Raw genomic sequence first — 72,089 nt, forward strand, 5'->3', positions numbered from 1 at the left:
GTCACCCAGTAACCTCCTGATCGTACAGCACCCTCGGTCAGATGCCTACCCTGGTGACTGACCTCTGCATGGAGGTGTTCGACAAGAAGTCGAGCCACATGATGTTAACCTGGCACTATAATTGGATTTCGCTCTTCCAGAGAAAAGTTTGAACGGTTGAGAAGACCACCAACTCGAAGAATGCCGTCCTGGTCCAGAATCGGTGTTAAGGATGAGATGCTACTATTAGTAGGTACTGCCTTTGATTCCCTGAGACACCGTAATTCCTCATTGTAGACCTGTTCCTGAACATCTTTGAGGATGAAAATCTGAGACTTTTCAATAAGTTCTGGGGTGAACTGTCTGGTTCCTCCCACGGAGGGGGTTTCCTGATGATTGCAAGGGACTTGAGGTTAGCGATGCCGCTTATGAATGATTTCCAAGTAGAGAAATGTTTGATCCGTTCAGCTCCGATACAAAGTGATGGGGAAGATGAGGTTTTGAGGACCTGGACTTCTGGTCTAACCTCTAGGTCATGTGTCGGTTGAACAAGTGGATATATTCCAGTCTCAGACGTACTCTTTTCCTCCGCCAAGACACTTGTTCCATTGAGCCACATACTTTCCTGCAGATCACAAGCATTTACACATCTACTTCCTTCATCAACAGGGTTACTTTCAGAAGGAATGTGACTCCGCTGGGTTGGTTTCGTAAAGCTGATGATCCTGTCCACCCGATTGCCTACATAAACGTAAAACCGTCTAACTCTGTTGTGTAGATATCCAAGCACTACCATACTGTCTGAATAAAAGTGCATGTTTTCAGATGGAATGTCCAATTGCTCATTTATAGTACGACCAAGCTCTGTCGCTAAGACCGCTGCACAAAGCTCGAGGCGCGGTATTGTATGTCCATGTTGTGGTGCTGTCTTTGCCTTTCCCAACAAGAAGCTCATACAATGCTGATTGCTGGTCTGAAGGAAGGCCAGTGCTGCTACAGCATCTTTTGAGGCGTCTGAGAATATGCAAACCTTCTTCTCCAAATCCTGATAAATGGCGCCAGGAAAGTATAGTCTAGGGACAGAACATGTGCATAGTCTCTCGAGGGAATTGCACCATGCTTCCCATTCTTGTCTTCGTTCCTCTGGTAAAGGCTCGTCCCATTTGGGTGATGATCCCACAAGATCTCGGAAAAGCAGTCTTCCTCGCACAATCACTGGAGCTGCAAATACTATGGGGTCATAGATACCGTTGATAATCGATAGAAGACCTCTTTTTGTGTAAGCCTTTTCAGTGACTCCCGCGCTAAACATAAATGAGTCTAATGAGTCTAATGTCAGATTCCAGTGCAACCCGAGGCTTCTCTGTACTGACGGGCAGTCCGTTGTAAGATCAAGATCTCTAATATCTCCAGCTATGTCATCTGGCTGGAACGTAACGGTTTCAAAACTTCTTCAGAATTGGATGCAATTTTGTGAAGTCTAATTCCACCATTCTCGTGTAAACTCCTTTGGGTTCTCTTAATGAGTGATACGGCTGTAGTTGCATCAGGGTAGATGTAAGACCATCATCCACGTAGAAATTCCTTGATACAAACTCCTTGTCAGAATTCTCTGCTGCTTTTCTTAGACCGTACGAGGCAACTGCTGGGAATGGCGAGTTCCCAAAAACATAGGCAGTCATGCGATACTCAATCAGTGGGTTCGAAATGGAGTTGTCGGCATACCAGAAGAATCGTAGAAGGTTACGGTGTTCCTGGACTACTTTAAAGCAGTAGAACATTTGTTCTACATCAGCAATAACTGCAACTGGATCCTTTCGAAACCTGAGTAGCAATCCGAGTAAACTGTTATTGAGATCTGGACCGGTCATTAGCACGCTGTTGAGAGAAAGGCCATTTTCCTTTGCAGAGGAGTCAAAAACACAGCGAATCTTGTTTGGCTTTTTAGGATTGTATATTCCAAACAGCGGTAAGTACCATCGCTCTTCTTCCGATGCGAGATCTGGGGCAATTTCTGCATGTCCCTTTTCCAAGACTTTAGACATGAATTCCATCATATGAGAATGTTTACGCTGATCTCTATGGAGACTGGTATCCAGTATCGTTGCTGTTCGTAGGCTCTGGGCTCGATTGTCAGGCAATCGCGGACGATCTGGCCTTAACGGTAGAGGTGCTTCCCACTGACCATGACTGTTTTTCTTGAAACCACTGTTCATCACACGCAGGAACTGTTTATCCTCAATCGAGTGGCCAGGCTTATCGTCGTGTTGAGTCTTGGCAAACAACGGGAAGGTGGTTGTTCTGGGATTGTCCTCTTTGAAATCAAAACAGTTAGGACAGGGTTCCATCAATGAGGGTCGTCCATCAACGAGGGTATGTACCTTATTCGTAGTTATATAGGATGTCTGGTGTACCTTGCCCAGACATACTTCTGCAATAATAACCCATCCAAGTTTGAGACGTTGGGCGTATGGTCCGTCCATGGGTCCTATCCTTTGGTCCATGACATGATGCGCAGTAGGCATGTCGCGTCCTATTACCATCAAGATATCTGCGTTGTGATCTAATGGTTGAATTTGTTGAGCGATTCCATGCAAATGGGAATGAACTCGAGCTGCCTCAGGAGTAGGGATTTCATTCCGGTTATTCGGGATATTGTCACATTCCAGGATGACTGGAAGGTTAAGAGAAAACTCTCCATCTATTGACTCCACCACGTATCCTTGGGCTTTCCTCCCAGAGCAAGGAATTACTCCAGAACAGGACGCCATGGTGTACTCTGTATATTGACCGTTTTCTCCAAATCTGTCGAAAATGCAGTTTTGGCTAAACTAGCATTACTCTGGTCATCTATGACTGCGTTTAGACGAATAGCCTTGTATTGCTCTCCATTAGGATATACTTTGACAAGTACAGTTTTTGAACATGATTTACCCATTACTGTCGGGTCTTTACACACTTGCGTACAGCAGGCCTGAGTACTGTTATGTTGTCCTGAGACAGTGGTAGAGCTATGCTCCCCTTCATGGACTGAAGTAGGATTCTGGGAGTAGTCTTCTATATGGAGTACAGTAGGGTGCCGACTTCCACAACAAATATCACACTTCACAGTGACTTTGCAGGATTTTGCTAGATGATTGTCATTACAACATTTAAAGCAGTAACCATGTTTTTTCAGAATATCCTTCCTATCAGGTACAGGCTTGGATGAGAATAAGCGACAGTCTTTCAAGGTGTGACGGGCACCTTCACCGTGAATAGGACATATGTGAGCTGGAGGGTTTTGTTTCTCTACGTCAGTCTTTTTAGTAGAAACCTTCATATTTCCGCTCCTCTTCCCTGTAGCACTATCTGATACCTTGGATTGAGTTGACTGAGGAGGGTCCAATTGAAGTCCTGGATCATTCATTCTTTCAGCCATACACGCTACGAAACAGGAGAAGACACTAAATGGTGGATAGAGGATGTTTTGATCTTTCTTGTGCCTAAAGGCCATGTCTGTCCATTTCCGTTGTACGAACGATGGAAGTTTGTTGACTATAGACTTCACTCCAGCTGAAGAGTTAAATGAGCCAAAGAAGCAGTGTACATCACGTTTTCCTTTAAGGATTGCATCTCAGTCAGTAAATCAGAAAGTTCATACATCTTCAGATTATCCTTGTTAGATAGCCTTGGGAATTGATCGAGCCTCCTTTGAAATGACTGTACAACAAGCTCCGGAGAACCATACCTGCTGTCGATTCTATCCCATATCTTGGTAAGTGCTAACCTCTCATCATGGGAGTGTGCTGCTCTAAGACTTAATGCCTGTTTAGAGGACTCTGGGCCCAACCATCTTACTAAAAGATCAAGTTCTTCTGTAACAGTGACATCAAGCTCTCTTATAATGTTCTTGAAACTGGCTTTCCAAAGCATGAATCTTTGTGGTTCATCTGAGAACTGAGTGAATCTTGACAACAAAAGATCCTTTTTTATCATGAACTTGGTGAGTTCCGTGGTGTCCTTACAACTGCTGTTAATCATAGCTGGACTAGGTGTGGCTGGATGTTGTTCAGGGGAGCCCCATTCAGATGAAGCGATACGAGGAGAATCTGGGATGACAAACTGTGGTACGTGTGCCTCCAGTGGTGTAGATTGTACTGGAGGTCTTATAGGACGGTGTGTAACAAACGTAACCTGAGGGGTTTCCTTTGGCAGTTGATTTGAAAATGGGAACTCCGATAAACCCGGTTGGAAGGTTGGAGCAGATGGACGAAGTGGAGGGCTGGTGAATTGATCAGCTGTAATGTTACTGAAATCAGGAAGCGGAGGGAGGTTCTGTATTGGTTCTGGACTCGGCTGATCTGCCTGGTTGATATCCTTCCCTACAAAATTCACAGTATCGTTTACAAAGGCTTCTGTACGTAGCTGTAATCCATGACTATCAAGGCTGTTCTTATCTTCCTCAATAAGTTCCTGTACAGCATGGAGTTCTGCCTCTGCTTTTTTTAGGTCTCTTTTCGATCTAAGTAATTTCAGACTTATGTCAACTGCAGTTTGTTGTTTTAATACTTTTGCCTCCTTTTCCATAAACTCCATGTTCACCTTTGCTCTTTCATGTTTTAGTCTCTGTTTAGTAAGTATGTAATCAACTGAGGATCTATGGGATCGACTGGAACAAAACGATGTTTGTGACCGTGCCTTGTCTTCCTTTGTTGGAGGGCCTCTGTCTGCGGAATCAATCTTGGAAAGAATACTTTCACGAACAAGTTTGTGACTGGCAAGTTCTCTAAAACTATCTGCTGTTCTTGTCCTCTGAAGAAAATCCATGAATTTGTCTGAAACATCTATGTAGAGAGATTTGTTTACGAGTAATTCTTTCTAACAACCTTCTTCAGCATTTATGATTATCCTATGGATCAAATCATGAATTGTAGCTCCTAATTTCACCAACTTTTTAGAATAGTCTTGAACAACGGCTTGAAACATTGTCTCGCCTTCTGGTGTTAAGTTCCTGGTACGTGTCTCGCTTGCCATACTCATTGTTGTTGTGTAGTCTCGACGAGTTTCCTGTAGGTTCACGATTCGCAGGTCTTTACTCGCAGGTCTTTTACTGTGGTGTTTATGACATGACTCAGATTTCTGTAGGTTCACTTGTTTATTTCGCAAATCTCCCCAGAGGAAGGTACATCTGTTTACATTGAACTTCCCGGAGGAAGGTAGTTATTCCTTTCACTGAACTCCCTGAAGGAAGGTATTCGATTCACAGAACTCCCCGGAGGAAGTTAAAAGACTACAACATATGAAAATAAAGGCACAATAAGACAGATGTACAATGTGTCCTTATAACTACACATGCCTAATTGAAACTTAATCTATCTCAGTACCCTCAATACTTTGATAACTATACACATAATTGACTAGAGATAATAAGTGTAAATAATGAGATATGAGAACAAAATTACGCATGTAAATTACCTGGATTTCCTATTTGACAATATTTCTATATATGAACACAATATATATGCATTCACCTTCAGACAGAATGTCTCTAAGTACATTATTTATAATAAATTGTTATCTATAATAAAGTTTGCCTAGTAAGACATTTCGTCCCATGTATAGACATGTAATTATACGAGGACGAATTGACTAAATTATACTTCGATCGAAACAGTAATTATATCTATCTAAAAGGCTTATTCACATTATACCTATCTAGTAAATATACTTATATAATACCTATAATCAACATTTGCTATACCAGTGACACGCAGGGTCCTAAAATATGACTTACAAGCACTGAACATGTGCTCCAGCAGACGATACATGATCAACGATAATCAAATGACTAAAATGGCAAATAAACTATCGTGAAATAATCACAATGACTGAATAATGTTTCCAATCATATAGTAGACAAAAATACATATAAACAATCTATGGACAGGGAATAAACCTACCCTGTGGGGGACCTAAATTTTCCTTTGATTTAGCCGTGGCCCGGCATGTTGACAACCTGAGTCGAATCTAAACTTTGGCTAGACTAACATCCGGACTGCAAATTCAGGAAAGTTCCGGATTGCAAATAAAATTGTAATAAAATACAAAAAGTCTAAATTTAGGAACATCACATTAATAATTAAAGAAATTTGAATTTTTTTTATCTGTTTCTGACAGGGGGGATACTCAAGATAGGAATTTTATGAAAAATGTTAGTGCAACAAATTAACAAAAGATGCCCCCTCCCCCGATATAGAAGATGGTACTTTTATAATTTTTAGTCACAGTTGTGTGAGATGACCCTCATCAAAATTAGCCATGGTTGACCGGACTTCCTTTAACGTGGACAGTGGCAAACGTTAACAGTGTCGTCTATGGAAAGCATTTGGTTCTGTGTTACTGTGTTACTGCATACACTATACTATATACCATGGTAAGGTAATATAAAATTAATAATAAAGCTGGTATTTTTTTTTTTGCAAACTGCAGCAATTTGCACCAAAACCACCAATGTTATAAGTATTTTTTATTAACAACTCGATATCACATCTTTATCTTTAAGGTAATCCTGTCTAAAATAAATACCTTACTCTTATAGCAGAGTCAAAGCCCAGTGTATCTAATGTTTAATGAGAACATTAATAGGATTCTGGTTGGAATGTAGTTATAGCAAACAAAGGTAGTTTTTAATTTAGAGGTCACTGAACATTTCAAGCTTAATATTACGAACAACAAATGTGAAAAAGACATGGAATATATCTTCATGCTATCGATGAACAGCACCTCATAACAGATAAGACAGTTAAATGTTCTAACAAATGACCTCATTTTATGTTATATTTAGCTAAAGTGTCTAAGTACATTTGTGTCTATGACTATCTTAATGTACGTATTGTTTAAGCCACTCAGTGTAGTGTTATAAGAAAAAATCATAATGAAACTGAAATTTGGAAATCTGGAATTCTGATTGCTGTTTGCAATATCAGTAAAATTATTTCATACTAATGCCTTTTTTTTAATGTCATTGACTCTGGATAGGGCTTGACACATTATTACCAAACCAATGATATCTCCAATAATAATTTCAAAGCCTAAAATCGTATATCAGAATAGTCTAGATAATGTTTATTGATTTGGATATGACAATGATGTAGCGATACTCTGAAGACGGTAACGTAAACGGTGATGAAGGATTATTACATCAAACTTAAAGTAAAATGTATCGCGAATATAATTGTGTACGAATATGCAGGAATACAAGATCGTGAAGTATTAATATTTGTCAAGTATTAATATTTGTCAAAATATTGAAAATATCGAATACGTGAAATAATGTATTCACGAAAACGGAGATGTAACATCATCATCGTCGTCCTGCCGCCATCGAACCGGTCCAACTTAACGGTTACTAATTTAATTAATAAATACATATAAAACGCTTTTGAAACCAAACACAGAAACTAATTTGATAACAATTCCTCGAAACCTGGTACGATTAAAGCAGGGGTGCATCAAGGTTCGATAATGGAGCCCCGATTATTTCTTATCTATATAAATCAGGTTGTTGACATTCTGCACTGATTTTAGCGACCCCTTGTTGACGACACTTCTTTCTTATCTTTTCTTTCCGTTTCAGTCAAAATTTAGAACAATGCTTCCTTTTTATCGTCTTTCTTCCTCAGTCAAGAAATAGAACAATTCTCTGCCATATCCTCTCCTTATCATCATCATCAGCAGCAGCAGCAGCAGCAGCATTCTCATCATCGTCGTCTTCGTCGTCGTCATCGAACCAGTCCGATCTGTTTCTTCACTAGTCAATATACATATATACATAATAATAAAACGACTTTGAAAAAAATTGTCTTGATAACCAAACAGAATATTTTAACATTTTTTTTTTCAAATCTATGTACCATTAAAGCAAATGTGCGTCAAGGTTCCATCATGGATCCCCGACTATTTCCTATAGGTATAAAGTATGCAGACACACTAAAATCAGGTTCCCGACCCTTTGTTGACGACATGTCCTTCTTATCTAGCCCCGGCCCTTTTCAGTCAAGATTTAGAACAATGATCCCCTTAATCTCCTTTCTTCCCCTGTCAAGAATTAGAACAATCTTCTTTTTTCACCCCCTTTTCAGGTATAGATACAGGATAATGCTCTCAAATATCGCCGGTCGTGTCCTGTCAAGATATAGAACATTTCTGTCCTATCATGGTCTCCTCTTCTGTTAAAAAATATAACAATTTTTGCATTTTTTTTTTTTGTTTCCTTGTCCAGATATAGAACAATTCTTTCTGTCAATTTATAGAACTAATATTTAACAGGCGCAGCTTCGGACTTTTAGTAAAAATTAAATAAAACAATTCTAATATTTGAATCTGACGATATCGACGAAATATACATGTACATACTATACTCAGTCAAGTTAACTTACATTCAAGATGTCCTAATTAAACGTTATGAGTCCTGGCTATTTTTAACAATAATTGTACATTTGGGTTTGTAATAACTGTGCAATATCATACTCTACGGACATGAATGTCATGACTACTAAGTCAAGTTAACTTAAATTCAAGATGTCCTAATCAAACGTTATGAATCCTGGCTATTTTTAACAATAATTGTACATTTTGGTTTGTAATAACTGTGCAATATCATACTCTACGGACATGAATGTTGCATGTGTTGAGGGATTTAGTGCTTCTTTACAGACCGGAACACTCTGAAAACCTGGCGTGAACTACAAGTAGCTTATAAAGTCCAAAATATTATAATACCAAAGTATCTCCTCTCAGATCATAAGGTGCCGATATTAGCATCTATACCCAGAAACCTAACAGCTATTACACAATATTGATTATACAGGTTCTCCTACGATCTCCTCTGTTATACTTTTCTCTCTTCGGATATGGCATTATTTCGATGAAGCTATTTGATCTTGATCACCATCACCATCATTACTGGTAACATTAAACATTCATATAACCAAGGAAAAAAGTAATGCTACCTTTTGTAATTTCGCTGATAGAACGACTTAATTGTATGAAATAAGGTTAAACATATGACACATATGTTATTACAGATTTATAAAGTATGATAAAGTCTTCCGACTGGTCCAGATTGTAGTTTTCGTTATACTTGTGATAGTGTCTAATGTTGCTCCTTTCAATACGGTGAATATGCGCATGCTACGCATTTGAGTGTCTTGAATCGTCAAATGTTTATGATTATTCATCAGGAAGGTCCTGACGATATACTTGATGCCGCATACAGAGAGTGAAGGAGGTATAATGCGATATAAATCTTTCGATTACCTTTTAAACGATTTTAAATTGGTAATTATTTCATTTGGATTGTGATACAACTTATATATTATATATGTTTTACAAATCACTATCGTTGGCCCGGTTGAAAGCTCACGAGGGGTATTAGACTGGAATGTCCGGCGAAAAAACCCATGTTGATGGATATGCATGTTATCTCAGACCTTTTCACGTCCGTGCCTGGTATAGAATTCTGGTCGGGTAGATTAAAGGTAGCGGGTTAACAATAACAATACTTGATCAACTATTTTTTCCAATTCGTGAATATTTGATACATATTACATATATAAAACATACTTTTAATGTCAAAAGAGTAATAACATTAAATGATACAATGTTCATTGGATGATAAAATATGAGCAGACATATATGGATATAAATTTGTATGATCTAACAGAATAAAAAAATTGTAACATAAAAATATAAGACGTGGGGAAGAGAGCCAAAGGGAAACAAAGATAGCGATCAAGTGTTTACGTGGATGTTCTATATTTATTAAGCAGACGAATTTGTACCGGCATTTTTACCTTCTCGCTATGTCTCTTATCTCACGGAATCCAGGTAATGACCTTCACCCTAGACAAGGAGAAGACCCGAAGGGTAGGTAAATATCGTCAGAATGTAATATCTAGTGGCTCGATTTACACGTAACACAATTACTTGATTTCAGTATATGCATGACATTGTTTAGTATACTGCAACATTGACACCTAAGAAAAAACATGGAAGCCCAGATATTACCATAGAAGAGGCATAGAACTAAAATATAACTGCCGCGCTGTCTTATCAGTCATTTCTAACTCTATACAACGTATAACGTTTTGAGGGTTAATACCAGGAAATGGGACAGGCGCTATTACCTAATATCAGCGACCGAGGGAAATATCACATTTCAAAGTCCTCGAATTAACATACAAAAATCCCTAAACTATTTTGTTACATTATCAACCGATCAGCAGGCGTAATATAGCCACGCCTCGTACTCGCGAACGCACGTGTTCTTTTTAAATGTGAGGGCAAGCGTTGTAGCACACAAAATAAAACAAATGCAAGGTCACGTGCGGTTTGATTTACAGCTGGCGATCCGTTAATAATAAAACTATGATACAACGTATACATACATGTACCAGATTTACCATTTCTAACCTAGCCGAATCTAAAACATCAAAATTACTATTTAGGATATATGCAAAATCGTATTTTGTGGAGTAAGCTATGGATGTAAAAAAAACCCACCTGAAATGAGTCTCGCATTCCTATAATATATTTGTTAATTTCATAAGAAATACTCACGGACTTTTATCGCTGAGGTATCTTTGGATTCCTTCTGATTTCCTTTGCTGTGATTTTTTAGGGTTATTTTACATATCATCTTCAAAAACACAAATTATGTTCAATTCTTACAGTATCGCCGATCATGTGATAGCTATGTTCACTTCCCAATATTCTTTTAGTGCCCAAAATAAAAGTAGACCCAGGAAGTCCCTGTTTCTATTTATTGTACAGGTTACCGAATTGCGTTGCATTTTGTCAGAATGGTTTGAAAAAAAATACAGAAAACAACACAACAAATGCAATCCTGTAACCAATACCATTATCATTAATAGCGTATTACTAATGCTAATGTTTTATATCCTAAATACATAAACATTTCCATTATTAAAGGTCCACCACCTTTCCGAAACGGCTTTCAATTTTTGAATGGGAATGTAAAACGAGATCGATAATTTTGTAGAGGCGCAAAATTGATTAGCTTACCATTTATAATACACTTTCCATCACCACCTTATTAAAGATTAAATTAAAATAAATGAAATGTTTATTTTCATAACTCGGATCGTCGTATGTTTTCCGCCATCGTCCTCATTACCGCGCGTTAGTACCGGATGTTAAGTATCCGTGGGACAGACGGCAAAACAACGAAATGAATCTTCACTGTTAACAAATACTATGCAAGAAATCTGGCATTTTCTTGTTGTTGTAACGTCATCTGAGGCAATGATATGTATTTCCTTATTATATTTTTGTTTTTAAGAACTTTTATTTTTTGTTTCGGAACGGTAGTGGGCATTTAATGTGTTATATTATAAACAGCATACGACAATATATTTATGACTTTATTAGATAATCTGAAATGATGAAGTGCGTCGATTCACCTCTGCACCTTGCTCAACACATACATCTTACTTTTCAGATGTATATGTTTATATTCTGGTGTGTAAGTGGCATTCTCTTCAATGACGTCACGCAAGGCTTTCTATTCGGAGATCAATATCCACAACCTGCCTTTGCGCCAACCTCATGTGGTCCAGTGAGAGGACGGTTTGATGGTAACGCTTATGGATACAGGGGAATACCGTATGCCGTACCACCGGTGCGGACAAGACGCTGGCAGCCACCGGAGCCACTCTCACACGCGGATGGCACGTGCTGGCCAGGCACGTTCGACGCTTCCATCTTGAAAACTCAATGTGTACAGCGATTGGATGACAGGGTAGTGGGTACCGAGGATTGCCTACATCTAAACGTCTGGACCCCGACCAACATGACGTCGGCTAATCTTCCTGTCATGGTATTCATCCATGGTGGATCCCTAGAGATAGGTAACGGTGACACACCGGGGTATGCCCCTAACGAACAACTGGCGCGTGACACTAATACCGTTTACGTCAGCATGAACTATCGTCTGCAAGCTTTCGGCTTCATGGCATTGGACATTTTAACTCAAAACTCCAAAACAAACACGTCTGGTAACTATGGTTTCATGGACCAGATCCTGGCTCTAAAATGGGTCCAAGAGAATATCCGGAACTTTGGAGGAGATCCGAATAAGGTGATATATTCAACTATTATTTCATAAATAAAATCCGCATTTTTGGTATGTGTTTCCTTAAACATGTTCGATGTTAGAATTGACATATAAATCACTTATTTATCGCTTATTTAATAATTCATGCATTTTCGTGTTAATAGGTTACGTTGTTTGGACAAAGTTCTGGTGGTACCAGTGTGATGGTTCTACTTGCATCTCCACTGGCGAAGGGATTGTTCCAGAAGGCATGGATGCTCAGTGCGTCACCCCTGTTAACCAAAACCTTAGACGGCGCCGTCATCGACAATAGAGTGTTTCTTGAAAGTACTAACTGCACCAATATCACATGTCTCCAACAATTGTCTCCCGATGTTATCACACAAGCTGTACCGTGGGACGTGTACCCATTCTGGGCCATGGCTGACCAGGTCGATGTACCCATCAAAGGTCAACTGGACGGCGGGTTGGCTATAGTTGACGGTGTGTCTTTTAATGATAGAATAACCACGTATTAGAAATAATGAAATCATGATGTGAATCAATTACATGTTATACACATAAAACTGTTCCTCAATTACCTAAACATACGTAATAGATGACATGAAAGAAAAATCGTATTCAAAATGATGTCTTAAACTAGATTGAAACAAATGAAATATCAAAGTGATTCAGACGTTGCGAACCATACCTTTCTTGAATGGTCTAGTATGGCTGATTTCAAACATGTTTGACAAATATTTTATCATGTTGATAAAATAGATTTGCCTCTAACAGGTTTTGTCCTTCAAGAGACCCCTCAAGATGCGTGGATTAACGGACGTAGTAATGACGTTCCCCTGATTATAGGTAAGTGTTACATAGCTTACTTTGTATAATGAATTTACGGGGCGTTGAAATTCGCACATATCTTCCCGTTACCATATAATATAATGCATATCGGCATAATCATATTAATTTATACTCACAATCGCGTCCTGACTACCAGAATAGTTGGAAATTTTCAGTTTTCCTTTCTATAACTTGCAGACAAATGAGTAGAAAGTCATTTGTAATATTTCATTCGTTTGTAATATATTTGAGCATTTAAAGCGATATATATTTTATTTTATTTTTATTCTAGGAACTACTGCACAAGAAAGTGACTTCGTAATTTTCCCAAATGAACTTTTGAATCAGTCTATATACGAAGAGCATGTTATGAGTAATCTCGGTACATTTAGTACAGATATTGCTAAAATGGCTTTGAGGCTATATCCGGTAGGCAAGGAATCAGTCAGATATCAGTTTACGTCCATGGTGTCTGATGTACGTGTTGGATGCGGAAATGACGTCATGGCGCTATGGGCTGCCGTCAACACCAATTCCCCTGTGTATCGTTATGTTGTTACGTCACAACCATCTGCACCTGTCAAACCTTTTGGAATATTATCAGACACCGTTCTATCGTTCCATGGCTGGGACGGATACGCTTTTTTCGGAAATCTCCCAGACGTTCTCGAACATCCATCTACAGACGACATACTGTTTGAGGCAAATATACGAAGGGAGATTATGTCTTTCGTTCAAAACGGAAGTCCGTATTCTATTGACTGGCTTCCATTTCCAGAAAGTGTTGCACTTCTGTCAGACGATACTACAGTGACTTCCGGTTACCACGCTTATCAATGTAATTTCTGGATGCAAAATGGCTTCTTCAGTTATTCATGGGTGAATTGATATGTGATGATCAAATCTGATAATCAATCCTGATGAAATGCTTTGTTGTTTTGTTTACTATGTTTAGTTTAAGAACCCCACATAATGATCATTAACACTTTGGACTCATTGTTATTGAACAAGTTTTCCATCTATAAACAGATGGTTACACCGGGATGTCGGTGTCAACAGAAATAGCCACTATAAAACAAACTTTTTAAGCCATTATTGGATTTGGTTATATGACGTTCAGAAATATGTTGAAATATTTAAATAAACACAACAAAACGTTGATCAGGATTACTTGTTTACGATTTCTTAATGGAAGAAGCAATGCATTGCTGGTAATGTACAAATTAACATTTCATATTCATATTATATTATCAAATGTACGGTGTTAATCAAAAAAAGAATTTAAATTCACTTGTAATGCAGTCATATCAACACACACGTAATGAAAATATCTCTGTAGTTACATGTATAATGTAGCTTATATAACATACAGGGTAATGACACAGGGATAATTAACACAACTCATATTGTGAAATATCGTTTTCCAATACGGCGTGCAAGAACGTCCGTTATAATCTGTATTCTTATCTAGTTCATGCTGTATTACTACGTTGCTGTTAAGAATCGTAAAACAAGTGATTTATCTAAGATCCATTCCCATATCAACGTTTTCAAATGGCTGAGTGGTTAAGATGTCTCGACATATTACCACAAGCCTTCACCTCTGGGTCGCGAGTTCGAATCCCATGTGGGGCATTTGCCTGGTACTAACCGCTGGTCGGTGTTTTTTCTTCGGGTACTTCGGCTTTCCACAACCAACAAACCTGGCCCGTCCTTTGATGACTCTGACTGTTGATAGGACGTTAAACTGATAAAACCAAAAAGGCATCAGATTAACAGATTTCAATGCTTCTCTTCAAAATTCGATTTAGAGTCTTGTTTATTTAAGCATTGAACGTCTTTCAGTTGACATTCAGAGTCAATATGAATGCAAACTGGACAGAGACAAATTTCATGAAGCGCGCTATATATGGCTCTTCAACCGCGCAATATCTGATAACCACCTCATAATGTATGACCTTACTCCCAAACCTCCATCCATTCCAATTCTAAAGCTTTGTGAACGAACATGACTTTTTCTCTTATTATAAAACAAATCTACACTACATTCCTTGTATGCGTAGTTATATGTTCCTTGCATGTTTTCATTTTAATTAAATGGTTTGATAAATGATAACTGTACTGATACGCACTATGTGTTGCATTGACATCATCGTTATTTTCTGTGTTAAAAACAAAAAATAGGGTTTTGTGTAATATCCCGGATATTGTTGTCCTATAGACTAACCGAAAAGATTTCTATCCACGAAATGATTTGAAAGCATCAAACCACGAAATAAAGTGCCAACAAAAAAATGTATAACAGTATAATAATTATATTGGTGTTTTATCACTTACAGAAAATTTGATATATACCAATGTTTTAACAACATTTGGCGCAGTCGGTGAACACATGGCTTGCGCATGATGACGATACGATGATTATCAAAGTGGTGACTAACATTTAACCTTTTTTCCCGTTTACGGACGATAACCGTGACGGCAGAAACCTTTAAATACGGGCCTCTTATCTGACAGAGCCAGTACGACCAGAGTCTTCGTACAGCCAAGACGTGGGATAAACTTTGAAGGTAGGACTTAACATCTATATGTAATTAACTAGTATCATGATGTACATAGATGTGACTGAATAACATTTATTTTAACTAGAACTGAATTATTTAATATGCGCAAGAATTTAATAACAGAGTTTTTTTTTCTTCTTAATTTCTATATAACTAGTGTTATGGATAAAACCAGAATTGCCTACTGACGGAAAATATGTTTTGTATACAATGTTGATTATTTGCTATTCCTTTGTATTGATTCCAACTTGGCTTCATTACTAAACAATGTATATTTCTTTATCAGATTGTTTATTGTCTTTTTACATGTTAAAGCGGCTAGCTCACTATTGTAATAGAATAATGAAAATATATATGCAAATATGTGTACACATTATTACTCAACTGTGAACAAATATCTAGTTGCTAACTGAATCATATCAGTGCATTTAGTGTAGAATTCACATATAAACATTGTATACTAAGCTCAGAAGATATGTATACTTGTTGTCGATCATGATGCATATAGCATGTCAGTAGCGGTTATGACACAGGTGATCGTTGGTAATTTCTTCTTTCGTTTTAAAAGGCGATTCGACTGCACACGCAAACGACTTTATGATTTGTGATGTAAAATGCTTGAATTATGTGTATGATGGTTATTATTATGTAGGATAAACTGTAGACTGTTAAATGATTTTTATCGAAGACTATTATCGAACAAGGCTAGAAAAGGGAATCGGATAGCATACGATTCTACAAACCTAATCTAATTAAGGATCTGCTCTGTTGAGGTTTCATTTTTTTAAGTCTCGTTTCAATATAATTCAAATAGGGTTTTTTGTGATTTATAAAAAATACCTATGTCTCTACTTGCAACAAGTTGTCAAAAACAAAATATGTCAAAAATATACTTCTATGTTTATAGAAAAAGTTAAATAAACTTTAACCAATGATCCATTTGGCGACCATTATGAAACAATGCATGTACAATTTTTAAGGAGGTGAAATTACGAGTGCAACAATAAATTTAGCGATGTCAAGTTAATTTTGAATTTTGATGTAAATCATTTAGGATTCACGTCAATGAAAACTTTAAGCATTAAAATATGAAATTTTAAGATTTTGGTGATTAATTTGTATATTTTAGTGAGATAAGAGTAATTTGAATTTTAAGAAAAAAAAAAGAAAAAAAAATGGGACAAAAAAGCAAGCACGCTAGCCTCTTATTCTTATGCTAGTTTTAGAAACAGCAATGTTTTTTTCTTTTGAATCCAAGCTTTACAAAAAAAGCTAGTCATCATAATTGTTTCTGTGAGGCGTTGAATCTAACAGAAATTTGAAAAAACGATGCATTGTCATCTTCAAAACTTAGGGTGTTGAGGTAACTTATACTGCTATACTGAGGAGACAGAAAAAATGGGTTGACGGTGTGATATTATTATATATTTTATCAATTTTGCGAATATCCACAGATGTATCTTTCAGGCAACTAATTTTTAAAATATTGCATTTGTTTTTCATGCGTATTGCCAAAACAGTGAAATTACGGTGAAATCGCAGTTTGCGTGAAATAGCTATCTTTGATTCACAATAACTCAAAATCAAGTACATAGCCATAATATTATTATTCCATTTCCAACTTTAGTTTGAACGTCTATTTTCAAAATTCTATATAAGAAAACGGACATTTTACAAGAGCAGTTTTTTTCAGGTTGATCACATCGAAATTGAGGAAAGAACTTTTGTAGGGAAGGTACTGTTGGCCTAAAACTTTTCTGAACTATCAAAGACTAGCATTGGAAAATTAAAATTACACTTTTTTGTAGCACGTATACGAAATTAACTATCATTTCAACCTTAAGACGACAGCTTTCCTTAAAAGTAAAATACATTTGTTTGTTTTGTATCGTAAAATGCACCAGAGGTCATTGTCTTTTATCATTAAATAAGTAAAGTATTTACAAAATGATCTTTTGATGTTCAGGTACCGATTAAAAAGTATAAAAGATAATATATTGCATTTGAATACGAGCTAGACTAGGAATTATACGTGGTTTGGGTTGAATAGCCAATTAGAACAGTTACGGAATATATTACACTAGTGACTTATACAGCAATAATGACACAGAGGAAATCAAAGGGACATATATGGCATATTTAATAACTCATATCAAAACATATAAGTCGCTTTCATTACAGTTAATACTAAATGTTATAGAATACTTTGGCGTTAAAAGAAATTCAAAGAAACATGCTTCTTTTTTTCTCTATGTAATTTGCTGCACTTCAAAGAAACATGCTTCTTTTTTTCTCTATGTAATTTGCTGCACTTCAATAAATGTTTCAGATGTCAGTGTATCTATTCTGGTGTTTCAGATGTCAGTGTATCTATTCTGGTGTTTCAGATATCAGTGTATCTATTCTGGTGTTTCAGATATCAGTATATCTATTCTGGTGTTTCAGATGTCAGTGTATCTATTCTGGTGTTTATGTGGCCTTCTCCTCCAAGGCGTCACGCAAGGCTTCCTATTCGGAGAAGAAAATAGCGATAGCTTACCGCGACCTGCCATTGCTCAAACCACGTGCGGCCCTGTACAAGGACAGTTTGATGGTAACGGATTTGGCTACAGAGGAATACCGTATGCCGTGCCGCCTGTTGGAACCAGACGCTGGCAGCCACCAGAGCCACTGTCACGTGAGAATGGCACGTGCTGGACAGGCACATACAATGCTTCTAGACTCAGGAATGCTTGCGTCCAGCTTCTAGATAAAGTTGTGGGCAGTGAGGATTGTCTCTTTCTCAACGTCTGGAGCCCGACCAACTCGACGTCAGCTAACTTACCTGTCATGGTTTACATACATGGTGGATCCTTATTGACAGGAAATAGTGACTGGCCGGGATTTTCTGCAAATGAGAAACTTGCGCGTGACACCAATATCGTTTACGTCAGTTTGAACTATCGTCTGCAGGCTTTCGGGTTCATGGCACTGGACATTTTAACTCAAAACTCTAAATTTAACACGTCCGGTAACTATGGTTTCATGGACCAGATCCGGGCTCTGAAATGGGTCAGAGACAATATTCGAAATTTTGGAGGAGATCCGAAGAAGGTGAGATATATATTATTTACACAACAAAAGAAATTGCATAAGTTATTGTTTAACAAGTGAAACAACACACAAAAATAAAATGTAATACCTTCTGTTTATTCTATATTCTACCAAGTTTTATTCTGTAACTGCCCCACATACTGACGGCTAACTACTGTCGGATAAATGTGAGCTTTATCCTTCCATAGAATACAATCAAGGGAATTTGTTCCATATCTGACGGAACTTTTTCTGACTTGATCCAAAACTTTAACCTTCCGGTGAATGAAACGTCATTCAATCCCGCTAAAAAATGATGTCACATTCACTGGAATGACGTCAACTTTACAATTATAACGAAAATCTCGTATGGTGATGTCGTCTTTTTCTTGTTCTTGTCATAGCAAAGGTATGTTTTGTAAAGTAATTATGTGATGTTTCTGAGTATTTTTATATTGTTTCAGTAATATCATACACTGAATAGAATTACTGGTACTATATGCAAATGCGCTTAATTATTTCCTTCGGCAGTAAAAAGGAGTACATTCTCATTCGGTTTAGAGAATGAATCTTGTCCCCCGCTTCAAAGAAGCGTCTTGCTTCGAGCGAAACCAATAAGTAAATAACTTGAAATAAGCTTTCGTTTTCAATGTCATAATTGTTGCAGGATAAACAGAATACACGGTTAGTATCTTGCAATACATGTTTTGATTTTGGTGTTCTATACGGAAAGCCGAGAAGCCTCGTCATCTCTGCTTTTCTAAGTTTCACACCAAAATAAACTTTGTATTGTAAGATACTACCCATGTATTCTCTATATCTGCACATGTTCATTGTGACGTCATGTGTTTGCATGCGTTATGTTAGAGAAAATGATGTGAGTTTCGTTTACAAAATAATAACGTCACAATGGACGTCTACACGCAAGGGAGGTCACTCTGTACATAATACGGAATGTTTGTACATATATATCGATTACATTTTTGTTGTTTGAAGGTTACTGTATATGGACACAGTGCAGGTGGTACCAGTGTTATGGCTTTGACTGCATCTCCTCTGGCTAAAGGAACATTCCAAAAGGCGATAATGATGAGCGCGTCACCTCTACTATACAAGACCTTAGCCGAGGCATCCGCAGACAATTTAGTGTTCCTGAAAAACACAAACTGTAGCACGTTAACATGTCTACAACAGTTGTCGGCTGAGGAAGTGACGCAGGCTGTACCATGGAACGTGTTCCCATTCTGGGGAATGACCGATCTGGTTGATGTCCCCGTCAAAGGAAAACTTGATGGAGGGTTGGCTATCATAGATGGTATGTCTTTAATTATGTCATGTCATTAATTTTGAATTAACATTTTCCGGCTATAATGTTTCCTGAGCATATTAGGAGTTATTTCCCTTGGTTATTATATCAATAATTTCGTAGAAATGTCAACTATCAGTCACCTAAGCCGAACAAAAGAGAAATTATACATAGCTACATTCTTTTTTTAAATTTTACCTGGTACAAAAAGTGTTTTTATTTTATGCTGCCATTGTTCTACCTCTCACCACTCCAGGTCTCGTCCTCAAGGAGTCTCCATTTGATTCATGGGTGAATGGACGTAGTATTGACGTACCGCTGATAATAGGTAAGTGTTTTAATATGTACCATATTTATATATGAAATGTCATATAAAACGAAATCTGGTAATGCAACTTCAATAATGACTGAATACAGATCAACGGAACTGCATTTTGATTCAATATGAAAATTCATCAGATTGGTTAAAATATAATCTATGATGAAAATATCAATAGACCTATGTACATTATATCACAAAACGTGCAAGAAAAATATGTCGACGGATACTCTTTGCGTCATATAATCAGCATAAAGAAAACAAATCTGGTTGATTTGTGTTATATACTGGTACATGTAGACATTTAATATCACTGCTTTTCATGGTTGTATCGAAACATGAATGTCATATTATGGTACTTTAATGTATATACAAATATATGTTATATTTCAGCCGTAATAATTTACATAGTCAGGAAATAACTTAAGAGCACCGAGCCATAACAGAACAGATATAAATCAAGACACCTTAGAGTTTGTGTTACATTGTATAGCAAGACGCAGATAATTCGACCGTTATGCTATTAGTATATATATATTTCTTTGAATTTAACAACCTAATCTTGATTTGCAAACTCTCATTTTTCATTGTAGGAACTGCAGCTCAGGAAACTGACTATTATTTTTATCCAAAGGAATTTACAGATGAATCAATGTATACTGACTATGTTTTACGCAAACTTGGAACATTTGGAACCGACATTGCCAAGATGGCATTAAAGTTATATCCGACAGGCGAAAAATCCGTAAGAGAACAATTCACGTCCATGGTGTCCGACGCACGCGTTGGATGCGGAAATGACGTCACGGCGCTATGGGCCGCAGTCAACACCAACTCTTCTGTGTATCGCTATGTTACGACATCAAGGCCTTCTGTGCCAGTCTGGCCTTGGGGATTCCAAACAAACGCGTCCTTATCTTTCAGTGGTTGGGACGCGTTCGCGTTTTACGGACTTATGCCATATCCCATAGACTATCCGTCTACTAGCGATGTTATGTTTACGGCCAATATTCGTAGGGAGTTTTTGTCCTTCGTCGAAACCGGAAGTCCGTATTCCAAAGATTGGCTTCCTTATCCAGAAAATATAGCACTTATGTCAAGCCAAACCACAGCGGCAGCCGGTTACCACTCCCAACAATGCAATTTCTGGATGCAGAATGGTTTCTTCAATTATTCATGGGTTAACTAAGATGTGAGCAATAAACTTCATTTATCATTTGTTATATATATAGCGTGGTGTTTTCTATTCTTCATCTCTTACACATACATTTGGTGTTCCGTCAATTCCGTCTTTTCATATTACAGAGTTAGCTCCCTTGCGGGTAGGTATCCACTGTGATGTCATTATTTTGTGGGCGCAATTTATGACGTTTTTTTCTCCGAAAAGTATGACGTTACGCTCGCAAACGCATGACGTCACAATAAATACTTAACCGTAAGGGCAGATAACCAGACCCTTAGTTGCTTTTAAGACTTTCTCAACAGAGTTCTTCACTAGATTATCTCCCTCTAGCTTGAGAATCAGACAAGCATTGCAGACAAAAATTATCAAGCCAAATTATAGTGAATGTCTCATATATATATATTCAAGAGACTGGGGGCAAGTCTGTATACTAATCCCCCTATTCTAATTTCGTCAAATCAATCAATATATACGTGAATAATGTATTTATTTCAGCCAAGATATAAAGAAAGTAAAGAAAATAAGGATCTGCATTTTAGATAAAGGTTACACTGCAACAAGTAGTATATTTGTCCTTTTTTCACAGAATTTCCCTCAAATATAATTCCCCATGTTCAGAGCGAACTAAGAACGATATATCACCTGTAAATAATATAACATTGTACTAACACATACTCTGGACACAGTACAATGGACTTTCTTTAAAGGCCCATTACTTTTCCGAAACAAACATTACATGTTACCTATAAACAATTATAACAATACAGTAGTCTCAAAGGTCTTTATCGATGTTTTCTCTCTTACTATCAATATTGACGATCAAACTCGTAATGCAACATAGCACCCAAAGTAAAAATACAAATGGTGGCATTATTTAATAAACGGTTTCGAAATTGAATTTCAAATATGACTTATAATTTGTATTTTGTTTTCGTTGACGATGATGATCTTTAGTTCTATAGTTAAAATCATACATACATGTACCACGGAACTGAGTAATAATTTGCATTATAAACAAGTTTAATTCATATTCACATACTATACGTTGCACTAAGTAGTTACGACAAAATATAATAATCCGATACATTGGAAGATACACCCCCTCCCTCCACAACGTTGCTAACAAAGATATTTTAGTCAAAATGTGATGGGATTGGTTCTCTGTGACACATAAAATTTGATTTGGAACGTCATATTAGCCAGATAGTGAGTTGTGACCTATATGTGATCACCACGTATGCACCTCTCACTATGAAATAAATGTTAATTTCTCGATCTAATAATCAACAAGGCATAAGGTTAAAGTTATATACATGTAAGTGCCGCATATTGGCTAAATTTTCATATGCTATTGTCTACTAAGTAATGTTTTGAAAACCATCTGATTTTTTAATAAGGCCCTAAAATTCAAATGGACAGACAAACATCTATGATGCCCTATAACCAAAGCTACAACACAGAATTTAGGCAATGTTAAATTCTTGTTTTTTTAAGCCTTAGATAAAATACAACGGCATAGACCACAATTATCAATAACTATTTTGACATTTTGAAATTTTGAAATGAATAGTAGACTAAAACCTGACTTCATGATCTGACCGTATGTTTTCATTTCACTGTACTACTGTAGACATAAATATAATGTTATCTATTTATTTATTTATTAAAAGTATTATTTATTTATTGGCAATACTGCCAAAATTCATACTGAGCTCTTTTGTGTACTTGTAAAAACGAAACTTGCGCATTGTAAGTATTGCAATTCTCAGAACTTATTAATAACCTTTGGTTATAAATAACATATTAAAAGATTTGCATTTGTCATTATACCAATTATGACACATATGTCTTAAAAAAACAAATGTATTTCACTACAGCATAATACATGCAATGTTACTAATTTGACATGACATCAACAAAAGTACCTCGGCAGATTTCACAGCGACACAAAGCACTACACCTATTTTTCATGCAAGATATCAGTTGATACCTAGCTTGTTGGTTATTCATATGTTGATAACTACTTGTTTGTTTAATACCCCGGCCACACATTCACGGATCATCTCAACGGTGCCATTAAGGATTTAATTTCACGGATGGCCCCGAAAAAGCTAGATTTCAAAGTCCGATGCGGTTTCGATACGGCTTTGTTAACGGTTTGTGTACTGGTCTTCAGAAGGGTTGTCAACGATGTGAGCCATTTGGCAACATCAGTGAAACATATTGTTAAGGTGCACGGACAAATTGACATTAAAACTTGTTTCCCTTAAGTAATCACAATACTGAAATTTTAACAATTAATTGATTTGGTTAATGATTGAGAGAAACATATTTACGTCACCGGAACTACATACATACAAGTTCTTTGTCCCTATGTATGAAAGCTATTGTTGTTAGCGAGACCCGTCTGTGTCATATTATCATATGTCTATTTCTAAAGTAATTTGTCAGTGAAAGTTTTAGCGGTTATTCCTTTAAACTATCGGCTGAAATTTGCATATATTTTTTTTTTGTATTTTGTAATTACATAAGCGACCATGCTGCAATGTTATTTTTGTAATGTTGTAAGGGGCCATCCAAGCTTAAAAGGCCGCCATCAGACATGCTGATGTTGACAAGGGTATGCTGTTTCAGCAACAAGAAACAACTTTTATATGTTAACAAGCGCATGGTGTAAGTGTATATTGTTACAAATATGTTTATCTTTAATGTATATTTCATCACCCGCTCATGTGTACTTTGTTTATAGAGATATTTTGGAATTATTAGTTGAATGTTCGGTAAAAAGTATCGTTAGCTTGCCGCGTGTTTTTGATGAATTTTAATGATAACATATCTTGGTAAGCGCTATGCAAAATAATTCAGTATTACTTATTGAACATATATAGTATACAGGTTAAGGAAAACAAACATTCTCTTTACGTTGTATGTACTTTTAATGCAAGTTATGGGTATGTCAGTTTAGTAAGATTGTTCTTTCTATTGTATTGTAGTGTTTTACCACAACAAATCTACACAAGAATAACCTATGAAACAACAATTATGTACAAGACGCATCAAGGCGGTACCGTTATGATTGACACTGTTACATGTCCTAATACAACTGTAAAATGTTGAACGGTGTGATGGTCATCTGTTGAGAGCCATTAGCATCTGAGAATGCCCCAGAAAAGTCTGGAGAAAGGCGTCAGAAGCCAAGTTTCTTATCAAATACGTCATCGGGTCAAAATAGCCTAGCTAGTGGTTGGTCATTTCAGATGTTATAATTATGCCAAATAATCCATTTTCAAAGTCCTTCTTCAATTCATTCTTGTTACCGACATGATCGTCACGGTACCACTTTGAGAATCAACATTAAACAATTTAAATATGAAATTGTCAATGTTTTTAGCACCAGTGAATGATACTCTTTATAGTTGTAATATAGGTATGTCCGTTCTTGGGACACCGTATGACTACAAGGTTGCCATATAAAGCACCAAACGAATACAGGATTTGTAATTTAACTGCAATGTACATATTGTACATGTTCCGGTTCAGTAAACTATGACTATCACCACGAGCATCCCAAATAATAGTGTGTACAATCTGGAAATCATGCATTATTATGTGGTAGCCATCTCTTGAAGCCAAGTAATGCAATTGCTTTCAGTTTCGGATAGAAAAACTGTCGGCACAAGACCTTGTACTTCATAATGTCAGCACAAATGTCATGGATGTGTATTCAGATAAACCGTTCGTTAGTTCCTCTTCACAGTCTCAAGTCACTTTTTCGAAATTGTCATCAGGAGTCTCAAACATTTTGGCTGCATCAATGAACATTTAAAGGCAATTAAAGGCACCATTTATTAATGATCTCTTCGTCATGGCACATACTTCGATGGGCCCTATAAATACATTTGTACGAGGTCTTTTAGGTATCATGTTAGTTTTGTACTTGTCAATCTTGTAACATTATTCATAACGTGGTAGATCTTATTATTCCGTATTTTATCGTGATTTTACGTAGTTTACCGTTATCATCCTTGGCAATCCTGGTTGATTCTGACATATCGTTACTATATCGTGTTGCTCCGTGACCAATCCGCACCAAACAACATCGTTCCTTATCAATTACGTAGCTGAACCGCACAAACACGTAGTTAACCGTAACCGTAACAAACCGTTTGATACTTGTTAAGTTCGGGTTAATACGGTGAATGAAATTAATAACATGTTTATTGACAATAATATATTTTGAAAAGGAATTTCTTTATTACAGAAAACACTTCAGCTGATGTTGCTAACGTCCAAATACTACACTTTACAAAGAAAACCTATGTTGCGATGAATATTTATATTTCTCACGTATGGGCTTTATAAAAACTGTATGTCCAATCTCGTAACAGCTTATTACTTATATTTCCATTATAATAATCAAAATTCAAATCAATGTGTGCATTTTTTATTTGTTTGGCCATTTTTTATAGACGTAAGTATATATCGTATATTTGGTCAGTGACTCGACGGAAACGTCCAAGATGCATACGCTTGACCAGATAGGATAAAATAAAATAAAATCAGATATTTTTTATCTGGTTTAACATAGATTTAACGGGAATCTTAAAGTAGAATGGAAATATAACAAAAAAAAAAGAATACAAAAAGAAGTTTTACATTGATATAACTACCACATAGTTATGACCACCACTTAACACCTACCAGCAAAAATACTTATAACATCAATATATCAAAATGATATATAAAAAATCAACCATCACGAGACATACCCCATATATTTATATTTCAGTATTATAATTATCAATATATCATTGAGAACAAATACTTTGACACCTGAATTCGCATTTCAAAAAGAAATCACTGTACCATATCATTAGTGGGTAGACACTTAAGATTTGTGCTATTCAAAAAATAAAAATCCATTCATTAGAAAATTTGCATTGACTCGAATAAAAATTGCACACAGGGAAAACGCATCTGGGTTTTTTTGTATTCTAAAGGGTATCACGTTAAGAACGATGATGGAGAGCGATAACTCCTGTAAAATGAAAGTTTACTCCTAATGGGAAAACATTTTGCGGAAATCCACCCAGTCATTGTGACAATGTAGTACATTTATCGATTTGTATGTTATTCCAACAGTAAAATTGTGAAAATACTTGAGAAAAAACCCATTGATTTCCAGTTCACGGTTTAATAACAAAATAACCTGATTTTCTGTTCATAATTTAAAGATGCTACACTGCCGACGAATGGTATTTTTTCTCTATCAAACACATGTGTAGACATTTTAGTATTTTTCTTCAGTTACAAATGTTACTTACTTTACACCATTGCCACCATTGAAACGTTTGAGCTTCTTACATCAATTCAAAATAAAAATGATAATGGTCCATGGTTACTAGGTACGTATGATCTAACCATGCAAAATATTGATGATGAGTATGAGAAATTCCGTAATCACCTAAAACACGGTAAGTTACAATCGAAAATTCTCTTCGTCTCTATAGGGAACAACCAAATAAATAAAAAACCTTTCGAAATGGCCCGTGTGTATATAAGATTGAGCCCGGGTTATAATTTTAACATGGCCGCTGATTGGCTGGCTAATTATGAATTTCAAAAAGTAAAAATGTTTTCTGACAGGTAATTATTCTTAGATAACCATGATATGAATTTGGAAATTCATATTGAGATTTAGGTTCAAAATATCAATTTTGATAATGAATAGGTAAAAATATTATATATATATATATATATATACCCTGGCTGGAGTTTGAGCAGAAGGACCCAAACATTTTTTTTCTATCTAGTATTATATGAGAACCTAGACATTAATTATAGAACACAATAGCTAACTAATATTCCTTTGTTTCAATAAAACAGTACAAACTTTTAACAAAGTTTAACACTGTGGTCTATGTAAAATTATTTAGTTGGTTGTTCTCTATAGGCATCTTATGATAATGTTTTGGCCGAGAAGTCAAAATCAATCAGAGTTGTTTCCCCTACAGCAGTTGACTAGTGGATGAAAGACGCGCGTTAATGAACTAGATTAGTGAATCCAATTATCATTCTTCAAAACAAATTACAGGAAAGAAAGTTATTTCAAAACATGATTCTTTAGTGATTGTCAAAGTAAAAAGGTAAGGAATACCGTATTGTTTGATATTTAACAATTGTGTCGCTTTTATTTTTTATACTTGTTGTCTTTTACCGTTGAATTGGGCCGTCTGCACTAGGGTCGCGAGCATTACTTATTTATGAAATATTTAGTACATAATCTCCAGACGTCTTATAAAAAGTAAGGGACTTGAAGTTAACCTACTTAAGTCATTTTATGTAAAACTCTACTTTGCAAATTCTATCTACATGTTGTAAACGTATTTTCAATATGAGCCAAACATCTACATAACTACGTTTTGACATAAATTCGTTTTCCAAATACTTCTTGATTTCCAGTGCCTAATCTGGAAAGCAGATGTCATTCCGTGAGTTATACAATTGAATACGCACTGTCGATATTCCAGTGGTTACTATATTACTATAGTTATATATTTACAATTTGCACTGACATGTACTCGATAACCATGCTTTCTAGTATTATCATTATCAGTGTATTATGATAGAGAACACATGCGGCGATTCTGTTATAAAGACAATCGCACTAGGGGAGGTAAATCGATATAAAATAAATCGGAAATCAGTTCGCGAGACATAAAGAAGTGTTGCTAAAGTCATTGATATATTTTGTTTGAAATGAATATTTGTATGACATGATGACCATTAAAAATTATAAGATACGGCGAACTATTTTCTTTTGTTGTCAATGTCGCAATGCGGCGGGAAACGTGGGGTCATGGCCCCACTTTTGGTGGGAACATATGATTACAATTAGCTTTTCAAACGAATTAATTGACAATGACGGAAAAGAAAAACATATGTGTTTTCTAAAAAAAATGCAACTGTCGCGAGAATTAATAATATTAATTTGCGTGAAAAAAACTAAAAATATAAGGAAAATATTTTAATATCGTTGAGGTTACGATAGTATAATGATAATGGAGCACGTGTAAATTTTATGTAACCTGGCTTTGCCGGGGTTACATAATATACACGTGCTCCATTATCATAATACCCGCATAACCTCGACATAATAAAACTATTTTTTAAATCTTCCTATGAATTATGTCATCACAAAACCTGAGGTATTTCAGTAAAGAAATACTGACCAATCATAGGCCTATACAGAGACTTCATTTGGAGATTACACAGGGTGACCTTCCAACTTCAAATCCATTATTTCATTCTTCAAAACCAAACTGGCTTGTCTCATTTGTGGTCGAACGCAGATCAAGAGCCATCAGTTTACTATGACATAGTCTAAGGGTGGATATATCGACAGCAAAAATAGCCTCTGGAGTATTGAGGATGCGAAATACATGTACATTGATTTAATTGTACTGCACTATCAATAGCTTTCGGTTTTTTTCTTTTAGATGTCGATGTACTTAATTTGGTGTATATATGCCGTTCTCTTCCATGCCGTCACTCACGGTTTTCTATTCGATGATGAATATGCTGAATTATCACGTACCGCCATAGCTCAAACCTCGTGTGGTCCCGTGAGAGGACGATTTGATGGTAACGCTTTTGCATACCGGGGGATACCTTATGTCGTGCCACCATTACTGACAAAACGATGGCAGACACCGGAGTCATTTACACACGAGGATGGCACGTGCTGGTCAGGTACGTTCAATGCTTCTAGGATGAAAAATAAGTGTGTCCAGCAGCGACGAAACAGCGTGGTAGGCACTGAAAATTGTCTTTTTCCCAACGTGTGGACCCCGACCAACATGACATCAGCCAACTTATCTGTCATGGTGTTCATCCATGGCGGGTCTCTAGTGAGAGGAAACAGTGAACAACCGGGATATTCTGCAAACGAGAAACCAATATTGTGTACGTCAGTATGAACTATCGTCTGCAGGCCTCCGGCTTCATGGCATTGGACAATCTCACTCAAAACTCCAAAACAAACACGTCTGGTAACTATGGTTTCATGGACCAGATCCTAGCTCTAAAATGGGTACAAGAAAATATTCAGAATTTTGGAGGTGATCCGAACAAGGTGAGGTATATTAGGATTTATGTTATTCCCGTTTCACCCATAATAAATACATAATGTTGTCCACACATAATGATATGCCCTGTTCGATTTTCATTTGTTGATATCCTTTCTCCTTTGGATGTTACTATATATGGACACAGTGCGGGTTTGACCAGTGTGATGGCTCTGGCGAAAGGTCTATTTACAAAGGCGTTGATTCTCAGTGGATCACCTCTTCTTACCAAGGCACTAGCCGACGCTTCGGTAGACAACACAATATTTTTTACAAACACAAACTGTAGCTACATTACGTATACCTGTCTTCAAGAATTGTCGGCCGAGGCTGTGACGCGAGCTGTGCCATGGGACGTATTCCCGTTCTGGGCCATGGCTGATCAGGTAGATTTACCTGTCAGTGGTCAATTTGACGGAGGTTTGGCTATAGTGGACGGTACGTCCTTAATTATGTTCTTTCACACAAGTCTATATTTATTATGTCAATAGTCATTTAATTCTTTTTGGAAGTTAAAGTCTAGAATAACAGTAGATATAGCATTTACTTAAAAAATGATTTCTGTCTCCGCTATTTGTGGTGATGCTTTCCTTGTCAATGTTTCAAGCAAAGTAAGACCCAACGGTAACTGTAACGATCAAGGATAGCGATGTTAGCACTGATGAGTTTTTAACAAAATACATAACCTAACTATAAATTGATTTGTTTATTAATGGTCTGGGTCTTAATATATCTCTGGTATTTTATATGCTTTCCTGATGTCTAACATGACACCTTCGTGATATTCTCCACTTCAGGTTACGTCCTCAAGGAGTCTCCGTTTAATGCCTGGGTGAATGGACGTAGTAAAGACGTACCGCTTATTATAGGTAAGTGTAACACCTTTTAAAAATATGCATAATAGAACAATGACAAATAATGCATGAGAATACTATACTGGCTAACATCTGCAAATACTGACCGACAAAATAGCTCGATGAGTATCATTTGCTTCATTGAATACATATTCCAATTACAATTACATTTTATTTATATACCCGCATGATACCGGGATGTTCCTATATAGAAATTGAAACAAAGTAAATAAAATTTCATTGTTAGGGTGTTGGTTTTGTTGAATGGATACCTTTTCTTGAATGTCACCGAAGAACATCATATACAAAACTAGCATAGCATGCAATGAACATTGACGGGACGATCGTACCTAATCACAGATAATTTTTGCTACACACACCAAATAATTTTAAGTATATAAACTCTAAACCACTGCAGGAAGTATCCAACAACATGTTATAAAGTGACAATTCTTACAATAATGTTTTTTTATAGAAGTGTATTAGTCGTTTCCTTCTCCATTCGTTAACAGTGGAGATCAGAATCATGTGTGGCAGCTGGACACTATGACAAAATGACAACTGTTTACAAAAATCTAGTTCCGATAGATATTAACTTTCAGGTACATTTTCTGTATGGTTTAAATCTTTTCACAGTCAGTGTTTTCTTGCAGGAACTACAACTCATGAAACTGACTACGATATCTATCCAAAACAACTGATGAATGCGTCAACATTTAATGAGTAAACGTAAACTCGGAACATTTGGGAATGATGTTGCCAAGATGGCGCTGAAGTTATACCCAACACACAAAGGACTAGTCAGACAACAGTTTACGTCAATGTGTCCGATATACGTGTAGAATGCGGAAATGACGTCATGGCACTATGGGCCACAGTCAGCATCAACTCTTCTGTGTATCGCTTTGTTATGACGTCACGACCCTCTGTGCCAGTCTGGCCTTGGGGAAAGCCCTCGAATACGTCCTTACCTTTCCATGGTTAATACGCGTTCGCTTTTTTCGGAACTCTGTCTGATCTTATTGTCCATCCGTCTACCAGTGATATAATGTTTGAAGCTAACATTCGCAGGGAGATATTGTCCTTCGTTGAAACCGGAAATCCGTATTCCAAAGAGTGGCTTCCTTTTCCTGAGAATATAGCACTTATGTCAGGCCAAACTACTGGCAGACGGTTACAATTCCCACCAATGCAATTTCTGGATACAGAATGGCTTCTTTGATTACTCATGGGTTAACTAACATTTAGTCATTAAACTAGTTATTGCTTTTTTCAAAGAGTATATCGTTGCTGCCCTTAAGCCATAACTTCCACACATTTATATTTTACAACGTCGTTATATATCCTCGCGACAACACCAAGGTCTATTTCGCGAGATCGTGAAAACATCTTCGATGGTGTAATCATTAACATCATAAACCTTCCATTGTTTACTTACGTTTATATTGTATATGGCTATGTGATATGAATAATTTGTTCAAGTCTTCTAATACACAGCCACTTGTCTCTGATATGATGTTTACGGTAAGATACGGTAATATAAAAGGAAATTTATGAATAGTAAGCTACTTTAAGAGTCTACTGTCAATCTGTTTGCTTACCGTTAGTGCTATCGATTTCTGGTCTTGAATACGGAATTTTCGAATTTAAAGCTACAATCTATTTGTTTCGCGTTAGTATAACCGATGTGGCAATGGGTGTACTTGGGGTTTTACAGTAAGTTCTGCAAAATCATTCCTACTCGTTTCAAGTGTGTATCTAAAATATAATTTTTTTTTTCTCAATATCCACCACTGACAAACTTTATTTCGACAATGTTCATTACATACCAGTCTCCGATATTCTTGTACTATAATTCCTGTTGATATTTCTTATTCAGAGGAACATAGTGGTTCAGAGAAATATTTTGTTGATAAGATGTGTGAGTTACTTAGGGTTGGAAAAGTATGCAAACATCTTGTGTCTAGCTTGTACACTATAATCCGTCTTCGCATATTACAGAGTTAGCTTCCTTGTGGGTAGGTATCGGTTGTTACGTCATTAATTTGTGAGCGCATTTCACGTCGTTTTCTCCAAAACGTATGACGTTACGCTCGCAAACACATGACGTCACAATCAATACCTACCCACAAGGGCAAATGACTCTGCAATATGCAAATACAGAATATATCTAAGCTATTTCAAGAAATTAATAGAATTAACAATTAAAATGACATTATTTCGAACTAAAAAACTCCTTTCAATAAATCTGCGTTGATCTGTCAACAGAAATCTTTAAGGTAAAACTAATAAGACAAAAAAGACGTCATGTGCAACATGTCACAGTCAGGAGACCCAATATTCAATGGTTTGATCCTAGTGACATACAAGATAGGCTTGTGAAAATTCCAAAAGCAGGATTTCACTGAAATTTCATATTTATATATGTACAAATATGCATTATGTGCTAATAGCACTACAGAACAAACAATAACGTTTAGAAACATATGCAGAAGATGATATTTATTATCTGTCATTTAAAACAATAGTAAGATCGACGTTTAGGTCCGTGACCTCTTAGCATTGGAATCAGAAACATGCTCTAGATTATGTGGTAAAGATATCTCTTATCTTTCTGTCGACGATTGATTGTCTGTCAATGGACTACGGCAAGTGAAATAGAACTTACTGAATGTGCACGGAAGGTAAGGACGAATTCCTTATAGTGATATTAGTACAATATTTTTTTTCAGATAGTAAATACAAAATATTATATTGAATCACAAATATATAACATATACTTTTACTCAAGGTACGAACATAAAGCACATATATTTTATACTTTAAGGGGTCAAATAATTTATTTGTTGATCGATATTCCTCTCTTATATATTTGTTTTGTATTTCAGACAATGTATTTTCAAGCGTGCTTGTATTGTTTAATCGTGTTATATGACGTCACATCAGGTTTCATATTTGGCGATTATCATAGCGCCAAAGGACCAACTACAGCCTTAGTCCAGACCTCGTGTGGACCAGTGAGAGGACTGTTTAATGGTAAAGCTTTTGCATACCGGGGAATACCGTATGCTGTACCACCGGTGCGGACAAGACGTTGGCAGCCACCGGAGCCACTATCACACGCGGATGGCACGTGCTGGCCTGGGACGTTCGATGCTTCACAACTTAAAAATCAATGTGTACAACGACTTGGCGATATTGTAGAGGGTACTGAAGACTGCCTTCAGCTGAACGTGTGGACCCCGACAAACCTGACATCGGCTAATTTATCAGTTATGGTGTTCATACACGGTGGATCACTACAAGCTTTGAATAGTGATACCCAAGGATATGCCCCGACCGAGCAACTGGCGCGTGACACAAATACAGTGTATGTCAGCATGAACTATCGTTTGCAGGCTTTTGGCTTTATGGCTCTCGATATCTTATCACAAAACTCTAAAACAAACACGTCTGGTAACTATGGTTTCATGGACCAAATCCTGGCTCTGAAATGGGTTCAAGAAAATATTCGAAATTTCGGAGGAGATCCGAATAAGGTGAGGGAAACTTTAAACTGCGATATATGTTAAAGTGTAAGGATATTCTTCTCGACAACCTTCTCGATTTACAATTAACCTTATTCTATAATATAAATCTTCAAATATTGTATTATTGAAGCGCACTGATACTTGTATTCTTCTTTACAATCCTTTCGATCAACAATTAACTTATTTCTTTTATTTGTTTTTTTACAGGTTACTTTGTTTGGCCAGAGTTCGGGCGCAACTAGTGTAATGGTTTTGGTTACATCTCCTTTAGCTAAGGGACTATTTCAGAAGGCATGGATGCTAAGTGCCTCGCCACTTCTGACAAAAACTTTAGCTGACGCTGCAAAAGACAACATGGTATTTCTTAACAACACAAAATGCGTCAATATCACGTGTCTACAACAGATGTCGGCAGGTGACATTACCCAAGCCGTGCCCTGGGACGAGTTTCCATTCTGGTCCATGGATGATCAGGTCGATCTTGCGGTGAAGGGTCGTTTTGATGGAGGAATGGCTATCGTTGACGGTAGGGAACGCCAAAATCCTCTACACATATCAAACACTCACACTTGCTTTGTCAGTAAGACAATATCTGTTGTAGCAAAATATTCTTCATGTGACAAAATCATCAATCCACTCGAAAATTGATGAAGAATTACAAATCATAAAAAAATAAATCTAATTTAATGAAGACACCCAACATTTAGCAAAATAAGTGCAAACAGTTAGTTTTTGAGACCACATAATAATATATTATGTAGCACACATCCTTTGTCTTTCTTATCGCATAGGTTACGTTCTCAAGGAGACTCCTCTCGATGCCTGGGTTAATGGACGAAGTAATGACGTTCCGCTAATAATAGGTAGGTTTAATACTCTCAATTACATCGTGGAAATGCTTTAGTTGGAATGGACTGAAGTGTTGTTGATGCTATAGGTATTAGTATTGAACGATCGTAAGCTGGCGATTCGTCAATTGTAGTATCAGTGTATCACATGAAAGGAATAGCATATGATTTCCGATCCCATTCCTATAATTCTTCAATATATCCTAGACCTAGATACTAAAACTCTGACAATGCTATCAATCAACCGATGATTCACATACTTATGGAATTATATATACTCTGACGTGTTGGATGTATATCCTACTTAAAAACTATAGTTGATATTTTGAGGTTGTTACGTTTTATGTATTTGGTTTTTATTGTCTACCGTATATCTTCACGCAAGACACTGGATGACCCTGACGGTAAATTAAAACTGAATAAATGAACAAGATTATTTCATTTAACAAACAATTCAACAGAAAGACATCAACAGAAAACAAATGAGAAATGGATAACGATGAAAGTGTTTAACCATCACGTATTTGAAAAACCTAAATGACTATTATTAAGACAAAAGACAGAGCAAATAAAAACAAATATGTTTATATCACATACTGTCTTTCCAAGGGATTTAGATTGTGTCATTGATGGAAATTTTCGGTAACTATAGACTGGGAATGGAAATATTTTGTGTACGAGCTTCCTTTTGGCACTGAAATAAATTAAAATCATCTTGCAAAATGTAAATATATTATATTGAGGTAAAGGCACAGATTGCTTATCGTAATTACAAACGATGAAACATGAAAACAATTAAAGGATTAATAGAAACTTGTCTCGAGGGTGTGACAATGAGATCACAACCCGAGGGGCAATTCATGAACATCCAACTCGAGGCTTGGACATTCAGGAATTCCCCGATGGGTGTCATTTTTTGTCACACCCTTATAGATAGGGAATAATTTTTTTTTTCTCACATATTCAAAAGAAAAAGAAGAGACAATAGCCTAAAACAAGCATTTTCACCGCGACATGAACATGGTTCCGTTGTCTTCGCGTCAATATTGATAAATTGGAGAGGACTTAAATAGGCGTAGCCTGATGTCCAATCCTATTGATGTACATAATACTAATAAAATATTGTTGAAATTGAAATATTGATGACGTCATCAACAATGCACGCCACGGTCACACCACATGAAATCATGACGTCACGTAATTTTTTGTCTTCAGGTTCAAAAGGTTATCGCGCGCAATATGCCATACCCTAGGGGTTGACAGAGAAATCTTCCACGGCTAAAACCGGTGACAAATCAGTGAATGATGGGAGAAAGATACATCATACATATTTCTAAATGAACAATGATAATTCCCCCACGAACAAATATCGATAAAGACATCGATAAGTACACTATAAACAATACCTAAAATACGTTGTAAGACATTGTATTAAGAATTTATTTTATGTGTTGTATATTCTGCCCATTTTAATAACAGTTCCTATGATAATCAATTATTCTTAATAAATCGGCAGTTTCAATACTATCTCTAATAGGTACCACGGCACAGGAGTTGGACTTCGGAGGAACCCTAAATACAGTTGTGAATCAAAGCTCATATGAGGAATACGTCGGACGTAAACTTGGTACGTTTGGGACAAATATCGCTAAGATGGCGCTGAGGCTATATCCACTGGGTACAGAATCAGTCAGATACCAGGTCACTTCCATGGTAACCGACGTTCGTGCTGGATGCGGAAATGACGTCATGGCCCTTTGGGCTGCCGCCAATACCAAGTCTCCAGTTTACCGTTATGTAGTAACTTCTGTACCTTCTTCACCGGTTGCACTTTTCGGAACCCCTCCTGCCACACTTTTGGCATTCCATGCATGGGACACATACGCATTCTTTGGAACAATGCAAGAAATTATGGAACATCCGTCTAGTAACGATTTAATGTTTGAAGCAAATATCCGAAGGGAAATTATGTCATTTATTGAAACCGGCAGACCTTATTCTAACGACTGGCTACCGTTTCCGGAGAGCGTTGCACTTCTGTCAGACGATACTAGTGTGACTTCCGCTTACCACGCTTATCAATGTGACTTCTGGATGCAAAATGGCTTTTTTGATTATTCATGGGTGAACTGAAATATCAGTTGGCTGAACGTTTAATGGCAATATTTATGCAGTGTTTTGTGTTTATATTATATCCATTTACATAACGTTTTGAAGTTAGTATTTGTTTTCATTACAGTTTCATTTGCTTTTTATCTTTTACATTTTTTATTCTTAGTCTGTATTGTTCTGACATTCTACCAACATAATTGTCTATGAATTAAGGTCTAGGGAAATTCCACGTAGGTACGTTGTCAAAAAAGGGGCAACTACGCCTACAGTCCCTACATCATTACTAAAATTAAAAAATAGACATACATAATTACTATACTACATGTTATAAGCTGTCTCGCAGATAACCGATTTCGATATGACTACGTGCTACGAGCTAGTTATTTAGTCCTTAAACAAGTGTCCATGCGTATGTGTCGGTACAGTCTATATGTAAAAAGACAAGCATGCACCGATAACTCCGTATTTAGGTACATACAACTTTGTTGCAATTAGTCGACAGATAAAACTACATGAAGTCTCGCCATTGGACTCCTTATCACATTTACGGATGTGTTAGACGTTGTTTATCTGACCTGATAGTAGACGGTCCTATTATTTCATTATATTTACATATTACATTTGGTCAATGAGAAGAATATTGCGCCCAAAGGCTAGATCACGCTTCGATAAGATGTTACGTCATACGATAATCTAAATAAATTTACTTAGTTTACATTTTGCCTTTTTCAGATGACAGATTTGCTCTGAATTAATAATAAACTAAAATACGTTTTCGATGTTATATTGGTCTCAAGACTGATCAATAGTATGCCCGTCTGTAATGTATAGAAAGAAAGGAAGCGCAAATTTTACAATGGAATGTAAACAAAGTGGTGGTTTCTGCATAACGGGTGTGGGACGATTAGTTTGCCGGTCGCCAGCATGATGTGACCGGATATGATATGTTTGTTCCGTATTCTGGCAACTTGCCTCTGTGAGATCTAGACTTCAAAAACACAAACACACGCAACACGTCGCGTGCACGGGAAAATGTCCCCGGATGTTAATAGGACGTTAGTGTAATCTCAAACAACTGACCTATACAATCAAATAGGTCGTAACGATGTTATAATCGTATTACACACATATATATACGTACACTATATCGTAATGTTTATGTGGTTTTCCGTCCGAATGAATTATGATTAATTTGTTTTGTAGCGGATACCGCAATGACACTTCTCCATGATTAGAACTCAGAGCTTTCGGTACTACTTTAAAATGTCGCATACCGTTAATTTGTTGCGTTCAATGCTGACGTAGGTAAATATTTTCAAATCTGATAACAAACACGGCGTTTTAGTGTATTTTTACTTTCCATTCATTTGCTATATTCGCGGATTTAACAATTGAAATACAATATCTATCAATATATAATGAATAAGATGTAGATATTAATTCGCTAACGCGCACCATTGGCTATGCTAGAACACCCAATGTATATGTTAAACACCAATGCATGTCAAAAATATGTCAACCAATGCTTAAAAATAAATTGAAATGTCCAATCTAAAAAGACCTATGAGACGCTAGGTTTTGCAATAAGCATCCGTAGCACTATAAAAAGAATTATTTTCCTAAATGTTACCATAAAAAGATTCATTAAGTAACAAGAGGCCCATGGGCCTTAACAGTCACCTAAGTTCGGATACAGAATGAAACAAAGACATATAAACACTATATATTGGCCTATCAGACCCTTGAAATCAGACTTTTTAATCTATGAAGAGTATTTGGTTCCATCAAATCTGTGAATTCAAAAGATTTGTTTTTTAAATTTTAGTCATTTTGATCGCGTTTGGCCCCTGATAATGCTGACAACATTTGATTTATTTCCTATTACAAATGACCAAATAATGCACAAAAATGAGTTTCTTCCTGAATAAACTATAGTAAACTTTACCCTCTCCCAAAGGGGAAATATTAGACCCCAGGGTCATATAATTCACATTTTTTTGTAAAAGACCTTAAGACCTTTCCATCTATGAAGAGTATTTTTTTTCTACCATTTCTGAAATTTCAGAAGAAGATTTTTGAAGTTTTCACCTATTTGACCCATTTTGGCCCCACCCCTCAAGTCTCTAGAGGGCTGGGACCATGTAATCTACAGTTGTGGTTGACCATTAGCCATTAAGTTTCTGCAACTTTTCAACAAATTTGGTTCAGCAGTTTTGGAGAAGAAGTAAAAATGTAAATTGTTCATCGCCATACAACAGACGACAGACGACGACGGACAAAGGCGATTAAAGTACGTCACTTGAGACTTCGTCTAAGGTGACCTAAAATTGACCAATTCTATTCCAATGTTATTATCATTGCAATATGACAGTATCAGTATATGCCATAGACTTCAGTAATTGTCTGATTCATATGCCACCATTATCGTCTTACCATAATAAATAAGGTGATGATGGCGATATGAATACATCAACACAATAAATTATAATGTCCAATATAAAAAGACTTAAGGCACATCATTTTTTTTCAATAAGCATAAGTAGCACTATAATTTTTTTTTTTTCAAAATGTTACCACAAAAAGATTCAATAAGTCAAACTTGGCCACCTCTATTTCAATGTTTTCATTATTGTCATACAAATGTATGACATTATCAGTATATGCCATAGACTTCAGTATTTGCATGGATTATATGCCATCATTACGCCATATCATAACAAATCAGGTTATCATAGCTATATGAATACAATAACACAACAAATTAAAATGTCCAGCCTAAAAAAAACTTATGACTTTATAAGTTTTTTCTATAAAAATCAATATCACTATAAAAAAGAATGCTGCTAAATATTACCAGATTCAATAAGTAAGAAATGGCCACTTCTAGTCCTATTTATCATTATTGCAATAGGGCATTGTCAGTACTAGTATTGCCTTAAACTTCAGTAAGTGCATGGCCTATCGTCTTATCATTAATAAATAAGGTTATCATGGCTGTATGAACATATCAATTGTAACTAGATTTGATCGCGATCAAAACACGGGATTTCCACCTTTGTAATGATGTAAGTAATGTTAGCGAACGGACGATTGCTTGAACGAACGGGCGATGTCACTCAATATTAATCAGAAAGCGTTTCTTACGAAAGTAGTCTGCTCCAACCGAAAAACAGATTTAGGGGAATCCCCTTTTGGGCACTAGATTTCATAGAGAGGTGAATATATCGGAACCTGCTGATTGGATATATTCAGGGTACATCAGTTAATGGTTAATGTATGGGTCGGCAATACATGTAGATGTAAAATTTGTAAAGAATTTTGATAACTTCATTTAACCTGAATAGTAGCAAACGTTAACACGGTCCTCTATAGGTTCTGTGATCTCAAAACGGCCGGGTAGTTTTTCAAATTGAACCGGTTGTGTTTGAACATCCGGTGTCACAGGTGACAGCTCTGCCACACACATAAAAGGTTTTTAAACCTGTCAGTTATTGGGTTTGTGCATTACTTTTGTTGTTTGTTTATTCAAATGTACGCCTATTAACAGCTAGGGTCACGTAAGGACGGCCTCCCATGTATGCGGTGTAGCTACACATGTACGTGTATTTACGCAAACACGTGTACATTGTTCATATATACGTGTACATGTAGAACTTAAAACATCCCGAAAAGTATTCAAAACTAAATGAAAAAAGACCTTCGAAACGGCCAGTGCTTCGAAACGGCCCGTGTGTATATAAGATTGAGCCCAGGACAGAATTTTAACCCGGCTGCTGATTGGCTAGCTAATTATGAATTTCAAAATTAAAAATGTTTTCTGACAGGTAATTATTCCTTGATAACCGTGATATAAATTTGGAAATTCCGATTGAGATTTAGGTTCAAAATATCAATTTTGATAATGAATAGGTAAACACATTAGAATTTCAGGTTTTTTTAAAGTGCAAAAATTCTCCATTTCTTATAAAGATCTTGGGCCAATGCGGAATAACTCGTGCGAGTTTTAGTATTAGAGGATTATCTCCCTTTGGTGACATCATGTAATCTCAATTACTGTACAAAATCGCTGAAAGGACAATTCATGTTCTATACCTCCGCCATTTTGAATCATATGACATTGAAATTGGTCAATATATGTGTCTGAGAGCGTGCCCTTTCACATTCGATTCAAAACCTTTCCCTTGAAATTTCTTAAATTACGGTAAAATTTACGTTAAAAAAGTGAACGAAACGGCACATTCATAGGGCTATATTTCGGTCATTTTCTAATTCATGATTTTGAAATTATAACCCTGAACAGGCAATATGCCAATGTCTACATTCACATAAAATCAACACCCTAAATTAAATGATAAAGGCTCTACGATCTCACAAATTACGGAAAAAAATAAGGAAATGGAACAAATTGACATATTTGAAGAGCTATATATATTTCCGCCATTTTTCTATAAAACCCCTTTAAAATCCATAACTTTTGAAGACAAAAGTTTATACAACATAGGTATGAAAAATCAACATTGTACATGTAGCGGGTGGAATTTGTTCAATAAATGACAAACCCGCTGGGTTCAGATTCCTTTATGATGTATGTTTATTCCATTTTAAAAACATTCTGTAAATATAATAAAACACAATTAGAATATTCAACTCTCAAATCATATATCATTCATTCAACACCGAATCACGCGAATAACTTTCAAAGACAAACTTTACATTTCACACAATACCGAAAACGTATTATTGAAAAATAGATATGATATATGAAAGTAAAAACACACACTTACAACACGTATGGTGTATCAATGTAATTGATGTATTCACTACAAAGTATACTAGCTCCGTACGTCATGAGTACGACCATGCAATCACAACAGATTGAACTACAATATAAAAGAACACACAATTCTTACTTCATTTCAGAAATATATAACTTAGACATTTTACACACTTTACAATTACAATAATCGGATCACATGTATACAATACATGTTTATCCGTATATATTTCATATTTTAAAAATATCTAAATTATAATAATCACATTCAAACCATTTTCATACTGGGAAAATAGAATAATGTATTAACCAAGATAAAGAACAAATACTAGAACAACCGAAAAGCAAGACTTACCAAAATTAATGAATTTCTCGACCGGGCAAACGAAACGTCCAACCAAGCACAGGGACGAAATTCAAATATCCCGAAATACAAAAAAGATATATATCAAATACGTTAAACTGACCACACTGACCAATCAAACAACTTCGTCAATGTCCGTAACAGTCACATGTCCTGTCCGTCATAAAAGTCCGTCAGTGAACACTACTAACGGGTACACAAACATATACTGTACGTACATACACATATAGACAAACGCAGCGCTCGCGAATATATACGATATATTACGCACGCGAGTAAAACACGGCACGGCATAGATACATACTAATATTGTTATTCACTGCAAATTATATATTTGCAAATATTGAAACATCTTTCAAATACACTTTTATACCACTTTTATTTATTACATAAATTCACATAAAATATGACCCTACTACATGCATACAGGTTTAAAGGCGCTGAAACGTCTCGCGCAGGGACAAATATAAACTAAAATTTCGATTTTTGATGTCCTATATCTCCGCCATTTTGAATCTTATGACCTTGAAATTGGTCATTTTATGTGTCTTAGAGCATGCTCTTTCACATCTAATTCAAAACAATTTTCTTTGAAAATTCATAAATAACGGTAAAATTTACTAAAAAAATGAACGAAACGCCATATTCGGAGGGCTACATTTCCGCCATTTTCGGTGCTTTGTCTTTGAAATTGAAACCCGATACAGATAATATGTTAAAGTCTACATTTACAAAAAATCAACACCCTACATTAAATTATGAAGGCGCTACGAGCACACAAATTACGTTGAAAAATAAGGAAATGGAACAAATTGCCATATTTGAAGAGCTATATTTCCGCCATTTTTCTATACAATCCCTTTAAAACCCATAACTTTTGAAGACAAAAGTTCATACAACAGCGGTATGAAAAATCAACACCGTACACACAGGTATAAAGGCGCTGAAACGGCTCGCGCAGGGGCAAATATAAACTAAAATTTCGATTTTTGATGTCCTATATCTCCGCCATTTTGGATCATATGACCTTGAATTTGGTCATTTTATGTGCCTGAGAACATGCTCTTTCATATGCGCCCTTCGAAACATTTCTATGGTAAAGTTCATTTTTGACCTTTGTTTGACCTCATTTGACCCCCTAGTGAACTCGTGACCTTGACATAATTTCTGATAACATGTAATGAGAAAAAAACGTGAATTATCGTGATCTACATGGAGAATGAAACGCACATGTTGTGTAGCGTACGGTTATGAAATTATGAGCGTTTAAAGTTCGTTCGAAAAAAGCAGTTTTTTACGTCTGTGACCTTGACCTTGAACGTTATCCTCCAAAATCGAGCGCACATTTCAAGCACTCATGTACGTACATAACGTGTCCAAATTTCAGCGCTCTAAACCTCTTATTTATAAAGAAGAAGTCGTTTAAAGATTTAAAGCTTTTTGAATCCTGTGACCTTGAATGAATGTCAAGGTCAATAAAAAGGAATAAGTTCTGTAGACATTCGTCCATGCTATATCTATACAAAAATTCAAGCATGTATGTTAAGTATTAAAGGCGCTGAAACCTTTAAAATTTTTGGCGGGAAAACACCAAAATAGCCTTTTTTAAAAGGCCTATATCTCCGCCATTTTGGATCTCATGACCTTAAAACTTGTCATTATATATTTCTGAGGGCATGACCTTTCATATTCAACTTTCAATTTTTTTCTGTGGTAAATTTCGTTTTTGACCTTTGTTTGACCCCGTAGCGAACTCTTGACCTTGACATAATCTCTGATAACATGGCATGGGAAAAGCACGCGCAATGTCACGATCTGTCTGAATAACAAAACGTGAACGATGTACAGCGTACGGTAATGAAGTTATGAGCGTTTAAACTTCGTTCCAAAAAATTGTTTTTTACGTCTGTGACCTTGACCTTGAACATTTTTGTAAAAAATCGAACGTACATTTCCAGATCTTATGTACATTCATAACATGTCCAAAGTTGAGCGTCGTACCTTATTCCGTTCCTGAGATATCCTGCTAACAAGATTTGTGGAAATAAGAAAAAGAAAGAAAAATAATAATAAGAAAAAACAGAACAATAACAATAGGGATTTCCATCCTCAATGGAAATCCCTAATAATCAATTACTTACATAGCTATATTAAGCTAATCGACAAAATCATCAAATTATATAAATATTATTGCAGCTCAAAGGACTTTTAGACAGACAATGGTGTCGTCTTTAGAAATGCATTGTAGGCCGAGTACGTATATTCGTTCTATATATTAATTTAAAGAGATTCCAATTGTATCTAAAACTTTTTCGTCGTTGAATAGAAATAAAAAGTGTGTTGGCAACATATTTTTGTATATTTTCACAATTCATGATTTTCATAAACATTACACCTCCTGGCATATTGCTAAAAAAATCTATATTTCCCTTTGCTTTGATAACAAGTTAATATCTAATATCATCATACAAAGGACAAACCACTAAATAATGTTGCTCATCCTCCACTTTGTTCATGTTACAACACAGTCTGTCATTTACTGGTACAGGCGGGTTATATCCAGGGTTTTATGAAACACTCGTCGTTCCCTGATGGGCTTATTTTGTACTTAATCTGTACTCATTACAGCCAGCTATGGTAATTTAGGGTCAAGACATGTAAATCCCAAACCGTGGGACTATCTTGTCTTTGAAATCATTACGGCGTCATCTCAGCCAATCAGAAGCAACGTTACAAACGGCGACGCCATTTTGTCCTTTATGGGCTGGTAGAGTAAAATTTTAAGTCAATGAAAATGCTCGTAACAAGCACATTGAATTAATTCAAAATATATATATTTATTTATTTATTTATCCAAACCCATCTGTTGACACTATCAATACGCTTAACAGTATATTATACAAATTATATCTGGAATTATGAAATTGAACTAGAGATATGTCTGTTAGACATTAAGTGCTCGCTAAATATTTCCTAACCTTAATTCCCGCTATAAAATCATCCTCTGCAACAAGTGTACGTAGCACTTTCGCTCATTATCTTTATGACTTTTGCAAGGAGGTGGTTTACACCCTTGCCGCATTGTAATACATACTTTCCTTTACTTCATCAGAACTTTAAATGTGAAATTACTTTGAAGTTCTTTGTTACATAAAAGTGTGTTTATTATCATATTGATATTGATACGATAAACTTGTTTCGTTGTTCAAAATAGTCGTGGACTAGAACACCGTCCAGTCTCTGTGCACGTGGTGACTTACCTGTGCCATGCTTGAACGCCTTTCTGGGGTACATTAGATCTAGAGCTCAGACTGTTATTTCATATTCGAGGCTTGGACATTCAGGAATTCCCCGATGGGTGTCATTTTTTGTCACACCCTAAAAGATAGGGAATAATTTTTTTTCTCCCATATTCAAAAGAAAAAGAAGAGACAATAGCCTAAAACAAGCATTTTCACCGCGACATGAACATGGTTCCGTTGTCTTCGCGTCAATATTGATAAATTGGAGAGGACTTAAATAGGCGTAGCCTGATGTCCAATCCTATTGATGTACATAATACCAATAAAATATTGTTGAAATTGAAATATTGATGACGTCATCAACAATGCACGCCACGGTCACACCACATGAAATCATGACGTCACGTAATTGTCTTCAGGTTCAAAAGGTTATCGCGCGCAATATGCCATACCCTAGGGGTTGACAGAGAAATCTTCCACGGCTAAAACCGGTGACAAATCAGTGAATGATGGGAGAAAGATACATCATACATATTTCTATAAATGAACAATGATAATTCCCCCACGAACAAATAAAAACATAAAAAATAGACTGACATAATTACTATACTACATGTTATAAGCTGTCCCGCAGATAACCGATTTCGATATGACTACGTGCTACGAGCTAGTTATTTAGTCCTTAAACAAGTGTCCATGCGTATGTGTCGGTACAGTCTATATGTAAAAAGACAAGCATGCACCGATAACTCCGTATTTAGGTACATACAACTTTGTTGCAATTAGTCGACAGATAAAACTACATGAAGTCTCGCCATTGGACTCCTTATCACATTTACGGATGTGTTAGACGTTGTTTATCTGACCTGATAGTAGACGGTCCTATTATTTCATTATATTTACATATTACATTTGGTCAATGAGAAGAATATTGCGCCCAAAGGCTAGATCACGCTTCGATAAGATGTTACGTCATACGATAATCTAAATAAATTTACTTAGTTTACATTTTGCCTTTTTCAGATGACAGATTTGCTCTGAATTAATAATAAACTAAAATACGTTTTCGATGTTATATTGGTCTCAAGACTGATCAATAGTATGCCCGTCTGTAATGTATAGAAAGAAAGGAAGCGCAAATTTTTACAATGGAATGTAAACAAAGTGGTGGTTTCTGCATAACGGGTGTGGGACGATTAGTTTGCCGGTCGCCAGCATGATGTGACCGGATATGATATGTTTGTTCCGTATTCTGGCAACTTGCCTCTGTGAGATCTAGACTTCAAAAACACAAACACACGCAACACGTCGCGTGCACGGGAAAATGTCCCCGGATGTTAATAGGACGTTAGTGTAATCTCAAACAACTGACCTATACAATCAAATAGGTCGTAACGATGTTATAATCGTATTACACACATATATATACGTACACTATATCGTAATGTTTATGTGGTTTTCCGTCCGAATGAATTATGATTAATTTGTTTTGTAGCGGATACCGCAATGACACTTCTCCATGATTAGAACTCAGAGCTTTCGGTACTACTTTAAAATGTCGCATACCGTTAATTTGTTGCGTTCAATGCTGACGTAGGTAAATATTTTCAAATCTGATAACAAACACGGCGTTTTAGTGTATTTTTACTTTCCATTCATTTGCTATATTCGCGGATTTAACAATTGAAATACAATATCTATCAATATATAATGAATAAGATGTAGATATTAATTCGCTAACGCGCACCATTGGCTATGCTAGAACACCCAATGTATATGTTAAACACCAATGCATGTCAAAAATATGTCAACCAATGCTTAAAAATAAATTGAAATGTCCAATCTAAAAAGACCTATGAGACGCTAGGTTTTGCAATAAGCATCCGTAGCACTATAAAAAGAATTATTTTCCTAAATGTTACCATAAAAAGATTCATTAAGTAACAAGAGGCCCATGGGCCTTAACAGTCACCTAAGTTCGGATACAGAATGAAACAAAGACATATAAACACTATATATTGGCCTATCAGACCCTTGAAATCAGACTTTATACTCTATTAAGGGTATTTGGTTCCATCAAATCTGTGAATTCAAAAGTTTTTATTTTATTTTAGTCATTTTGATCGCGCTTGGCTCCTGATAATGATGACAACATTTGATTTATATCCTATTACAAATGACCAAATAATGCACAAAAATGAGTTTCTTCCTAAATAAACTATAGTAAACTTTACCCTCTCCCAAATGGGAAATATTAGACCCCAGGGTCATATAATTCACATTTTTTTTGTAAAAGACCTTAAGACCATTCCATCTACGAAGAGTATTTGATTCTACCATTTCTGAAATTTCAGAAGAAGATTTTTGAAGTTTTCACCTATTTGACCCATTTTGGCCCCACCCCTCAAGTCTCTGGAGGGCTGGGACCATGTAATTCACAATTGTGGTTGACCATTAGCCATTAAGTTTCTGCAACTTTTCAACAAATTTGGTTCAGCAGTTTTGGAGAAGAAGTAAAAATGTAAATTGTTCGTCGCCATACAACAGACGACAGACGACGACGGACAAAGGCGATTAAAGTACGTCACTTGAGACTTCGTCTAAGGTGACCTAAAATTGACCAATTCTATTCCAATGTTATTATCATTGCAATATGACAGTATCAGTATATGCCATAGACTTCAGTAATTGTCTGATTCATATGCCACCATTATCGTCTTACCATAATAAATAAGGTGATGATGGCGATATGAATACATCAACACAATAAATTATAATGTCCAATATAAAAAGACTTAAGGCACATCATTTTTTTTCAATAAGCATAAGTAGCACTATAATTTTTTTATTTTTTTTTTCAAAATGTTACCACAAAAAGATTCAATAAGTCAAACTTGGCCACCTCTATTTCAATGTTTTCATTATTGTCATACAAATGTATGACATTATCAGTATATGCCATAGACTTCAGTATTTGCATGGATTATATGCCATCATTACGCCATATCATAACAAATCAGGTTATCATAGCTATATGAATACAATAACACAACAAATTAAAATGTCCAGCCTAAAAAACTTATGACTTTATAAGTTTTTTCTATAAAAAATCAATATCACTATAAAAAAGAATGCTGCTAAATATTACCAGATTCAATAAGTAAGAAATGGCCACTTCTAGTCCTATTTATCATTATTGCAATAGGGCATTGTCAGTACTAGTATTGCCTTAAACTTCAGTAAGTGCATGGCCTATCGTCTTATCATTAATAAATAAGGTTATCATGGCTGTATGAACATATCAATTGTAATAATCAATTACTTACATAGCTATATTAAGCTAATCGACAAAATCATCAAATTATATAATATTATGCAGCTCAAAGACTTTTAGACAGACAATGGTGTCGTCTTAGAAATGCATTGTAGGCGAGTACGTATATTCTTCTATATATTAATTAAAGAGATTCAATTAGTATCTAAAACTTTTTCGTCGTTGAATAGAAATAAAAAGTGTGTTGTAGGCAACATATTTTTGTATATTTTCACAATTCATCTAAAATTTTCATAAACATTAAAAAGTGTCCTGGCATATTGCTAAAAAAAATCTATATTACACCTTTGCTTTGAAAACAAGTTAACATTAATATCTAATATCATCATACAAAGGACAAACCACTAAATAATGTTGCTCATCCTCCACTTTGTTCATGTTACAACACAGTATGTCATTTACTGGTACAGGCGGGTTATATCCAGGGTTTTATGAAACACTCGTCGTTCCCTGATGGGCTTATTTTGTACTTAATCTGTACTCATTACAGCCAGCTATGGTAATTTAGGGTCAAGACATGTAAATCCCAAACCGTGGGACTATCTTGTCTTTGAAATCATTACGGCGTCATCTCAGCCAATCAGAAGCAACGTTACAAACGGCGACGCCATTTTGTCCTTTATGGGCTGGTAGAGTAAAATTTTAAGTCAATGAAAATGCTCGTAACAAGCAAAATTGAATTAATTCAAAATATATATATTTATTTATTTATTTATTTATCCAAACCCATCTGTTGACACTATCAATACGCTTAACAGTATATTATACAAATTATATCTGGAATTATGAAATTGAACTAGAGATATGTCTGTTAGACATTAAGTGCTCGCTAAATATTTCCTAACCTTAATTCCCGCTATAAAAATCATCCTCTGCAACAAGTGTACGTAGCACTTTCGCTCATTATCTTTATGACTTTTGCAAGGAGGTGGTTTACACCCTTGCCGCATTGTAATACATACTTTCCTTTACTTCATCAGAACTTTAAATGTGAAATTACTTTGAAGTTCTTTGTTACATAAAAGTGTGTTTATTATCATATTGATATTGATACGATAAACTTGTTTCGTTGTTCAAAATAGTCGTGGACTAGAACACCGTCCAGTCTCTGTGCACGTGGTGACTTACCTGTGCCATGCTTGAACGCCTTTCTGGGGTACATTAGATCTAGAGCTCAGACTGTTATTTCATATTCGAGGCTTGGACATTCAGGAATTCCCCGATGGGTGTCATTTTTTGTCACACCCTAAAAGATAGGGAATAATTTTTTTTCTCCCATATTCAAAAGAAAAAGAAGAGACAATAGCCTAAAACAAGCATTTTCACCGCGACATGAACATGGTTCCGTTGTCTTCGCGTCAATATTGATAAATTGGAGAGGACTTAAATAGGCGTAGCCTGATGTCCAATCCTATTGATGTACATAATACCAATAAATTATTGTTGAAATTGAAATATTGATGACGTCATCAACAATGCACGCCACGGTCACACCACATGAAATCATGACGTCACGTAATTGTCTTCAGGTTCAAAAGGTTATCGCGCGCAATATGCCATACCCTAGGGGTTGACAGAGAAATCTTCCACGGCTAAAACCGGTGTCAAATCAGTGAATGATAGGAGAAAGATACATCATACATATTTCTATAAATGAACAATGATAATTCCCCCACGAACAAATAAAAACATAAAAAAATAGACTGACATAATTACTATACTACATGTTTATAAGCTGTCCCGCAGATAACCGATTTCGATATGACTACGTGCTACGAGCTAGTTATTTAGTCCTTAAACAAGTGTCCATGCGTATGTGTCGGTACAGTCTATATGTAAAAAGACAAGCATGCACCGATAACTCCGTATTTAGGTACATACAACTTTATTGCAATTAGTCGACAGATAAAACTACATGAAGTCTCGCCATCGGACTCCTTATCACATTTACGGATGTGTTAGACGTTGTTTATCTGACCTGATAGTAGACGGTCCTATTATTTCATTATATTTACATATTACATTTGGTCAATGAGAAAGAATATTGCGCCCAAAGGCTAGATCACGCTTCGATAAGATGTTACGTCATACGATAATCTAAATAAATTTACTTAGTTTACATTTTGCCTTTTTCAGATGACAGATTTGCTCTGAATTAATAATAAACTAAAATACGTTTTCGATGTTATATTGGTCTCAAGACTGATCAATAGTATGCCCGTCTGTAATGTATAGAAAGAAAGGAAGCGCAAATTTTACAATGGAATGTAAACAAAGTGGTGGTTTCTGCATAACGGGTGTGGGACGATTAGTTTGCCGGTCGCCAGCATGATGTGACCGGATATGATATGTTTGTTCCGTATTCTGGCAACTTGCCTCTGTGAGATCTAGACTTCAAAAACACAAAACACACGCAACACGTAGCGTCGCACGGGAAATCTTGTCCCCGGGATGTTAATAGGTCGTTAGTGTATTCTCAAACAACTGGACCTATTACTATATCACATAGGTCGTAACGATAGTTATAAATCGTATTACAACACTTTATATATACGTACTCTATTTATCGTTAAGGTTTATGCTGGTTTTCCGTCCGAATGAATTTTTTAATGATATTAATTTGTTTTGTAGCGGGATACCGCAAATGACAAACTTCTCCATGATTAGAACTCAGGAGCTTTTTCGGTACTACTTTAAAAAATGTCTGCCCATACACGCGTTAATTTGTTGGCACCATCGTTCAATTGCTTGGACGAAGGTAAATATTTTTCTAAACTGATAAACAAACATCGGCGTTTTAGTGTATTATTTATCTTTTCCTCTTTCATTTGCTATATTCGGCGGGATTTAATCCAATTGTAAATTACTACTATTCTATTCAATTTATAGATGAATAAGATGTAGATACTTAATTCGCTTAAATCGCGCACCATTGGGCTTATGCCTAGAACAACCCAATGTATATGTTCAATAACACCAATGGATGTCAAAAATATGTGTAAACCAAATGCTTAAAAATACAAATTGAAAAGTACAATTCTAAAAAAAGACTATGAAGACGATTAGGTTTTTTGCATTAATTGCATCCGCTCTAGCACTATATAAAAAGGATTTAATTTTCCTAAATTGTTACCATAAAAAAGATTCATTAAGTAACAAGAGGGCCACATGGGGCCTTAACGCAGGTCACCTTAGAGTTCGGATACCAGAAATGAATAACAGAAGGGGACATATAAACACTATATAAGTGGCCTATTAAAGACCCTGGAAAATCTGAACTTATTACCTATCTATTGACAGGGTATGTTGGTTCCCTAACAAATTCTGTGAATTCAAGAAGTTTTATATATTCTTATAAGTCATTTTGATCGCGCTTGGCTTTCCCTGATAATGGTTGACAACAATTTATTTCTAATTATCCTATAGTCAACTGACCAACAATTGCACAAAATATAATGAGTTTCTTACCTATAATTAACATATACTAAGTACACTTTAACCCTCCTCCCAAATAGGGGAAACTTATTTAGACCGCCAGTGGGTCAATATAATTCATCATTTTTTTAGTAAAAGACCTATAAAGTCCCTTTCAATCTATGAAGATTATCTATATTGACCATTTATTTACAATATCAGAAGAATATTTTTGTAAGTTTTTCCACCTATTAGTACCCATTTTGGCCCCCACCCCTCAAGTACTCTGTAGGGCTTGGGTCCATGTAAATATCACATATGTGGTTTGGTTTACAATGCCATTGTAATTTTATTGCAACTTTTTAAACATTTTTGTGTTCAGCATGTTTTTGGAGAAGAAGTATAAATGTAAATTTATCGGTTCGCCATACAAACAGGACGACAGGGGACGACGGACGGACAAAGTGAGATTAAAGTTACGTCACTTGAGACTTGTCTAAGGTGACGTAAAAATTTGAACCAATTCTAATTTACAAATGATGTTATCAATTTAGCAATAAGCCAGTATTCAGTAAAATGCCATTGACTTCATAAATAGTCTGAGTAATATTGCCACCATTTATCGTCCTTCACCTTACAATAATAAATAGGAGTTAATTGTGGCGATATGTATAACATCAACTCATTAAAAGTTAATAACTTTCCAAAATTACTAAGAGACTTAAAGGCAACATCGTTTATTTTTTCAAATAAGCATAAGTAGCACTATAATTTTTTTTTTTTTTTTTTTCAAAATGTTACCACAAAAAGATTTCAATAAGTCAAACTTGGCCACCTCTCTATTTCAATGTTTTCATTATTGTCATACAAATGTATGACATTATCAGTATATGCCATAGACTTCAGTATTTGCATGGATTATATGCCATCATTACGCCATATCATAACAAATCAGGTTTATCATAGCTATATGAATACAATAACACAACAACAATTTAAAATGTCCAGCCAAAAAAAAACTTATGACTTTATAAGTTTTTTCTATAAAAATCAATATCACTATAAAAATAGAATGCTGCTAAATATTACCAAAAGATTCAATAAGTAAGAAATGGCCACTTCTAGTCCTATTTATCATTATTGCAATAGGGCATTGTCAGTACTAGTATTGCCTTAAACTTCAGTAAGTGCATGGCCTATCGTCTTATCATTAATAAATAAGGTTATCATGGCTGTATGAACATATCAATTGTAACTAGATTTGATCGCGATCAAAACACGGGATTTCCACCTTTGTAATGATGTAAGTAATGTTAGCGAACGGACGATTGCTTGAACGAACGGGCGATGTCACTCAATATTAATCAGAAAGCGTTTCTTACGAAAGTAGTCTGCTCCAACCGAAAAACAGATTTAGGGGAATCCCCTTTTTGGGCACTAGATTTCATAGAGAGGTGAATATATCGGAACCTGCTGATTGGATATATTCAGGGTACATCAGTTAATGGTTAATGTTATGGGTCGGCAATACATGTAGATGTAAAATTTGTAAAGAATTTTGATAACTTCATTTAACCTGAATAGTAGCAAACGTTAACACGGTCCTCTATAGGTTCTGTGATCTCAAAACGGCCGGGTAGTTTTTCAAATTGAACCGGTTGTGTTTGAACATCCGGTGTCACAGGTGACAGCTCTGCCACACACATAAAAGGTTTTTAAACCTGTCAGTTATTGGGTTTGTGCATTACTTTTGTTGTTTGTTTATTCAAATGTACGCCTATTAACAGCTAGGGTCACGTAAGGACGGCCTCCCATGTATGCGGTGTAGCTACACATGTACGTGTATTTACGCAAACACGTGTACATTGTTCATATATACGTGTACATGTAGAACTTAAAACATCCCGAAAAGTATTCAAAACTAAATGAAAAAAAGACCTTCGAAACGGCCCGTGTGTATATAAGGTTGAGCCCAGGACAAAATTTTAACCCGGCTGCTGATTGGCTGGCTTATTATTGAATTTCAAAATTAAAAATGTTTTCTGACAGGTAATTATTCCTTGATAACCGTGATATAAATTTGGAAATTCCGATTGAGATTTAGGTTCAAAATATCAATTTTGATAATGAATAGGTAAACACATTAGAATTTCAGGTTTTTTTAAAGTGCAAAAATTCTCCATTTCTTATAAAGATCTTGGACCAATGCGGAATAACTCGTACGAGTTTTAGTATTAGAGGATTATCTCCCTTTGGTGACATCATGTAATCTCAACTAATGTACAAAATCGCTGAAAGGACAATTGCATGTTCTATACCTCCGCCATTTTGAATCATATGACATTGAAATTGGTCAATATATGTGTCTGAGAGCGTGCCCTTTCACATTCGATTCAAAAACCTTTCCCTTGAAATTTCTTAAATTACGGTAAAATTTACGTTAAAAAAGTGAACGAAACGCCATATTCATAGGGCAATATTTCGGCCATTTTCTAATTCGTGATTTTGAAATTATAACCCTGAACAGGCAATATGCCAATGTCTACATTCACATAAAATCAACACCCTAAATTAAATGATAAAGGCTCTACGATCTCAACAAATTACGGAAAAAAATAAGGAAATGGAACAAATAGACATATTTGAAGAGCTATATATTTCCGCCATTTTTCTATAAAACCCCTTTAAAATCCATAACTTTTGAAGACAAAAGTTTATACAACATAGGTATGAAAAATCAACATTGTACATGTAGCGGGTGGAATTTGTTCAATAAATGACAAACCCGCTGGGTTCAGATTCCTTTATGATGTATGTTTATTCCATTTTAAAAACATTCTGTAAATATAATAAAACACAATTAGAATATTCAACTCTCAAATCATATATCATTCATTGATCACCGAATCACGCGAATAACTTTCAAAGACAAACTTTACATTTCACACAATACCGATAACGTATTTATTGCAAAAATAGATATGATATATGAAAGTAAAAACACACACTTACAACACGTATGGTGTATCAATGTAATTGATGTATTCACTACAAAGTATACTAGCTCCGTACGTCATGAGTACGACCATGCAATCACAACAGATTGAACTACAATAAAAAGAACACACAATTCTTACTTCATTTCAGAAATATATAACTTAGACATTTTACACACTTTACAATTACAATAATCGGATCACATGTATACAATACATGTTTATCCGTATATATTTCATATTTTAAAAATATCTAAATTATAATAATCACATTCAAACCATTTTCATACTGGGAGAATAGAATAATGTATTAACCAAGATAAAGAACAAATACTAGAACAACCGAAAAGCAAGACTTACCAAAATTAATGAATTTCTCGACCGGGCAAACGAAACGTCCAACCAAGCACAGGGACGAAATTCAAATATCCCGAAATACAAAAAGATATATATCAAATACGTTAAACTGACCACACTGACCAATCAAACAACTTCGTCAATGTCCGTAACATAGTCACATGTCCCTGTCCGTCATAAAAGTCCGTCAGTGAACACTACTAACGGGTACACAAACATATACTGTACGTATACACATATAGACAAACGCAGCGCTCGCGAATATATACGATATATTACGCACGCGAGTAAAACACGGCACGGCATAGATACATACTAATATTATTATTCACTGCAAATTATATATTTGCAAATATTGAAACATCTTTCAAATACACTTTTATACCACTTTTATTTATTACATAAATTCACATAAAATATGACCCTACTACATACATACAGGTTTAAAGGCGCTGAAACTTCTCGCGCAGGGACAAATATAAACTAAAATTTCGATTTTTGATGTCCTATATCTCCGCCATTTTTGAATCTTATGACCTTGAAATTGGTCATTTTATGTGTCTTAGAGCATGCTCTTTCACATTCTATTCAAAACAATTCTCTTTAAAAATTTCTTAAATAACGGTAAAATTTACGTTAAAAAAGTGAACGAAACGCCATATTCGGAGGGCTGTATTTCCGCCATTTTCTAATTCTTGATTTTGAAATTATAACCCTGTACAGAGGCAATATGCCAATGATCTACATTTACAAAAAATCAACACCCTACATTAAAATTAAAAGGCGCTCTACGAGCACACAAATTACGTAAAAAAATAAGGAAATGGAACAAAATTGCCATATTTGGAGAGCTATATTTCCGCCATTTTTTCTATACAACCCCTTTAAAACCCATAACTTTTGAAGACAAAAGTTTCATACAACAGCGGTATGAAAAATCAACACCGTACATACAGGTATAAAGGCGCTGAAACGGCTCGCGCAGGGGCAAATATAAACTAAAATTTCGATTTTTGATGTCCTATATCTCCGCCATTTTGGATCATATGACCTTGAATTTGGTCATTTTATGTGCCTGAGAACATGCTCTTTCATATGCGCCCTTCGAAACATTTCTATGGTAAAGTTCAATTTTTGACCTTTGTTTGACCTCTTATTTGACCCCCTAATGTGAACTCGTGACCTTGACATAATTTCTGATAACAAGTAATAGAAAAAAAAACAGTGAACTTATCGTGATCTACATGGAGAATGAAACGCATCATGTTTGTGTAGCGTACGGTTATGAAATTAATGAGCGTTTAAAGTTCGTTCGAAAAAAGCATTGTTTTTTACGTCTGTGACCTTGACCTTGAACGTTTATCCTCCAAAATCGAGCGCACATTTCAAGCACTCATGTACGTACATAACGTGTCGCCAAATTTCAGCGCTCTAAACCTCTTATTTATAAAGAAAATGACGTTTAAAAGATTTAAAGCTTTTTGAATCCTGTGACCTTGAATGATTGTCAAGGTCAATAAAAAGCATAAGTTCTGTATGACATTCGTCCATGCTATATCTATACAAAAATCAAGCATGTATGTTAAGTATTAAAGGCGCTGAAACCTTTAAAATTTTTTGGCGGGAAAACACCAAAATAGCCGTTTAAAAAGGCCTATATCTCCGCCATTTTGGATCTCATGACCTTAAAACTTGTCATTATATATTTCTGAGGGCATGACCTTTCATATTCAACTTTCAATTTTTTCTGTGACAAATTTCGTTTTTGACCTTTGTTTGACCCCGTAGCGAACTCTTGACCTTGACATAATCTCTGATAACATGGCATGGGAAAAGCACGCGCAATGTCACGATCTATCTGAATAACAAAACGTGAACGATGTACACCGTACGGTAATGAAGTTATGAGCGTTTAAACTTCGTTCCAAAAAAATTGTTTTTTACGTCTGTGACCTTGACCTTGAACATTTTTGTAAAAAAAATCGAACGTACATTTCAAGATCTTATGTACATTCATAACGTGTCCAAAGTTGAGCGTCGTACCTTATTTCGTTCCTGAGATATCCTGCGAACAAGATTTGTGGAAATAAGAATAAAAAAGAAAAATAAAGAATAACTAGATTTGATCGCGATCAAAACACGGGATTTCCACCTATGTAATGATATAAGTAATGTTAGCGAACGGGCGATTGCTTGAACGAACGGGCGATGTCACTCAATATTAATCAGAAAGCGTTTCTGTCGAAAGTAGTCTGGTCCAACCGAAAAACAGATTTAAGGGAATCCCCTTTTCAGAAAAACAGATTTAGGGGAATCCCCTTTTGGGCACAAGATTTCATAGAGAGGTGAATATATCGGAGCCTGCTGATTGGATTATAATGGTTAATGTGTGGGTCGGAACAATACATGTAGATGTAAATTTGTAAAGAATTTTGATAACTTCAATTAACCTGAATAGTAGCAAACGTTAACACGGTCGGTCCTCTATGGGAATTTATTTGGTTCTGTGATCTCAAAACGGCCGGATAGTTTCTCAAAATAGCACCGGCTGTGTTTGAACATCCGGTGTCACAGTGACGGCTCTGCCACACACATAAAAGGCTTTTAAACCTGTCAGTTTATTGGGTTTGTGCATTACTTTTATTGTTTGTTTGTTCAAATGTACGTCCTATTAACAGCTAGGGTCCACGTAAGGACGGCCTCCCATGTATGCGGTGTAGCTACACATGTACGTGTATTTACGCAAACACGTGTTACAATTGTTCAAATAAACGTGTTACATGTAGAACTTTAAAACATCCCGAAAAGTATTCAAAAACTAAATGAAAAAAGACCTTCTGAAACGGCCCGTGTGTAATATAAGATTGAGCCCCAGGACATATAAATTTTAACCCGGCTGCTGATTGGCTGGCTTTAATATGAATTTCAAAATCAAAAAATGTTTTCTGACAGGTAAATTATGTCCTTGATAACCCGTGGATATAAATTTGGAAATTCCGATTGAGATATTATGTTAACAAAATATCAATTATTTGATAATGGAATAGGTAAACACATTAGAATTTCAGGTTTTTTTTAAAAGAGTGCAAAAATTCTCCATTTCTTTATAAAGATCTTGGACCAATGCGGAATAACACGTACCGAGGTTTTTAAGTATTAGAGGGATTATATCTGCCCTTTGGTGACATCATGTAATCCTCAACTACTGATACAAAATCGCTGAAACAGGACAATTGATGTTCTATACCTCCGCCATTTTGATCATATGACATTGAAATTGGTCAATATAATGTGTCTGAGAAGCGTGCCCTTTTCACATTCGCGATCAATCAAACCCTTTCCCTTGAAATTTCTTAAATTACGGTAAAATTTACGTTAGAAAAAGTGAACGAAAACGCCAATATTCATAGGGCTAATAATTTCCGGTCATATATCTAATTCGTTGATTTTGAAATTATAACCCTGAACAGGCCAATATGCCAATGTCTACATTCACATAAAATCAACACCCTAAATTAAATGAAAAAGGCTCTAACGAGCTCACAAATTAACAGGAAAAAAAAAAAAGGAAAATGGAACAAATTGACATATTTTGAAGATCTATATTTCCGCCATTTATCCTATATAACCCCTTTAAAATCCATAACTTTTTTTGAAGACAAAAGTTTATACAAACATAGGAATGAAAAATCATACCATTGTACATGTAAGCGGTGGAATTTGTTCAATAAATGCTACATAACACCGCTGGGTTCAGATTTCCTTTAAATTGGACGTCCTTTAATTTCCGCGCATTTTTAAAAATTACTATGACCTTTAAATTGGTCATAAAAATAGGTGTCTAGAGCAATGCTCTTTCACATCCTAATCAAATACATTTCTCTTTGCAATACCGAATCATTTCCCCACGCGTTTAAAATTCAAAGACGAAAAAGTGAACGAAATGCCACAATACCGAGATAAGGCTATTATTTCCGACCATTACAAATTTCATATGACTTTGAAATTTAAAACTCTGTACAAGACGAATGTGTGTATCAATTTAATTGAGATGTAATTCACTAACAAAAACAATACAAGCTTCACTTACGTCATGAGTACACCACATGCAATCACAACAAATATACCTCCGCCATTTTGAATCATATGACATTGAAATTGGTCATTTTATGTGTCTGAAAGCATGATCTTTCACATCCAATTCAAAACATTTCACCTTTGAATTTTCATGAATTACGCTAAAATTTACGTTAAAAAATGAACGAAACGCCATATTCGGAGGTCTATATTTCCGCCATTTTCAAATTCATGTCTTTGAAATTAAAAACCTGTACAGACAATAGGATAAAGCTTACATTTACAAAAATTCAACACTCTACATGAGATGATAAAGGCCCTACGAGCTCACAAATAACGGAAAAAAATAAGAAAATGAAACAAATTGCCATATTTGGAGAGCTATCTTTCCGCCATTTTTCTATATAACCCCTTAAAAAATAAATAACTTTTGAAGACAAAAGTTCATACAACATAGGTATGAAAAATCAACAATGTATATATAGGTTTAAAGGCGCTGAAACGTCTCGGGCAAGGACAAATATAAACTAAAATTTCGATTTTCGATGTCCTATATCTCCGCCATTTTGAATCTTATGACCTTGAACTTGGTCATTTTATGTGTCTGAAAGTATGATCTTTCACATCCAATTCAAAACATTTCACCTTTGAATTTTCATGAATTACGCTAAAATTTACGTTAAAAAATGAACGAAACGCCATATTCGGAGGTCTATATTTCCGCCATTTGCAAATTCATGTCTTTGAAATTAAAAACCTGTACAGACAATAGGCTAAAGCTTACATTTACAAAAATTCAACACTCTACATAAGATGATAAAGGCCCTACAAGCTCACAAATAACGGAAAAAAATAAGAAAATGAAACAAATTGGCATATTTGGAGAGCTATATTTCCGCCATTTTTCTATATAATCCCTTTAAAAACCCATAAACTGTTGAAGACAAAAGTTCATACAACAGCGGTATGAAAAATCAACACCGTACATACAGGTACTAAGGCGCTGAAACGTCTCGGGCAGGGGCAAATATAAACTAAAATTTCGATTTTTGATGTCCTATATCTCCGCCATTTTGGATCATATGACCTTGAATTTGGTCATTTTATGTGCCTGAGAACATGCCCTTTCATATGCGCCCTTCGAAACATTTCTATGGTAAAGTTCATTTTTGACCTTTGTTTTGACCTCATTTGACCCCCTAGTGAACTCGTGACCCTGACATAATTTCTGATAACATGTAATGAGAAAAAAACGTGAATTATCGTGATCTACATGGAGAATGAAACGTACATGTTGTGTAGTAGCGTACGGTTATGAAATTATGAGCGTTTAAAGTTCGTTCGAAAAAAGCAGTTTTTTACGTCTGTGACCTTGACCTTGAACGTTATCCTCCAAAATCGAGAGTACATTTTAAGAACTCATGTACGTACATAACGTCTCCAAATTTCAGCGCTCTACACACCTCTTATTTATTACGAAGATGTCGTTTAAAGATTTAAAGCTTTTTGAACCCTGTGACCTTGAATGAATGTCAAGGTCAATAAAACAGCATAAGTTCTGTAGACATTCGTCCATGCTATGTCTGTACAAAAAATCAAGCATGTGTGTTAAGTATTAAAGGCGCTGAAACCTTAAATATTTTTGGCGGGAAAACGCCAAAATAGCCTTTTTTCAAAGGCCTATATCTCCGCCATTTTGGATTTCATGACCTTAAAACTTGTCATTATATATTTCTGAGGGCATGCCCTTTCATATCCAACTTTCAAAACTTTTTTCTGTGTTGAATTTCGTTTTTGACCTTTGTTTGACCCCGTAGCGAACTCTTGACCTTGACATAATCTCTGATAACATGGCATGGGAAAAGCACGCGCAATGTCAAGATCTATCTGAATAACAAAACGTGAACGATGTACACCGTACGGTAATGAAGTTATGAGCGCTTAAACTTCGTTCCAAAAAATTTGTTTTTTACGTCTATGACCTTGACCTTGAACATTTTTTTTAAAAAATCGAACGTACATTTCAAGATCTTATGTACATTCATAACGTGTCCAAAGTTGAGCGTCGTACCTTATTTCGTTCCTGAGATATCCTGCGAACAAGATTTGTGGAAATAAGAATAAAAAAGAAAAATAAAGAATAATAATAATAAGAAGAAAAAACAGAACAATAACAATAGGGATTTCCATCCTCAATGGAAATCCCTAATAAGAATAAGAAGAAAAAACAGAACAATAACAATAGGGATTTCCATCCTCAATGGAAATCCCTAATAATCAATTACTTACATAGCTATATTAAGCTAATCGACAAAATCATCAAATTATATAAATATTATTGCAGCTCAAAGGACTTTTAGACAGACAATGGTGTCGTCTTTAGAAATGCATTGTAGGCCGAGTACGTATATTCGTTCTATATATTAATTTAAAGAGATTCCAATTGTATCTAAAACTTTTTCGTCGTTGAATAGAAATAAAAAGTGTGTTGGCAACATATTTTTGTATATTTTCACAATTCATGATTTTCATAAACATTACACCTCCTGGCATATTGCTAAAAAATCTATATATCCTTTTGCTTTGATAACAAGTTAATATCTAATATCATCATACAAAGGACAAACCACTAAATAATGTTGCTCATCCTCCACTTTGTTCATGTTACAACACAGTCTGTCATTTACTGGTACAGGCGGGTTATATCCAGGGTTTTATGAAACACTCGTCGTTCCCTGATGGGCTTATTTTGTACTTAATCTGTACTCATTACAGCCAGCTATGGTAATTTAGGGTCAAGACATGTAAATCCCAAACCGTGGGACTATCTTGTCTTTGAAATCATTACGGCGTCATCTCAGCCAATCAGAAGCAACGTTACAAACGGCGACGCCATTTTGTCCTTTATGGGCTGGTAGAGTAAAATTTTAAGTCAATGGAAATGCTCGTAACAAGCACATTGAATTAATTCAAAATATATATATTTATTTATTTATTTATCCAAACCCATCTGTTGACACTATCAATACGCTAAACAGTATATTATACAAATTATATCTGGAATTATGAAATTGAACTAGAGATATGTCTGTTAGACATTAAGTGCTCGCTAAATATTTCCTAACCTTAATTCCCGCTATAAAATCATCCTCTGCAACAAGTGTACGTAGCACTTTCGCTCATTATCTTTATGACTTTTGCAAGGAGGTGGTTTACACCCTTGCCGCATTGTAATACATACTTTCCTTTACTTCATCAGAACTTTAAATGTGAAATTACTTTGAAGTTCTTTGTTACATAAAAGTGTGTTTTTATTATCATATTGATATTGATACGATAAACTTGTTTCGTTGTTCAAAATAGTCGTGGACTAGAACACCGTCCAGTCTCTGTGCACGTGGTGACTTACCTGTGCCATGCTTGAACGCCTTTCTGGGGTACATTAGATCTAGAGCTCAGACTGTTATTTCATATTCGAGGCTTGGACATTCAGGAATTCCCCGATGGGTGTCATTTTTTGTCACACCCTAAAAGATAGGGAATAATTTTTTTTCTCCCATATTCAAAAGAAAAAGAAGAGACAATAGCCTAAAACAAGCATTTTCACCGCGACATGAACATGGTTCCGTTGTCTTCGCGTCAATATTGATAAATTGGAGAGGACTTAAATAGGCGTAGCCTGATGTCCAATCCTATTGATGTACATAATACCAATAAAATATTGTTGAAATTGAAATATTGATGACGTCATCAACAATGCACGCCACGGTCACACCACATGAAATCATGACGTCACGTAATTGTCTTCAGGTTCAAAAGGTTATCGCGCGCAATATGCCATACCCTAGGGGTTGACAGAGAAATCTTCCACGGCTAAAACCGGTGACAAATCAGTGAATGATGGGAGAAAGATACATCATACATATTTCTATAAATGAACAATGATAATTCCCCCACGAACAAATAAAAACATAAAAAAATAGACTGACATAATTACTATACTACATGTTATAAGCTGTCCCGCAGATAACCGATTTCGATATGACTACGTGCTACGAGCTAGTTATTTAGTCCTTAAACAAGTGTCCATGCGTATGTGTCGGTACAGTCTATATGTAAAAAGACAAGCATGCACCGATAACTCCGTATTTAGGTACATACAACTTTGTTGCAATTAGTCGACAGATAAAACTACATGAAGTCTCGCCATTGGACTCCTTATCACATTTACGGATGTGTTAGACGTTGTTTATCTGACCTGATAGTAGACGGTCCTATTATTTCATTATATTTACATATTACATTTGGTCAATGAGAAGAATATTGCGCCCAAAGGCTAGATCACGCTTCGATAAGATGTTACGTCATACGATAATCTAAATAAATTTACTTAGTTTACATTTTGCCTTTTTCAGATGACAGATTTGCTCTGAATTAATAATAAACTAAAATACGTTTTCGATGTTATATTGGTCTCAAGACTGATCAATAGTATGCCCGTCTGTAATGTATAGAAAGAAAGGAAGCGCAAATTTTACAATGGAATGTAAACAAAGTGGTGGTTTCTGCATAACGGGTGTGGGACGATTAGTTTGCCGGTCGCCAGCATGATGTGACCGGATGTGATATGTTTGTTCCGTATTCTGGCAACTTGCCTCTGTGAGATCTAGACTTCAAAAACACAAACACACGCAACACGTCGCGTGCACGGGAAAATGTCCCCGGATGTTAATAGGACGTTAGTGTAATCTCAAACAACTGACCTATACAATCAAATAGGTCGTAACGATGTTATAATCGTATTACACACATATATATACGTACACTATATCGTACTGTTTATGTGGTTTTCCGTCCGAATGAATTATGATTAATTTGTTTTGTAGCGGATACCGCAATGACACTTCTCCATGATTAGAACTCAGAGCTTTCGGTACTACTTTAAAATGTCGCATACCGTTAATTTGTTGCGTTCAATGCTGACGTAGGTAAATATTTTCAAATCTGATAACAAACACGGCGTTTTAGTGTATTTTTACTTTCCATTCATTTGCTATATTCGCGGATTTAACAATTGAAATACAATATCTATCAATATATAATGAATAAGATGTAGATATTAATTCGCTAACGCGCACCATTGGCTATGCTAGAACACCCAATGTATATGTTAAACACCAATGCATGTCAAAAATATGTCAACCAATGCTTAAAAACAAATTGAAATGTCCAATCTAAAAAGACCTATGAGACGCTAGGTTTTGCAATAAGCATCCGTAGCACTATAAAAAGAATTATTTTCCTAAATGTTACCATAAAAAGATTCATTACGTAACAAGAGGCCCATGGGCCTTAACAGTCACCTAAGTTCGGATACAGAATGAAACAAAGACATATAAACACTATATATTGGCCTATCAGACCCTTGAAATCAGACTTTATACTCTATTAAGGGTATTTGGTTCCATCAAATCTGTGAATTCAAAAGTTTTTATTTTATTTTAGTCATTTTGATCGCGCTTGGCTCCTGATAATGATGACAACATTTGATTTATATCCTATTACAAATGACCAAATAATGCACAAAAATGAGTTTCTTCCTAAATAAACTATAGTAAACTTTACCCTCTCCCAAAGGGGAAATATTAGACCCCAGGGTCATATAATTCACATTTTTTTTGTAAAAGACCTTAAGACCTTTCCATCTATGAAGAGTATTTTTTTCTACCATTTCTGAAATTTCAGAAGAAGATTTTTGAAGTTTTCACCTATTTGACCCATTTTGGCCCCACCCCTCAAGTCTCTGGAGGGCTGGGACCATGTAATTCACAATTGTGGTTGACCATTAGCCATTAAGTTTATGCAACTTTTCAACAAATTTGGTTCAGCAGTTTTGGAAAAGAAGTAAAAATGTAAATTGTTCGTCGCCATACAACAGACGACAGACGACGACGGACAAAGGCTATTAAAGTACGTCACTTGAGACTTCGTCTAAGGTGACCTAAAATTGACCAATTCTATTACAATGTTGTTATCATTGCAATATGACATTATCAGTATATGCCATAGACTTCAGTAATTGTCTGAGTAATATGCCACCATTATCGTCTTACCATTATAAATAAGGTGATTATGGCGATATGAATACATCAACACAATAAATTATAATGTCCAATATAAAAAGACTTAAGGCACATCATTTTTTTTCAATAAGCATAAGTAGCACTATATTTTTTTTTTTTTTTCAAAATGTTACCACAAAAAGATTCAATAAGTCAAACTTGGCCACCTCTATTTCAATGTTTTCATTATTGTCATACAAATGTATGACATTATCAGTATATGCCATAGACTTCAGTATTTGCATGGATTATATGCCATCATTACGTCATATCATAACAAATCAGGTTGTCATAGCTATATGAATACAATAACACAACAAATTAAAATGTCCCAGCCTAAAAAAACTTATGACTTTATAAGTTTTTTCTATAAAAATCAATATCACTATAAAAAAGAATGCTGCTAAATATTACCACAAAAAGATTCAATAAGTAAGAAATGGCCACTTCTAGTCCTATTTATCATTATTGCAATAGGGCATTGTCAGTACTAGTATTGCCTTAAACTTCAGTAAGTGCATGGCCTATCGTCTTATCATTAATAAATAAGGTTATCATGGCTGTATGAACATATCAATTGTAATAATCAATTACTTACATAGCTATATTAAGCTAATCGACAAAATCATCAAATTATATAAATATTATTGCAGCTCAAAAGACTTTTAGACAGACAATGGTGTCGTCTTTAGAAATGCATTGTAGGCCGAGTACGTATATTCGTTCTATATATTAATTTAAAGAGATTCCAATTGTATCTAAAACTTTTTCGTCGTTGAATAGAAATAAAAAGTGTGTTGGCAACATCTTTTTGTATATTTTCACAATTCATGATTTTCATAAACATTACACCTCCTGGCATATTGCTAAAAAAATCTATATTTCCCTTTGCTTTGATAACAAGTTAATATCTAATATCATCATACAAAGGACAAACCACTAAATAATGTTGCTCATCCTCCACTTTGTTCATGTTACAACACAGTCTGTCATTTACTGGTACAGGCGGGTTATATCCAGGGTTTTATGAAACACTCGTCGTTCCCTGATGGGCTTATTTTGTACTTAATCTGTACTCATTACAGCCAGCTATGGTAATTTAGGGTCAAGACATGCAAATCCCAAATCGTGGGACTATTTTGTCTTTGAAATCATTACGCTGTCATCTCAGCCAATCAGAAGCAACGTTACAAACGGCGACGCCATTTTGTCCTTTATGGGCTGGTAGAGTAAAATTTTAAGTCAATGAAAATGCTCGTAACAAGCAAAATTGAATTAATTCAAAAAATATATATATATTTATTTATTTATCCAAACCCATCTGTTGACACTATCAATACGCTTAACAGTATATTATACAAATTATATCTGGAATTATGAAATTGAACTAGAGATATGTCTGTTAGACATTAAGTGCTCGCTAAATATTTCCTAACCTTAATTCCCGCTATAAAATCATCCTCTGCAACAAGTGTACGTAGCACTTTCGCTCATTATCTTTATGACTTTTGCAAGGAGGTGGTTTACACCCTTGCCGCATTGTAATACATACTTTCCTTTACTTCATCAGAACTTTAAATGTGAAATTACTTTGAAGTTCTTTGTTACATAAAAGTGTGTTTATTATCATATTGATATTGATACGATAAACTTGTTTCGTTGTTCAAAATAGTCGTGGACTAGAACACCGTCCAGTCTCTGTGCACGTGGTGACTTACCTGTGCCATGCTTGAACGCCTTTCTGGGGTACATTAGATCTAGAGCTCAGACTGTTATTTCATAATGTGTTTTTTATTCTTTTTCTCTCACGCAAATCTGTGTAATTTTATAAATATTAATTAGAATTGCAGCAAATGCGGTCTATGATCACAGGGTTTAGTAAGCGATAGTGCAACGTACAACTAGGACCTAGGATGATGTGAAATAGATTAAATATGTGGCCGGTGCTAAAAGTTATCCGTTTCGTCACTTTCTTTTATTGACTTTATAAACCTGAATTGCATTGTATTGTTCCAGAAGTTACCAGAGTTGATCAGATGCTTAGAATAATGTGACCGATGCAAGAGTTTGTATGATACGATACACCGCTTGAAATTTACACAAAACAAATGCGTTTAGCACTGAAATGTCACTGTTGTTAATGCATAGTAGATTATCGCTGACAAGTATATCGTAATATATATTTTTGAAAATTTGGTGTCACTAAATCATGGCGAAATCTATTTAACACTATAAGACACTGACTTCCGGTATCGCGTGCGCAGTTGGAATCTACGCATAGCGGATGTACACAGACTCTACACCCGACAAGGAAAATAACAGTACGAGTACACTCGCACTAAAAAGTAAAAAGAGACACCTTGGTCAGTCTGAAAGAGATTGGGGGCTTTAAATGATTCACAACTATTATTAAATTTTTCGGTCTTAATAAGGTTGTTGATCTTTCAAAATGGTAATTTAAAAAATGCATGATGTACATGAAATTCTAAGTGTTTACAGTTTATGCAATTTGCAAATTTAGTTAATTTGAAACCCATTCACGTAAAAACTGTACAATTAGTAAAAGTGGAAAATCAAGTTAAAGTTAAGGGATACCTTCAACATTGATAGATACATACATATTTCTATTTCAATACACACAAGAAACAAAGTTTTTCAGTAAAGATTCACAAAATAAAACAGCTAACAAAGTCATTTCTTTTTAAATAAATTTTGAATGATAATGTTTCATTAAAAAATTCAATATCTAAAAGAACCAAAAAATAAAAGTTGTTTTCCTTTTTTTTTTTAATTTTGAAGTAAATATCTGTAAAATAAATACATGTATGGTATTGTATGAGAGAAGGATAGTGAGAATCAGATAAAGGGAGAGCAAGGTGTGTTTGTTGACGTTGAATATGTAAGTTATGAACTTGATATTAGTTACACATTTTGTTATTGACCTTATACGGAAAAATATTGAGTCTAAAATAAACTTGTATCGGGCGAGGCGAAACAAACCTGTGTTCAATGAACAACTGCAAAATCCATTATGTATGGAAACCACACCAGCACGACTCAAAACTGAAGTCATTTTCACATCATTGAATGACTCGAATGCGTTGTCATGGTCCATTTCTATTAAATAATCCTAAATAAGTATTGCCGATTTCGGTTTACCTTGAAAGTGGTTATCAGCGCTATCATTCAAACATTTTGTCTCCATCTTGTTGAGTGCCGTCGTCGCGAAGCGTTACTTAACCGCCATTTTGTTGCTAATGGCGTAAGGGAAAAAGAACGATAACTCTATCGTCCAAACCTGATATGATATCTACTAACATGATACGACTACATCTTGGATATCACGTGACGTCATTTTAGCCAATAGAAATACTAGATTTTTGTATGAGGCTGGATAAATAAAGATATCCCTAACAATCCAAATTGTTTTGCTCACACGAGATATTATACAGATTTCTACATTATTACGTATATCTATTTATCACATAATTCGCCTGATATCCAGTAATTTCGCCCGTGTAATATTTTTTCGTATGTCACCAGTGTAATATGACCTGGAGCGATTCTCATTGGCTGGAAGTTCATTGTGACGTCAGACAGAAACAATAAAATGACGTAGGGAAAAGTGACGTGACGTCAAGATTACGAGGACGACGGGACAAAATGGCGGCCTTTGCTGGTTTCTCGGAATACATTTTGACGTGAAATTCTTTGTTAGGTAGGTATTTGGAGTCATGTGATAAAAGTATCTTACATTTGTGTTCATTTGATATGAGATTTTATGAAACTCGTCTCGAAGTTTTAATTTTTGCTCGCCAAGCCTCGCAAAAAAACTTCTTAGACTCGTTTCATAAAATCTCATATGAAATGAACAATGAAGTAAGATCCTATATATATTAACAAATAATAATCATCGAGGCTGAAGGAATAAAAAATAGGGAGGATAAAAACGCTAGCCGGAAAAACTTGAGGGGTTGGACGGGTGACTTCAAGTGATATTTCACTCGATTGAAAAATAACACATATATTTCCATCTCAAAACTTTATCTTTCAGTCTATATTGTAATAAAACACAGTTACAAGTAATCAAAAGTTTGCATTGCAATATCGCGTATTTAGTTGAGATCCTATGCCTTTACGTCATAAATTGTTGTCGGCTTCTACGTGATCTTCAGATAAATCACTTGGTTCCTCTTTGTAGAACACCCGAAGCAGAAAGTAGCATACTAATGCCATGGAGAAGATTATAAATCCCTCTATACAAAGAACATACAACATGGACATCTGTGACCAACTGTCCATCAGATATCCAATCAGGAACGAGTTTATGGCAGAACCAAGGCACGCGGTGATGACGTAATATGACGCTATCTTTCCTGTTACCGGGAAAAATGATTCTTCGGTGAGAGTAAATATAGAAGGTGATATGATAGACATCCCAATACCTGCTAATACACTGCACACCCATATAACGTTGCTAAACCCGTACAAACCGCTTAGAATGAAAACACCATTTACGGCTATTAATAGAATACTATATGATATCACTAACTGTAAAGGTTTGAAACGTATAGCAAGGAAAATACCTATGAATCTACCAAATGCGAATGAGCCGTGAAAAAGTGACGTTGCCATAGCCCCGTTTTGTTTCGTCCATCCCATCTGTGAGACACAGAATGCGGTCAGAAAATCACCGTAGGCATCTTCCATTGCCGTGTCGATTCCAGAAATAAGTCCAGTCACTAACAAAGTCACCGCCTTCATCTTCTTTGACGAATGCTTTTCAACACGTATATCCTCATCGACATGAGAAACTCGGAATTTCTTTAACAATGATAAACTGAACAAGGTAAGGAATGGGATTGAAACAATAACACATAGTCCTGAGGATATACTATATGGAATGTACAGATCAGAGGAATACCGAAAGACTATCTGGTCATACATGTAAGAACAATTTTCGAATGTCATATTTGGCATCTGTACACAGTCAGTATCTGGGGACAACGTTACGACATCATGGAATGGTGTCGATGTATTTGATGAGTTGTTTATCACGTCATTAGTGATTGTGAACATGGTAGTGTATGCATAGGAAAAATTATTGCTGAGATCATTTGACGTAGTTTCTGTGACGTTTTCAGCTGCGACACTGTGCGCTACAAATAACATAGATCCATTCAGGCCATCAGATCCTGTTTCGTCATTGCTTTGAAGGAAGGGTGTGACAACAAGTGGAGACAATATGGCACCGAAAGCGAAACTGAAGTAAAGTGCCTGCATGGGAGATTCTGAATTAGATCCCCAAATGGACAGCATCTCCGCGAGGACCACTGCAACATAGACAGATAATAATGGTTGACAATAAACATGGGTATTTAAAAACCAAAAGGAGAGGATTGTATGGAAAAGACTTATATAAAAAAAGGTTTGATCTCTTTGTCTCCCGGTGATTTAAAATTCATTTGTGGCCGAATAATTTATAAAGACCACTTCCCTTAGAGAATTTTCGCTGTATTTTCCCAATCTTATGTAAATATTTTCCCAAATAAAAAAAGTCTCTAAAATATACAAGTTTCAAGAAAGATGAAATGTAGTTTTTACCAATTCAAAAGCTACTGGCCCCTGAACTTATTGAGTAAGAAAATCACTGTCTGCTCCTTTTGTTCCGTGCATGTATAAATCTTTAATGTTATGTTGATTAATTGTGATACCTCACTTGTAAAGTAAATATGTGTAATTGGAATAATGAAATGAATGGAAAGTAATAATTGAAAGCTGAGGTTAGTAGAATAAATACCTTGTAACTTTGAGACTTAACCCATAAACCAATAGCACCTAGATATTTAATTATCAATTTCGTATTGTCTAAAACGTCATTGTATCCAAATTGATACCAATATACGCATAATTCTCTAATACCATGTTATATATATATATTTACATTCTAAGTGTTTCGTCGCTATGTGAATCAATCAACCTACGAAAACAATCATTTGCCTATGAAAACACTGTAAATATATTTATGAAAACAACGATTCTCTGCATCGATCAACTGATTTCAAACATTACGCCAGTTTCATATCAATAAAAAATAGTCCCCCACAATATTTAATGTATAATCTTTAATGTGTTGTTTCTTGATGAAAAATCAAGTAAGATGTACTGTAATAAGTCAATCAAATCTTGTTTCAACTATATTGCTTGTTTATCGTTTGTCATTTGAAAAAAAAGGGACGACCGGAAGGAGGAAGTTTGCAAACCCGACGTTGTGGAACGACTTTGTCATCCAGCTGTTCCACTAAATTCGTTTCTCGTCGTATATGGGTGTCATATTCTTAAATATGATATAATAAGAAACAAGATGGGAGCAATAACAGTACATGCATGTATATAGTGATTTGTGTACTTGATTAAAGACAAATTGTGTAGGGTAGCAGCAATATTTAGATTTTTTTTCTGTTGAGTGTTTATATCTAAGTTTCATTATTAAACAAAAAAAATTGAGAATGCCCCATAATGTTCTGAAAGAACAAGGATGGTACAAATAATACTATTTGTACGGCC

At 35.5% G+C, this 72,089-nt stretch overlaps 5 protein-coding genes and 1 pseudogene across 7 annotated transcripts in view; 4 read left to right on the forward strand and 2 right to left on the reverse strand.

Annotated features, from left to right (window-relative positions):
- Positions 1-1,421: 1,421 nt before the first annotated feature.
- On the reverse strand, positions 1,422-2,504 carry LOC138307095 (uncharacterized). The gene has a single exon (XM_069247725.1). The coding sequence runs from the start codon at positions 2,502-2,504 to the stop codon at positions 1,422-1,424; it is 1,083 nt and encodes a 360-aa protein (XP_069103826.1).
- Positions 2,505-9,847: 7,343 nt separating this feature from the next.
- On the forward strand, positions 9,848-13,856 carry LOC138307659 (para-nitrobenzyl esterase-like). 2 transcript variants are annotated; one of them, XM_069248478.1, is made up of 5 exons: positions 9,848-9,892; positions 11,483-12,121; positions 12,262-12,580; positions 12,875-12,946; positions 13,221-13,856. In XM_069248478.1, the coding sequence occupies exons 2-5, from the start codon at positions 11,483-11,485 to the stop codon at positions 13,814-13,816; spliced, it is 1,626 nt and encodes a 541-aa protein (XP_069104579.1). In that variant the 5' UTR covers positions 9,848-9,892; the 3' UTR covers positions 13,817-13,856. The 2 variants fall into 2 exon arrangements, with proteins under 2 accessions (XP_069104579.1, XP_069104578.1); XM_069248477.1 differs by having other exon boundaries at positions 9,854-9,888.
- Positions 13,857-15,437: 1,581 nt separating this feature from the next.
- LOC138307658 (para-nitrobenzyl esterase-like) lies at positions 15,438-21,414 on the forward strand. Its single transcript, XM_069248476.1, has 5 exons — positions 15,438-15,498; positions 17,938-18,585; positions 19,561-19,879; positions 20,127-20,198; positions 20,783-21,414. The coding sequence occupies exons 2-5, from the start codon at positions 17,938-17,940 to the stop codon at positions 21,376-21,378; spliced, it is 1,635 nt and encodes a 544-aa protein (XP_069104577.1). The 5' UTR covers positions 15,438-15,498; the 3' UTR covers positions 21,379-21,414.
- Positions 21,415-28,877: 7,463 nt separating this feature from the next.
- On the forward strand, positions 28,878-31,882 carry LOC138308308 (neurotactin-like; annotated as a pseudogene).
- Positions 31,883-32,831: 949 nt separating this feature from the next.
- Positions 32,832-36,942, forward strand: LOC138307700 (neurotactin-like). Of its 2 annotated transcripts, XM_069248537.1 has the most exons (5): positions 32,834-33,036; positions 33,241-33,891; positions 34,090-34,408; positions 34,674-34,745; positions 36,268-36,942. In XM_069248537.1, the coding sequence occupies exons 2-5, from the start codon at positions 33,244-33,246 to the stop codon at positions 36,861-36,863; spliced, it is 1,635 nt and encodes a 544-aa protein (XP_069104638.1). In that variant the 5' UTR covers positions 32,834-33,036; positions 33,241-33,243; the 3' UTR covers positions 36,864-36,942. The 2 variants fall into 2 exon arrangements, with proteins under 2 accessions (XP_069104639.1, XP_069104638.1); XM_069248538.1 differs by lacking the exon at positions 34,674-34,745 and having other exon boundaries at positions 32,832-33,036.
- Positions 36,943-69,549: 32,607 nt separating this feature from the next.
- The window catches only part of LOC138307954 (sodium-dependent glucose transporter 1A-like), a 9,134-nt gene continuing 6,594 nt past the window's right edge, over positions 69,550-72,089 (reverse strand). Inside the window, exon 4 of the mRNA XM_069248894.1 lies at positions 69,550-70,855. Within this exon, the coding sequence (XP_069104995.1) occupies positions 69,663-70,855 (1,193 nt within the window). The 3' untranslated portion in view covers positions 69,550-69,662. The remainder of the gene's footprint in view (positions 70,856-72,089) is intronic.

Source organism: Argopecten irradians, chromosome 14 (assembly GCF_041381155.1).
Source record: "Argopecten irradians isolate NY chromosome 14, Ai_NY, whole genome shotgun sequence".
NCBI lineage: Eukaryota > Metazoa > Mollusca > Bivalvia > Pectinida > Pectinidae > Argopecten > Argopecten irradians.

Bases quoted from the DNA above. Each gene is read 5' to 3' on its own strand.
- LOC138307659 (XM_069248478.1), top strand. From the start codon at position 11,483: ATGTATATGTTTATATTCTGGTGTGTAAGTGGCATTCTCTTCAATGAC. The intron at 12,122-12,261 runs GTGATATATTCA...TCGTGTTAATAG, and splicing joins TTGGAGGAGATCCGAATAAG to GTTACGTTGTTTGGACAAAG. The intron at 12,581-12,874 runs GTGTGTCTTTTA...TGCCTCTAACAG, and splicing joins CGGGTTGGCTATAGTTGACG to GTTTTGTCCTTCAAGAGACC.
- LOC138307700 (XM_069248537.1), top strand. From the start codon at position 33,244: ATGTATTTTCAAGCGTGCTTGTATTGTTTAATCGTGTTATATGACGTC. The intron at 33,892-34,089 runs GTGAGGGAAACT...GTTTTTTTACAG, and splicing joins TCGGAGGAGATCCGAATAAG to GTTACTTTGTTTGGCCAGAG. The intron at 34,746-36,267 runs GTAGGTTTAATA...TATCTCTAATAG, and splicing joins TGACGTTCCGCTAATAATAG to GTACCACGGCACAGGAGTTG.
- LOC138307658 (XM_069248476.1), top strand. From the start codon at position 17,938: ATGTCAGTGTATCTATTCTGGTGTTTATGTGGCCTTCTCCTCCAAGGC. The intron at 18,586-19,560 runs GTGAGATATATA...TGTTGTTTGAAG, and splicing joins TTGGAGGAGATCCGAAGAAG to GTTACTGTATATGGACACAG. The intron at 19,880-20,126 runs GTATGTCTTTAA...TCACCACTCCAG, and splicing joins AGGGTTGGCTATCATAGATG to GTCTCGTCCTCAAGGAGTCT.
- LOC138307095 (XM_069247725.1), bottom strand. From the start codon at position 2,504: ATGCCTACTGCGCATCATGTCATGGACCAAAGGATAGGACCCATGGAC.